This window comes from Lagopus muta, chromosome 1 (genome assembly GCF_023343835.1).
Source record: "Lagopus muta isolate bLagMut1 chromosome 1, bLagMut1 primary, whole genome shotgun sequence".
NCBI lineage: Eukaryota > Metazoa > Chordata > Aves > Galliformes > Phasianidae > Lagopus > Lagopus muta.
This window is the reverse complement of record NC_064433.1, coordinates 71,321,346-71,392,799: the sequence shown is the minus strand read 5'-3', so window position 1 is coordinate 71,392,799 and position 71,454 is coordinate 71,321,346. Positions and strand designations below refer to the sequence as shown.

At 45.0% G+C, this 71,454-nt stretch overlaps 2 protein-coding genes and 1 long non-coding RNA gene across 5 annotated transcripts; 1 reads left to right on the top strand and 2 right to left on the bottom strand.

The window, feature by feature from the left end:
* Positions 1 to 3,652: 3,652 nt before the first annotated feature.
* On the bottom strand, positions 3,653 to 6,860 carry CDKN1B (cyclin dependent kinase inhibitor 1B). The gene is made up of 3 exons (XM_048929937.1): positions 5,904 to 6,860; positions 5,371 to 5,501; positions 3,653 to 4,447 (listed from the first exon to the last, which is right to left on the bottom strand). Exons 1-2 carry the CDS (start codon positions 6,376 to 6,378, stop codon positions 5,380 to 5,382), a joined length of 597 nt encoding a protein of 198 aa, XP_048785894.1. The 5' UTR covers positions 6,379 to 6,860; the 3' UTR covers positions 3,653 to 4,447; positions 5,371 to 5,379.
* A 10,900-nt stretch (positions 6,861 to 17,760) lies between these two features.
* LOC125697115 (uncharacterized) lies at positions 17,761 to 60,946 on the bottom strand. 2 transcript variants are annotated; one of them, XR_007378686.1, is made up of 5 exons: positions 60,834 to 60,946; positions 60,024 to 60,091; positions 32,674 to 32,842; positions 18,516 to 18,641; positions 17,761 to 18,201 (listed from the first exon to the last, which is right to left on the bottom strand). It is a non-coding gene; the product is annotated as an uncharacterized LOC125697115 (long non-coding RNA). The 2 variants fall into 2 exon arrangements; XR_007378685.1 differs by lacking the exons at positions 17,761 to 18,201; positions 18,516 to 18,641; positions 32,674 to 32,842 and adding exons at positions 44,190 to 54,858; positions 58,280 to 58,405.
* On the top strand, positions 60,873 to 69,765 carry LOC125697108 (cyclin-dependent kinase inhibitor 1-like). Of its 2 annotated transcripts, none has more exons than XM_048953783.1 (3): positions 60,873 to 61,248; positions 64,671 to 65,113; positions 68,709 to 69,765. In XM_048953783.1, coding segments are annotated over exons 1-3 (513 nt in total). In that variant the 5' UTR covers positions 60,873 to 61,246; the 3' UTR covers positions 68,777 to 69,765. The 2 variants fall into 2 exon arrangements, with proteins under 2 accessions (XP_048809740.1, XP_048809749.1); XM_048953792.1 differs by having other exon boundaries at positions 64,668 to 65,113.
* Positions 69,766 to 71,454: the final 1,689 nt, after the last annotated feature.

Below are 71,454 nucleotides of genomic sequence, written 5' to 3'. Positions count from 1 at the left end.
AGAGGTCTCTCCTCCCCTGAGCCTCCCTTCGCAAATAATAACCTGCCCATAGAGGTGAGTTCACATGTGTCTTCCCTTCTGAATCCGATCTCCAAGCAGAATGACATTAATAAAGAGGGAAGCTGGTGGCTCAAATAGGAACTCAAGAGGAAAGAAAAGAAGAGGAAAAAAAAAATCATAAGAGAAAGATTGAAGTCTGCTGCATTGCAAAGCCTAAAGCATCAACTCCAGGCTTCCCATCTGGCAGGAAAAATGCACAGCACATTCAGCCCTGGAGCTCTGGCTTCTTTCCACATGGATAGCCTCCTACGGAGCTCTTCCACCCTGCCCCAGCAGCAAGGTGTAGGGACCCTGCTTGGCACATCAAGTCCCCACATTCAGTCTGTGTGGAGTCAGTCCCAACAGCAAGCCCTTTTCAATTTGTAGTTTTGGCCTCCACGTAAGGGCCTCTCTCACACTTACCTACTGTCTATACCACACAACCTTGGCCATAAGCCTTGGGACAGGCACCCATGCAGCAATGACATTGTAGGGCTGGAAGTTGACCCTCTAACAAGTGGCAAAGTTTCCTGTTTATCACAGCACCCTGTAACAAGAGAGCTGGGAAAGGGGCAGCTCCCAACTTTGTTTCCACCTCCTGCCAGTCAGCAGGATTTTTGCCTGCACTGCAAGGCACAGGCCTTTGCCTCTTGTTTTTGTTGCTCTGAGAGTCCAGGCAGGCACTCCGCCAAATCTGGGCTCTCCAACACATCTGGGACACCCGACAAAATCAGGGCACCAGACAAAAGCAGAGATCCTCACTGCATCTGGGCATCCTAACACATCTGAACTGCAGCTCCAGTGCCACCAGAGGATGACAGAGGAAGATGGGGGGGTAAAGCTCTGGGGCTCTTTCACTTTTCAGTGCTAATTTTGCATCATTGGTAACCTCCTTTAAGAGGATTTTTCTAACTGCTCCCTGTTGTATTTTGCTTCTTCAGGCAGTAGTAGAGGAAGAGTGGGTGGTCTGATGCTGATTGAGGCAGCTGTACTTTTTGTATTCAGCCAAAACAACATAGGAAAACATACATTTTCCCCACCTTTTAAGTAAACTAGACGTGAGTTTTTATTTTGAATTAAAAAAAAAAAAAAAAAGTACTTTTTCTTTTTTTTTTCTTTTTGAAGAAATGCACACTGGATGGAGGAGGAAGCCCAGCTGGATGACACCGAGAGTGCCGTGCAGATACAGACTGGCCAGTTTGAAAATACCTCTCTTCAGCTCAGTAAGCATACCAGATGTTGGTGGGGAAAAATAATCAATACTTAAAGAAATAGAATAAGGAAGAGAATGTTGTCAAGGATTTACCAGCAAAATCAAACCAGAAAACATCTCATCTCAAGACTGGGCAAAACACCTTACACAATATAATGGAATTACTGTATTGTAAATCTGACAAAGCATTTTGTTTTTGTCATTCTACTGTAAATATTTTCATTGGATGCATATTAAAAAAAAGATACAATCAAAAAAGTAACAAGAGAATAACAGATGACTTTTTAAATGCACAAAAAGAAGTATTTTAAAATGAAAAGATGAAAACATCAAAACAAAAAGATGCTGAAGGTAAATGCGTTGGTGTTTCTGAAGGGGGATGTTTTCTTTTGAAAACTACAAAGTTCTTTTTCTCCAGGTTTTGTCATCTGGAGCTTCTCAGAAGCACGGATAGAGACGGGCATCTGAAGACTTCGTGTTGCCCCACACCCGACACTCTGTTCCCGCCGCGGAGGCGCGCAGAGCGGACCGTCAGACGGGGGGGAGGGGAGGGGGTGGTTGCGCGCGCGTGCGTGCGCGCTCCCGCGGGGCAGCCCGGCAGCCGCGCCTATTGCATCAGTCGGGCCGGGCCGGGCCGGGCCCAGCACGCCGCGCCCCGTCCGCGCCCGCCTCCCCCTTGCCGTGCCGGGAGCGGCGCTGTTGGAGCGGAGCAGCGGGGCAAGGTTGCCTCCAGCCGCCCGAAGAGGAAAGGCTGCGACGGGGCAGAGGCGGGGAGGAATAAAATGATATTTTAAAATAAGAATTAAAAAAAAAAAAGAAAGTTGCTCCTCGGCCCGGCGCAGCCCTGCGTTACTCGCGCTACCTTAAATCCGCCCCCTCCCCCCCGCTCCGCCCGCTTCCTCCTGCGGAGGTTCCGCCGCCAAGCCCCTCCACAACAACAAGCCGGGCGGGGGGGAGAGGGGCTGTCCCCTCCCCCGGTCCCGCCAAACGGGAAGGGCGAGGGGACTGGCAGAGAGCGGGGCGGAAAGCCCCATCACCTATCAGAAAAAAAAAAAAAAAAAAACCTAAAAAAAAAGAAACTGAGGCGGCGGACTTGCTTGCAGCTCCCCCGAGCACTTTGTTCGTCTTGGGGGGGAAAAAAAACTCGTTAGTCCCCGGGAAGCTCCAGCTCTGTGCGCACTCCTCGGCCGGGGACAAAGCCGAGTGGCTGTCCCGTCCCTCCCCGCCTCAGCACAGCGTTTTCGGGAGGTTCCAACGCGAGGGCGAGCCCAAGCGCCACCGCGATCAACAGCCGGATCGAGTTGCAGAGCGGGGGGAACTCGGAGAAGACTCGCCCAGGGCTTCCCCCACCCCCCGCCCCTTTCCATCGCGCTGCGCTCGTTTTCGCACGATGAAAATCCTCTCCTTCGCTGTGTTCCAGGGGAGGGGGGGAGGGGGTGCACCCGCACCTTGCGACCGCAAATGCCGGGCTCGCCCCGATCTGTGGCAGCCGGGGGAGTCCACGGAGAGGGAGACGGGCTGGGCCGGGGGCTGCCCGCAGCGGTGCTCGGGCGGCGGGGCCGGACGCCATCTTGGTTAGCGCCGAGGCGGCGGGAGAGGGTGGGACGCGGCGCTTGCTCGGCGCCAGGCCGCGGGCAGGCAGGCCCCGGGCCCAGACCTCGGGTTTGGGCGCCTGGCGGCGCGGAAGCGGCCGTACTCTGGACTTCGGAGGGGGGGGGGGTAAGTTTTGGCTCTGGCCTTCCCGGAACGAGAGGATGATGGGGACCAAGAGCACGGTACCGGCCCACTGGGCTCGGGGTTGAGGTGTTTCCCTCGGGTCTACACCAAAACAACAGTGTCTCGAGCTGCTTCACCGTTACGTAAAATAGAAAAAAAATAAATGATCAATTGTGATGGGGGGACATTCCACAACTTAGAACTGAAGAGGACACGTTCATCCCAACTCTCATCGAGAACTAGCACAGCACCGAGGGCTGCATCCCTCCACCTGTGCCGGGCCGACACGCCAGGCAGCCCCCTGCGAGCTGCACACACACACTCAGGAAGGACATGGCTCTTACAGATGGCACTTCTCTTTATTGATTGCTCGCCGTGAAACAACATCGATCCGTATTTCTGCTTTTTTTTTTTTTTTTTTCCCCAAACATTACAAAAAATATGGAATTGGCTCAGTCTGCAATCCTTTAAGCACAGCCATATTATCAGGAAGGAAGGAAAAAAAAAAAAAAAGAAAAAAAAACCTCTAAGAAGTCTACCAAATAGAGCATTTACAAATGCACAAAAACACGCCGCTTTGGCTTTATGGGGAAAAATACTGTTTTCTAGATTAAAAAAAAAATCTTTTAAACATAAATAAGTTAGTATAATTTCTCAGTGTCTTTACAGAGTTATGTACACAGGTACACTTCAAACTTTCTTTTTTTATTTTTACATACAGGTACACAGGCAATGTAGAAATACTGTTTAAAGATGTAGTATCCCCTTCCCTCACGTAAGGACGAAAGGATGTGGGCCAGGTCAGAAAACAGCAACACTGGAGATACCCTTCCAAAAATAAAAAATAATAAATCCAGCGATGTAGCAAATGGGGTGAATTTGTGAGAGTGTAGAGGCATTCCAATTTCATACAGGGATTTGAGGTGGGGGATCACCCCGCCTCCCACCCCTTCAGCCCAGCACAGAGAGGAGGGCTCTGATGGCGGCCTGCAGGCATCTGCTGTGAGCAGCACTACCACCGTGGTGCGAGGAAAAAATAAAAACACAGGGGACCCACTTAAAGGGACAATACATCTTTAAGGAATAAAAAGCCTACACTGCTTCTCTTCATTTCTTTGCTTGCTAGATGGCGAAAGCAAGTTTCGATCGGTCACCTTCTTCCTCTCCCCCCCTTCCCAAAACGTTTATGTGCTACATAAGGTAAAAACTATATACACAGGTAGTACAATGAAGCAAATAAGGAAACACCTAATTGCACAATGCTACATCCGATGCTTTTAGAGGCAGGTCTTTTAAGAGTGTCTAAATTTTTAGTGTTATTGTCTGCTTTTTTTTTTTGTTTTGCTGTCGTTGTTTTTCAGTGCTTGCACAGGGTCCCCATCCCACGGAGACCGACGATATGTATTCATCTCTACTACAACTTTATATCTTCCTGGCTTCACCGCCCCCCGATGAGCAAGGAAACGCGAGTCCTCCGCCCTGCAACGGGAAGAAGACAGGGAGAAGACATTAGAGAAGCCGAAAGCGACGCACTCCCTTCCCCGGGCGCGACCGGTCCGAGCCGACGCCGCTCCCCGCGGCGGGCAGGCCCACCCCGGGCAGGGCCCTGCGGCGTCCCGGCCCCGCGGCGCTCTTAGCCCGGCCGCTCCCGTCGGGGCTGCGTCGCCCCAGGGCCGTCGGCCGCCTCCGCTCGGAGCTCGCGGGGCCGGGCAGCCGCCGAGCCGCGGAGCTGCCCCCGCCCCAAAGGAGCGGGCGGTGGTGCGGCATTTGCATAGAGGCGAGGGCTGACGCGCTCCGCCGCCGCTCCCCCCAGCAGGAGTAATTTGTTGCAACTTCTGCTTTACAGCTTAATCTCTTCGGCACAATCGCGAACCGCGTTTGCGAACCTCCCCGCTAACCTCGGCCCCGAAACCGCCGGCGCGATGTACCACCTCCCTCCGCCCCAGCCCTCGCGCTGAAACAAAACAACAACAAGAACACCACACACGGCTGCCATTAACCCGCTCCCTTCCCTGGAAACTCAGCCAGCGCCTAAAACTAAACCACAACAACCGGGGAGGGGGTGAGGGGGGGAGAAAAAATAAAAAAATAAAAGAACGGAGAACCACCTCGCCTTACTCAGACCGAAAGGCTCCCGAACAGCCCGGCTTTTACGACCCTAGAGCTCTGCTAGGCTGCAGCTCCCTGCCAAGGTGGGACAGTGGCAATAGCGCCGAGGTGGGGCAGCCCCCCCGGACCCCCGTCCCGCGTCGAGCCCCGTCCCTCGGCCGGCACGGCCCCAGGAGCTCGGGGAGAAGAGCGGGGCCACCCGGTCACTGCGGCCCCAGCAGCCGGCCCCCAGCAGGAGACCCTCGCGGCTTCCCCCACGGCATCCTAACGCCCAGAGCCCGAAGGGAACCTACTTAGGGAGTTTACGTTTGATGTCGTCTCGGGCTCGATTTCTTGGGTGTTTGCTCCACTGAACTGGCACTGGGGGAGTCTTCTGAAACCTCCTCTTCTGTTGTGTTGGCTCTTTTATTTTGAGGAGAGGAATCTAGGAGGGGAAAATTAAAAACAGGGGGGGAGGGGGGAGAACACTGGTTTAAAATATTGTCCCGCAAGGTGCTCGCTCGGCACCCGGGGGCGGGAGGAGCGACGGGGCCGGGGCTTATTCCCGCACATCCCCGCATCCCTACGTCAGCTACCGGGCTACGCGAAGGTGGGCACGGGCAGGCTTCTCTCTCGGCAAGAGATGCGCGTTTTAGTTTCGCCCCAAGTCCGGTGATGGAGCCTCCCCTCCTCTCCTCCGAGAGGGGTGCCGAGGGACGCGAGGCTCTCACCCCCGGCCCCCACCGACCGCGGAGCTCCCGGTGCTGCGGACGGCACCGGGACAGTTCCGACGGGAGGAGGCGGGTGCCGGGCCCGGCGCGCGGCGCTGCCCGCGGGGTTACGTTACCGTCGGCGGCGGGTCTTTTCCTCTGCCCGGCGCACTGCTCTGCAAAGTCCGTCTGACTGCCAGCAACATCAGTCTTTCGGCCTACACAGTGAGTGTCCTCTGAGATTCCCTGAGAAGCGGCGCAAATCGCGGTTTGGCAATTCCCGTTTACATCCAGGCTCTGACGGCCGACGGACCTGCAAACGGCTTTGGGTAGCCTCGGCGGTCTGAAGTAGAAATCGGGCGAGCTCCCCTTCTCCACGGCTTGCCACTCGTACCTGCCTTCCAGCGGCTTGTGGTTCTGGAAATCGAAATTCCACTTCCTCTGGCATGCCTCTTCCATTTCCTTGCGGTGCTTCTTCAAGTCCCTGTTTAACTCTTCGTGGTTTACCGGCCCGAAGAGGTTCCTGCAGGCCGACGGCTTCGGGTACTCCGACTGCCGCGCCTCCATGCGCTCCAGGGTAGGGCTCCCATTAGAAATGCGGACGTTTGACATCTCCCCCTCCCTTTCTGCCGTCACCGATGGCGGTGGGTTTTCTCGCGGCTCTCCCCGCTCTTCCTCTCCGCTTCTTACCCGCGGCCGCTCGCAGGTTCCCCTCCGCGGTCTCTCTCCGTACGGCCCCCTCTCTGCGGCCCCGCCTCGGCCCGCGGAGGAGAGGCGGCAGCGCGCAATTGCATAAGCGCCGGGCCGGCCGAACCCCGACAGCCGCCGCCGGGCAGCCCGGGCGGCTCCGGAGGGGAGCAGCCGAGCGGGGAGCGGCGCTGCCCTCCGCGGCCCCGGGGGCGCCCTCGCGCTGCTGTCCGCACGGCCCCACCGCTGCCCGCACGGCCCCGCCGCTCTCCCCACGGCCACGTCGTACGGGCGGAGAGGGAAAAAAAACAAGCCGAGACGAGCCCTTTTCTCAGTTCCCAATATGGCGATTGAAGGGAGGTTGACGAAGGAGAAAATGATTGACAGGACGAGTCTATTTAAACAGCGGAGCCGAGCCATTGGTTACGGCGGACGGCACCGCCCCGTCGGCACGGCCATACCTCGCAGCCGCCGCCGGCTCTAAAGGTGGCCCTGGCCGGCGGCCGCCCCTTGGCGGGCGGGGAGAGCGTGGGGGGCTCGGCACGGCGCTCTGCACTGCACCGCTCCGCGCACGTGAACCCGCCTCCCGCTGCGGAGTCAAGTATGGTGAAAGTCGTGCTAGTTGAGGGGGCTAGCTGGATTTTGACTCGTTATGGCCATCGCTCTGCTTTCACCGGGTCGGGAAGTCAGAGCGGGCCGGGAGCTGCAACCCAGCTGGGGCGGAGGAGTGGGTCGCTGCCCCGCAACCCCGTCGTGCGGCCCGCCGAGAGAAAAGGAGAGAGTGAGGAGAGGCTCCTGCTGCCCTGCCGGCAGGGAGGGCCCAGGTGTGGAAGTAGCTGTAAGAATTCTCAGCAGGGACTTGTGTTCTGAGTTAGCAGGGGAAAGAAAATAAAAGCCTTCAAGTTTGTGCAGTTTGTGTGCTTTGCAGATTAGTTGAGTCAGGAGTCATGGACAGGGTTTTCTGAGCCATTCCTCTGATTCCTACAGCAGGTCCGCTGGAGTTAAGAGCAGTCCAGTGTTCTCCTCCTGGCCCTCCTTGTTCCCACTCCTTTCTACAGCCAGCATCCCTTGCTCAGGACAGCCCCACAGGACATAAGGTCTGTTTTCAGATCCTGGAGGTCTGGGACTTCCCCAGGGCCCAGGTCACCTGGGGGCTACATACCAAAGTGGCTGGCCTGGCACCCTCTGCAAAGTGCAACTGTCCCAAATCTTGTGGCCTTGAAGATAGGGAGCTTTTGCCATGTCTGTACTCACACACGTTTTGCTTCAGGCCTTGCAGTTGTGACGGGCCACCAAAACCTACCCTGCAGTTGCTGTTTTGGACTGGGGCCTCACCTGTGCAGGCATTGGAAAGGGAACAGAATCAGCATGCAGTGCTTATCCCCAGGGCACAATTGTCTGTGGGCCTCCTTCCCTGAGGCAGCAGCCCCCCACCTTGCTCAGCCTGCTCTCCTGGGTCAGCCTGGTCTTGTCAGCCCTGAATTCAAAAAGTGATGTGTGCAGCCAAAGAGAAAAATAAAAATGTTTGAAAAACACAAGGTTGAAATAAAATGTTAGCCCTGTTATTTTTGCTTCACAGAACTTTTACCACAAGTTGTTTTCCAGCTCCTCTCAGCAACCACAAGATCTACCAATTCACAGAGAATTCAAGCTGACATCCCCATGTCTGCATCTTAGGTGTTTGTTGTTGGGTTTCTTTGTTTTGTTTTGTTTTTTGAAGTAGTAACTCTGTGGGGAAAAAAGGAAAAAAAACAAAACAAAACTGTGCGAGCTGGCAAAGTGGGACTTGTTCATCTGCTTCATTTGAGGACTTCGTTTTCTCTTCCCCAGGCTTTCCTGTCTTTAACTTAGCTATCATTAAGGTAGTGCCATTTCAGAATTCTCCACTTCTCATGTGAGGTGTGGGACACTTGGGTTGTTTTCTTAGCTGTGCACAAGTGGGTACATAGCAGGAAAGCAGTCTGTTGAGCAGCTCCCCCATAACCTGCTGAAACCATCTGAGATAGGGAATTCCTACTGCTCTGCCTTGCTGGGAACCACTACCTGATTCCTCTAACCAGAATCCTTGATGGCAGGATTATGACACAGTGCAAAACCATGCCAATAATAATAAATTATGATGATTGGTAATAATAGGAAGCAAACACTGGAAAATACAGCGTAGCCTGACGGATAAACACCCGCAGACATGATGGCAGCTGAAAAGAGCACTGATTTATCTCCCTGTAGCGCTTGGAAAAGAAAAAGAAGAAGAAAAAAAAAAAAAGAAAAAGAAAAAAAAGTTCCTCTCGGGCAAAAACCCTTCTGCTTTGGTCGCTTCGTGCTGCCCCCGGGATCAGCAGTTTCAGCGTGCCAACCCTCCCCAACCCCGCCCCCGTCATTGTCAAACCACCTTAAATCGCTGCGGCCGCGAAGGAGAAAGGCTGTGTCTGCAGCGACCTTGCCATGATCTAAAGTGTTTTGTTTACAGTCAGCTCTCCCCCTCCCCCCCCGCCCCGATGGCCATAGCAAATGGTGAGAGAGGCAGGCGCGCCTGCCCGTAGTAAGCAGCGAAGCGTGAAAAAAAAAAAAAAAAAATACTACTGGATCCTGGAGGAGAAATGTGGCAAGACCAGAGCGCCATCGCCTTGCAAAAAGCAGACACGGCAGCCGGGCGGGGAGAAGGGTTTGTGGGGAGCTCCTCCCCAGCGCTTAATACAGTTGGCATGTGGAGCGGCGAGACTGTCTGAGCCGTAAACACAGAGGGTGGGGGTTACCCAGGCTATTCAGCATACAGTTGGGAACAAGGTTTTCAGCGTTCCCTTATAAATCGAGAATAATACCTGGGCTGCTCAACGGCGTGCATCCTCCTGCGCTGAGGATGCAGAAGGCAGGGCCATGGCATAACCCATGGAAAGCCAGAAGCTCTCACCTCCCTCAGCTCTCCCTGCGCCGATGCTGTTTCCCTAACAACCCCCGTTTTTCCTAGCACACCCAAAAATTCTCGGGAGGTTTGGGGTTGGAGGCGCAGGCCCTAAGAACCGAGCCGGAGCCTTCGAGGCGGCTCCCCTCCTCCGCAGCGCCCCGAGAGGCCGTGGCCAAGCCGGGCCGAAGGCTTTGCGAGACCTGTGTCAACTCTAGAGGGAGCCTAAGGACAGGGATCGGCCCGGCGTGCCCGGCTCCCCGCCAGCCTGACGTACAGGGCGAGGGAACTGAGCTGCTCCCGAGGCAGGTGAGGCTGGCAGCGTCCTGAAGGCAGCAACGATGCTCCCCTCTTGGCAATGGGCTCTTCCACTTTCTGGGGGCAAGGAAGAGAACGTCCGCGTACACTCCTGTGTTTAGCTGTCCCAGCAAGCAATACTGTCGTGGAGAGGAAGTTTGAATCAATAGAACAGTTTCTTTCTGTACACTAGCCTAATTTCTCCAAACAAAACACACCATATAAACAAAATTTGCAAACTGGTGTAGCTCCATATATACGTCACCTATTGCTTATCACTTTGCTCAAACAGCAAATTGCTCACAGGAGAATCTTAACTGGAGGCTTCTCATGACAGCTGAAGAGTCTCCTAGCTTCAATTTCTTCTTTTGCCCTTCTTTTCCCCTCCCCTTTTCCCTTCCCTTCCCTTCTTTTCCTCCTCTGCTAGCCATGCCAATCATATGAAATACTCTGAGGTAATAATTGGGCAAAGCCCTCCAGACTCATGTTGAAACTAAAGAAATATTATTTCCACGGAAGCTGTACCTCAGGCTGGCCAACAGCAGCTCGTACTCTGGGGACCTCATCCTGGTGAGGGGCAGCACCTCTGCACCCATGCTACAGAGAGGCAGCAGCACTCTCAGAGGTGCTTGGAACATTACCTGCTTCATGTCTGTAAAGTGCTCTGAGGGTGGAAAGTGCTCCACAAGAGCTAAGTAGTAATAATAATGATGGACTATTATTTGTTACTATGAGGTCCAACAGTTTTCCAGCTACTTGCTCAGCAACCTATGCCTTTAAGAAAGTTTCTCAACAGATGAATTATATTCAGAGGAAATGAGTTGTTCTGTTTTTCTACAAAGCCTGAAGTGAACCTTTCTGGGAAGGGGATGATATTTTGTAGCAATGTTTTCTCAAGTACAATTCTTCAGGTTCCCAAGTGATGACACATTGTACAGCAACTCTCCTGGCACACCAAGTTCATCTATGAGAGGGGACACTGGCCCCATTTTTTAAAGCCATCCGTTAAATAAAAACACCCTATGTCATATGTTATGTTCCTCCAAAATGTTTAAAGTTTTTTGTGTATGAAATCATATGGTGCCGGGATTCTTTTTTTTTTTTTTTTCCAGAATACAGCACTAACCTCCAGCTCAGTTACTGAACATTGTTGGAAGAGCTTGCTATTTTTTCTTAGCGTGTGTTTTGTTTTCACTTGGTGTGATCCCAACTTTATGCAATAGGCTTTTTTAGAAATACAGAACTATGTAAATGTGATGCTTACAGCTGACCACAAAGAGGCCACTCACACACACACACACACACATACACACACAAAGTAACAATTTTTAGGCATTCTAGGTGTCACTTACATGAGATTCTAGCCCAACATCCCCCTCCTCCTCCCATGGACTATCGATTGCCCTATGATCAAGAGATCTACAAACATCTTCTTAATACAAACAGAGGAACTGGTCTGAGTACTTTCTAAATCCTCTAAGGGAGTTGACCCATCTCAAGTCACTGATCATAATCAGGACTTTGGATTTGTGTTCTGATTCTGACTCCCATGGGTCAGGTCCTCTCACATATATATTTCTCCTTTCCTGCTTTTTCTGTTGCTTAGAGTTTAAGCTGCTGGAAATGCTCTGTTCCTGGTACAGGAGGACTTCAATCTCAGTCAAGGTCTCTAGATGCTAAGGTAATTAGAAATATAAAAGTGCTGATTACATTTCAAGCTTATCACATATTGTTGGTGTTAGTAATCCCTAGCAAGTGAATTGTACAGCCCCAACATGGAAAAGCCATTAATGTATAACAGCACAATTTTATCACAGAGAAAGACAGTAAGTGGATCCTGCAAGACTGGCAACAAGAAAATTTGTGTAAGGCAGGTGGTAAGCACTTCAAGATAAAAGGAAAAGGACCTTGTCATACCAGATACCCCACACTGGAACCACAGTTTTGGGGAAAAAATCATTTCCTTTATGATGACTCTCTCATAAGCAACCCGCACAACAGATTCAAAAAAATTCCTTCTCTTCTCCCAGCCCTCTAGGAGTTAAGTATGTCTCATTGCAGAGGCCTAACCTGCTGTGGTTTTTGACTTGATAGCTGTCTTGTTACTTCCTTTGTTCTGATTGCCAGCAGCTAAACTGGGACTTCTGCTCAAAGACAAGTACCTAAAGGCACCATTATGAAAGGTTTGTCACCTTGTTATCTCTAATTTTCAGAGCAGCTTCTGCTCAGGACGAAGTCAGCATTGCCAATAATGTATTGCATGTAGTATATATATGTAATACCTTTACTGAATGTCAGAGATGAAGCATAGCTGTTACTGTGAGAGGCCAACCTGAAGAACGGTCCTTTCACTCTGGACATTGACAGTTCAGGTATCCAGACTGACCACCTGCTCTTTGTGTGGTGCTCTGAGAAGAGCAAGAAACTTGAACTGTTTCTCTTCAGTGTGGGGGATGATGCACAGGATCCATGTGCCAGTACTTCTCAAAAAGAGCAGCCTAGCTCAAATCATATCATGAGGCTTCCACTTACTTTCTGTGCTTGAACTTTGTAAAGAATCCCATATTCCATCTCTTTGCCACCGCTGCAAGAACTGCAAATAAACAGATTTTGTTTCATGTTCCTACTCACAAACACACCTTGCTTTAGAGGAGGTGACATTCACAGAGAATTTTTTCACCTTTTGTATGAAGCTTCACCTTTTAGTTGCCATGAAAACTATGTGTTTCCATGCCATGCTACAGCTCTTTAGAACTTATTTTCATCACACACGCACAGGATTTCCAAATCATATTGAAATAAATCGGAGCTGCACGTGTTTTCCATCAAATCAGGCCCTGAGCATATACACAACTGACATTCTCTTCCTAAAGGCTCTAATAAAGGAGAATAGAAAGGCATTATTCAATATATATATTTTTTTCTTTCGCTGTTGCCCCTCACCCTAAGTCTGCAACAGATAGGTGGGAAGTCACAGAAGCAGCAAAAGCCCTGGTTTCACTCAGTACCTGCTCCTCAGATCTCCATACTAAAGTCCTAAACAAAGTTATCCCCTTTGTGGTGGTCTCTAGTTCTTGAAAGCTATGCGTAACCTCGTATAATTTCTTTGCCCTTCTCACCCCCCTTGCCCCCCCCCAAAAAAATACATATATATATGTGTATATATATATATATATATACATATGTTATTTGTTTATTTACTAAGAGAGAGAGATTATCTCTGTCTTTCTCACATATATACACAAGCTCTCACATGTCTTTGTGGATGTTTGAACATATCTTTAAGCCGTGGGCACCCCAGTGTTTCAGAATAGCCATAAGAACCTGTAAGCCTCCAAAGCTCCTCAGGCTAGTAGGAGCCCTTTCAAGTTCCTTGCAAGTTCCTTGCAAGCCTCTTGCAAGTCTTTAGATCATTAGCGCTTGCTAGACCTTTCCATCAGGTCTCTTTATTTTCTGCTGTGGTTGACCTGCTCAGCCCAAGTTAGAAACAGAAAGTCCAACTCTTAACAATCAACAATTCGAAGAGGCTAGTCAGCCACCCACCAGGACAAATAAAGCACGCTGAGAACTCAGGGCCAACTTCTCCAAGGCACTCAGGTGTCTAAAACACCTTTGAAATGCCTAATGGTCCAGAAGATGATTGGCAGTAAGCCATCTTGGGGTGCCTAGTTGAGCCTAGTCTGTAATGACTACACAGTTCTGAGGTGCGTGGTTGCTTCGGGGTTTTAAAAGTGATGAGGTTTTCAAAACAGTTCTGTTTAATGTCTTCTCCCTTTTGAAACTTCCTCCTTACACACAGGTATCAAGAACTCATCTTTCTAGAAATGAAAGTCTCAATAGAAGACTTTACAAAGCCAATTAACAGCTGAAATCCTATTCTGAAGAGTGACTCAAGCACTAGGACATGTGAACTTCATAATCATGCAGAATTCCAAAGTCACATTCCCAATAACAATTTCAGCAAAACTGTGTAGCTACATCATTATTATTTTTTTTTCTGCATGTGAAAAAGGTTTTGATTTAATTGAGTTGATTTTAGGTTGTATTAGCTCCTCTGTGAGTACTCTTAATAACATTTTACAATATCCATTTATTTCTCCTTATTAATAGTTTCTTACTTGAAACGGTGATCTAGTAGAATCTTCCAATAGAACAATAATATCTGCTCCAGCTTTCTTGTCTCTCTACAAATTATCGGTAGAAAAAGTTGATAATTCTAACAAACTGTTACTCTTCTGTACATTCAAAATTGGACATCTGTAGCTTGAGTCTTGGAGACTGCTTGCTCCTGCACAGCTATGCAGTTTTTGTTTTTAATTAATAAGTAATTTAATTATTTCCCCTCTTTAGCCTTTAACAACTGATAACAGCATATACTTCAGAAAGTCAAGCATGGTCCTTTCTTTTCCACAGGAGGTACTTAGCTCCAGGCCTGGAAAAGGGCCAGAGCACACAGGGACACTGTTCCACAGTAACATTTTGTACCTTATTAAAACAAAACAAAAAAAAACACCAAACCCAACAACAGCCAACTCTCACATGAATAAAATGCTTTTCTTCTCCTCCCTCTCTTAATACACAAATATTCATTTATTCATTATACTTTCTGTATAAACGCTGGCACACATGCATATTCACACTGCCTTCTGCTGAAACTTTCTAGTGAACAAATGATGTGCTAAGATGTCTTGTATTATTTTTATGAGTTTAGTTTGGCTTACATCAGCTACCACCAAAGCTTCCTCATCTCCAGGGCTCTGGGGGCAAGGGCTTTCTGGGTGATCAATCAGTGGTTTGGATTACTTCAGTTTAGGGGTGCTTCGCTAAGAAAATCTGTGGAAATTCATCACTTTTAAGGTGTCTCATATCAGGCATCTTAGACCAAGAGGCTGCCAAGTCACTCTGGAAAATAGTGGCCTGGAACAATCTACGCAAATATACCACAATCCAATTAAACCAGCAGACTTCACAATTATTTGCAGACTTTCACAACCCATGGCAGCAAGCAGATACAGACCATATTGCACAAGAGTTGTCACAAGCAAGCATGTCCCACAGCCTGGCAGATATCTCCTGGGGCATGGTGCAGGCATGCTGGAGAGTGGGGAGGGGCACACTGCAAGCTGCTGGGCCTGCAGGCCACGAAGGCCCAGTTGCCTACCACTCCTTGCAACTTCATACACAACCCAACTTCACTACAGTGGCAGAACCACAGATGGGCAGAGAGACTGGCAGGAACCTCTGCATCCATCTAGTCCAAATCCTTGTCAAGCAGAGCCACCCAGGACACATCACAAGGCCAATTTAAGAGGCTGCCACCTTTTGTTATCTTGCACCGCTCACTCCCAATTCAGCCCAAAAAGATGCTTTTACAGCTGTGCTGCAAACACTTGCACTTTCACATCTGAGGAGGAGGAAAATAGATGGCAAAATGTGATCTTTTCTAAAGAAAGAATGGCCATTCTAAGCTCAAGCATAGTCCAAGGACTGTATCTCTGACCTGTCTCAGCATAGAGCTGCACTAATATTTGTGATACAGCAGTGGAGTACGTATTTGGAGAACAGTGAAGAGAACACGTCTGTGCAACCTCTGATCTGGGAGCCCAGCAGTTTTCACTAGCAAAGATGCCACTGCACTCTGCAATGTGGGCAGATGTGAGGAGATTCTCTGAAGCTTAGACTGAGCACAGATCCCACTAGGCAGTTTATAGGAAATACTGAGATGAAAAGCACTGGCCTGAGGTCTGTTGCCCTGAAGGCCTCTGGCAGCCATCAGCCATGGTGAGCATGAAGCTCCATGCAGGCCACAAAACCCACTGGACGAGACAAGGGAGGTGAAATTTCATCAACACGTTTGGGATACCCAGCTGAGCCATTCAGGCATCTGGCTCTAGGCTTCAAGGACATGCTTACTTCACAGAATCACAGAATTGTTGGAAGGGACCTCTAGAGATCATTGAGACCAGCCCCCCTGCCAAAGCAGGTTCCCTACACCAGGTTGCACAAGTAGCACCCAGGCGAGACTTGAATATCTCCAGAGAAGGAGATTCCACAACCCCCCTGGGCAGAATCACAGAATGATTGGGGATGGAAGTGACTCGTGTCCCTCTGGTCCAACTCCTGCTCAAGCCAGGCCACCTGAAGCATTTCTTCTCAAGACCCACCACTGTGAAAGTGCCCAATCTCTCCATTTTGAGAAAAGAGGAGGAATCAATCCTTTCAGATCGTGGCCATATCCTCTCCCATATCACAGAGCTCATACAGCACTCCCACTGTAGATCACATCTGCATCACACCCACCATGCTCTGCTGGGTCACATACAGTCAGTCTTTCTCATTGTCTTTGGGGTTGTTTCTTGTTCAGAGACTGAAATTTGGGTATTTTTTACACCAAAATAATCTCTGTTTCTTTATACCATGCAAAAAATGATTATTTTTTTTTTCACCAAAGAATTATGGAGATAAGGACAATGATGTTCAAGTAATGTACTGTAAGCATTTCCCTAGAAACAAGGGGAAAATGGGCATGAAAATTAATGAAAAAAAGAGAGAGGAATCAGAAAAGTTAAACAGAATTGTTCCTTCTCTATTTGGTTTACACAGTTAAAGCTGTGTTAAGTTCCTTTTAATCCAAGGAATTGGGTTTATCCCTTCTTGCTGATACACCCCTTTTTTATTATTTATTTATTTATTTATTTATTCCTTTGAAGTCTCATCTTGCCAGCTCCTTCATTATTTTCTGGGAATAAGCTGAACTTTTCTATTAAGTGAAAGATCCCAAACACTGCCAGTTAACAGCCCCTGGAAGTGCCATTAGTATTGGCTCATCACTTCTGCAGCAGTTTCTGGTGGTCTGTGAAAATGATAATGGTCACAAACCACCTAATTTTAGCTGCCTAATTTGGAATTGCTAGTGTCAGCCTCTAACCTTCACAAAACCGGAGCTCTGTCAGAGTGCAAGGCATCCCTCTTACCTCTGACACCAATTCGGGTGATGAATCATCCTCTGGACAGTCCTGTGTCTCCTCACAGTCTACTGAGAGCACCTATACACCTCGTTCTGGCTGGGTGCAAATTTCCAGTCCATCAAAGTTAAGAAAGATGAGTCCTACCCATAGTGCTGGCATCTCCCCATGGTTTCCATTTGCAGCAGTACTGTAACAGATGCTGAGAATACATTAAATGCTTTCCTAATGTCACATTCCCATGTCTGCAGTTATGGTAATTGCCTCAGCGAAGTTTTGCAATTGCAAACTAGCAGGAAGCCATCTGCAAAAGAATCTGTCTAATAAGATGTGGCCCTTACTCTGAAAGTGCTTGAAAAGCCCTAGTACATTTCTTGGGCTAAAGATATAAAAGAAAAATAAAGGTCAGACTCCTGCAGCAATATGGAAAGTGTCCAGAATGCACTCTAGTGATCCAAAGAATAGACTGACTTTTGCTTAAGGACTGGGCTAATTAAATATTGCTAACTACATCTGAATAGAATTAAGTCTAATTCAAGGCCCTTTCTAAGCTCCAGGCAATGTAAGCCTGTCCTAAAAAAAGAAATTACCAACTGCTGACAACAGGTGTCAGCAACAGAAGAGGCTGAATCAGTGCTGAATGTGAATTAACTACAAGTGTAGACAAGGACAACGTTCTGTACTACTTCCACTGCCCTGGCAAAGATCTCATTTGGAAATAGGGAGAAACACGAGGACCAGGACAGATATGAACCAAGGCAGTTCCGAGTACTGCTGTCCTTGACAGTGTTTGCAGATAACCAGCACAGCTCCAACATTTGTGGTGCAGATAAGGTTTGTTTCTGCACCACCCATGCCAAAAAGTACCGTAGGTTCCTGTATGAGTTCTGGGCGGTGGTCAAGGGGACTTTTCAAAGTGCATTTGTTTCCTTCCTCTTATTTCTTCTTCCAGCCCTGCAGTCATCAAACTGGATTGTTTACTTCTTTTTTTTTTCTTTTTTTTTTTTCTTATACAGTTTCACAGCCCAATTTCCACATACCTCTCCTTCCCCATGTTCTCAGGAGTGTACTGCATGCCACACTATGCATCCATGCCAAGTCCAGCAGGGTCTTTCAGCAGAAAAGCTACTTGGTGCTAAGTTATTTGGTAAGCAAGGCGAGCAGAAAGCAGAACAGAACCTTCTCCAGCAGCCTTTTCCCTGGCAGTCATGTTGCTATAATTTCCTTCTGGCTCCTACACCACTGTCTCTCTTGTCATGTTTCTTCAGTAACATCCCTTGTCTCTTCTTCCCCTTGCTCTTTTTACTTTAAAATATACATTCAAATATTTTGTTTCCATGCCCTTTCTCAGTAATTTATCCCATATGTGTACATGACTCTTCACATGAAATGCTTTTGCTCAAGTACTTCTTTGCAGACAGTTTTTTGTTTTGGTTTTATTTTTAATGTAGTTCTTTGCTGCCGTGATCCTTTGCTCCACTGCTTTCAAAAACATGCCTGTTTAACCCTTTTCTGACTCCATAATTGTCCACTGGATGCAGCCTCTCATCTGATGTTCCCTGTTCATATACTGTTTTTCTCCACCTACAGAAAGATCAAGAAAAACAGGTTTGCAGATGGTATTTATTAACAGAGCAAAAGCAGCAGGTTTAAATTCCTCTGGGCTTGTTTTTGTTTTGGTAAAGAGAAATGGTAAGGGCAGGTCTGATGGCTCAGGACACACAGCCAGGCTCACAGCCTGAGCTGAGCACAACACCTGTTTTTCTATGGGCTTGGGGAGAGAGAAGGGAGCAAATTCAGATGTAGTGAAAGTGAGGACAGTCTCACCCATTTCAAAAGAGTCTCATCCATTTACAACCACTCCAAATTAACATCTCTATTTTAATTCACCTCCGTACCTTCTATTAGAGTAATTTCACCTCTGAGTCCCATTATGAAATAAAATTTCTGCCAGAGGCTATGGACCAAGCTCACAGGATGTCTCCATTTATTAGTCTTCAGCAGTTTCACATAGGCTAGATTTCCTACAAGGAAAGGAAAGTAAATTTCTGCTCCCGATTTGTGACAAAGCTGGATTCCATTTTTGAGTCCAGAATAAAAGCCTTTAGATCTGTATCAAGAGAAACAATTGTGATCAACTTTCCACTAACAACACTAGGCTTAAATATTATGTCCCAATGATGAATATGCTTAACATTGAGTTTAGAAAGCTTGAAAGAATAAAAGAGAAATGATGTAATTGTCATAAACTGGCATAATTATTGGTATCACTGTGGAACAGATGCAGCCATCTTCTGGACATCCCAATCAAAAAGACTTAACTCACCTATTTGATGCATTAGATCCATTTTCCTCTTTTTTTTTTTCAGAGCTACGCATATCTAACTGAAGAGTGACCAGTAAGATTCACAGAAAGAACAAAGCTGTTGCCTCCTAATTGATATGCTTTGGAAAGGATGAGTCTGAACTTATTTAGGTCTGGTCTCATTCACTCTGACCAGAAGAGTTAACTGTGAGTCTAACAGCAGAAAACTTTTCTAAGTTTTATGCTATATTTTATTGTCTTTTTAGTTTGTTTGATTAGTTGGATATTTTTTGTCTGTTGGTTGGTTTTAATACAGTATCTCAGATAAATCAGTGTTTATCAACAGGAATTCTACTGAAGAGATGGAAATTTGTGTACTGAGATCATGCCTTCTTACATCTCCACCACTATTAGACAAAGACCTAAATGTACAGGGAAATAAATCCCTATTTGTTTCAAAATCCACTGCCAAGTCTGTAGTTCACCTTCTGTCATAAACCCCCTGAGGTTAAACACTTGCTTATGCTCTTTCCTCCTGATGTGGAGTGGTGAACATCACAGAGACCATTCACATCAATTGCTCAGGGCTCTCTGGTTTTGAAAGAATGGTGGAGTTTTCTACGATGAATGTTCCTGTTCCTAGCAAATGTTTATACATGCCATGCTAATGATGACTGTACTGAGCCTGAGAGTACCGGTCAGTCGAAAGGTCTATCTAGATGAATTTCCTGTCTCTGACACTGGATAAAAGCAAATGCCTAATGAAGAATGTAGCAACAGAGAAAGTATACTGTGCTATTTCCCAGAAGTATTCTCCCAAACTTTAATGGATTGAGACTCAGGAATTTGCTGGTGTTTTTGTGTGTAATAAAGCAGGATGGATTTCCCTTCTGCAAACTTGCTCAATCACCACTTGAGCCTATGTAAACTCTTAACACTCACAATATCTGTTGGTGTGGAGTCCCAGGGCTCCACTATCCCTGATAGGAAGAACTACTCACTCTTGGTTATTATGAGTTTCCTCCCTAAAAGTCTCCTTCTTCTGTACTGGAAGAGACAATGAAGAACTGCCCCCTCCAAGACATATATGAGCTTACAATTTGCTGCCATAAATGTCCTCACTCAGTCCTCTCCCAAGCTACAGAATTAGAGAAGCTTAAAAGGTCTGGCTTAATTAACATTTGCTCATAAGTAAACTGCTCCATGCCATGGATCACTTGTGTCATCCTTCTCTGAATGTCTTCCAGTTCTGCAAGTCTTTCTGAGTAGGAAGAGTAGAACTGCCTATGGATGTGGCCATGCCACAGATTGGTATGGGAGCAAAGTGAAGATTTCTGTTCATTTCTTAGTATAAGCAGGCCCAACCTGCACCCAGAGGTCGCAAAATGTGGCCCACTCCCCACCCCTCTCATTAAAGGTGGCAGATCTTCCCTGTGGAGCCAGAGTGGCCACAGGCTCACACCCATCAATCAACAACAGTCAAACTTTCAGAGTGCTATTAATGCTGTGTTGACTGAAAACAGGGTGCAGAAAGGGCAGTGCTGCCTCAAGTGATGGCAAATAACTGTATGCATTTTGAGACACTGCCTAAACACAGGGCTCTGAATAGCAGTATTTATGCAGCCACGCTTTCTGCTTTGGAAAAAAAAATTGTAAACACAATCATAGAATCACAGAATCTTTAGAGTTGGAAGGGACCTTTCAAGGTCATCTTAGTTCAACTCTCCTGCAATTAACAGGCACATCTACAGCTTGATCAGGTGCTCAGAGCCTGGTCCAGCCTGGCTGTGAATGTCTCCAGGGATGGGGCATCCACCACCTCTCGGGGCAATCAGTTCCAGTGCCTCACCATTCTCACTGTAAACAGACTTTCCTTATATCTCCCCTCTTTCAGTTTGAAATAATTTTCCCTTCTCCTATCACCACAGACCTGACTAAAGCATCTGTCACCTTCTTTCTTTTAGCCTTCCCTTTAGATATCGAAAGGCTGCTCTCAGGACTCTACAAAACTTTCTTTTTTCCAGGATGAACAGCCCCAGCTCCCTCAGCCTGTCTTCATAGGGAAGGTGTCCCACCTCTTGGATCGTTTTTGGGGCCCTTCTCTGGATGCGTCCCAACAGGTCCACATCTCTCCTGTACTGAGAACTCCACATCTGGATGTAGTACTCCAGGTGAGGTCTCACCAGTGCAGAGTAGAAGGGTAGGATCACATCCCTCGACCTGCTAACTGTACTTCTTTGGATGCACTCCAGGATACGTTTGCCTTTCTGGTCTCTGAGGGCACATTGCTGGCTCATGTCCAGCTTCCCATCCACCAGTGCTCTAAGTCTTTTTCAGCTTGGCCAAGCTCAATCCTTTCATCATTCCCCAGCTTGTACTGGTAGTGAGAGTTGCTGTGACCCAGGTGCAAGGCCTTGCACTTGGCTTTGTTGACCCTCATGAGATTCTCCTGGGCCCAGTGCTGAAGCCTATCTAGGTCTATCTGGATGATATCCTGTCCCTTGGGTGTGTTAACTGCACCCCACAGCTTGGGGTTTCAAGAACACCAAAAAAAAATTTTTTTAAATCATCAATTTACATTTACAAGGCCATTTTCAGTTGATATAAGTACACAACCTGCAAGTTTTCAAATGGAATATATAGAATTGCAATCAGATATTCAACACAATAATCTGATCATGTCTCTTTACTGGACTTTCATAATCCCTGTCTTAGCAGAGAAAAATATCCTCCACTTCATAATCACACCTTATTCATATTATTGCTTTTTGGCAGATCACACATTCTGAACAATTGTTGTTAGGGATGAAGTACACAAACAGTAAAATTTCATCAGAAATCTCTGATGAACACTTTGAGGCCACACTGAGAACTGCAACCAGTGCCACTGAATCAGACTCGTGTGTTGGTTTCACAAGGTCAAATATCACACTAGTTTTATGCTTTTTTTCCTCACTCCTTTTTTTAGTGCCTTATGAAAAAAAAAATCTAAAATTAGAATGTTTTGTTACTTATTTGTTAATGATATTGTATATTCTGTGAGGGCTGCTCCAAAAATAAAGCCTCCTATTTTATTATGATGGCCAGCAATGACAGAGGCAGATATTGGTGGTACAGCAGTCGAGGCTGAACCTTCCCACCAATATTATGTTACATTTTGTTGCCATGTGACAGACGGCAGCAGAGGGGCAATCAGACAAAATGGCATCTGACATGGAAGGAAGTTCATCTGAAGTAAATGTATGTCATTGAATTCCTCCATGTGGAAAGAAATTTTACCTACCAACATTCACCAATGCTTTCTTAATTGTCACTGAGATGAAACAGTGAATATGAACACAGAGAGGCGGTGGGCGGTGTGTTTCAGAAGCAGTGAGAGTGGGTCAGATCGTTATGAGCATGGCATGCAGGCTCTTGTTCATTACTGGTGAAAATGCATAGCTAATGGTGGTGACAATGTTGAAAAACGTGTTTTGTAGCTGAGAATTTGCTCTAACAAATAATGTTATTGTGCTCTTTGTATCTGTTGTCATTTCCATGGAAATATATTACTTTTGGAGTGACCTATGTATACATGGCCTACAACAATTTCTATTCACCAAATATGGCTCAGGCAAGCCATAAGGTTGGACACCCATGCCTTAGTAACTTGCTACAAAACCCTAAAATGAGATGAGCTTTGAGCTCTGTGCATCTCTGAGGTGGTTCACTGTTTTACAACCCATGACTGATTTCCTCTGCATAGTGGCAAGCCCACTGCTTCATGCATAAGGCAAGACTGCTTTTTCTTCTATATTTATCCACAGTTAAGCTAAAAATGTATCCATGCTGCACATTCAGACTGAGTAGAGGCCAGTGCTTTTGGCTAACAACCCCTTCTGACTTGTGGCTGTTGTTTTGACATCACTAGCAGTCATGCACAGAGTCTATGACAGGGTTGGCCTGGGTTCTTTCCACCTGATTTTGCCTCCTGCTCTGTTCCGACACAAAGCTGCACAACCCCAGTTTGTGCTTCTGCACAGGCTGAAGGGCCGCATTTCAACTAGGTATCAGGCCAGAGGCATGGAGGCAATATGCTCAGACCTGGGGCAACAGTGGAGATAAAGGCAAGTAGAGGCAGGACCTCATACTCAAACACCCACTTGCCTGACCCTTACACGTAGCCTTGTGCCTGCAGACAAGAAAAAACAATCACTGTAGGCTGTAAATTGTAACGGCAATTGAAGGTTCGTGGATTCTCCACTCCCCTCTGATGTGTTCTGTAAGAAACAAATGGCAGTGGCTGGAAATCTAACAACATTTAAACCTTTGTCCCATTACTTTGCCATTATGGTCACCTATTTACTTATTCTCATTAAACACTTAAAACTTTTATTGCCATTCAAAGTCCTTGTGTCCAGGGGTAAAATGCACAAAATGCAGGCTGACTGTACCAGAGACCACTCAGTTTCTAGGGGGCTCTATGACCCCCATTCAGCACCCCTTACCTATCTATTTAGACAGCAAGGCTTGCAGAGAGAAACCAGAAATATAAGCACATATATGGAAAATCTAGCATGTTTTTAAAAGCTTTCATACTTAGTCATACCAAAAAGAGACACCAAGATAGGATCCAAAGCATTTGGGATTTGTTTTTAATTTGTGTCATGGGCACACACTTTATTTATGTGCAGAGTGACTACTCAGTTAATTTTTCAGTGCACATAAACATGACCTACTTGGTATGAAATTCCTTTTTATGTGAATGTAAAACACAAGTAATGAAAGAAAACCCAGATATTGTAAGATATTTTGTCTGTACCATTTCATAGTGAATCTGATAAAAAACAAACAGAACACAAATCTGTATTAAATTAAAAGCATCTCCACCACACTCCTTCCACCCCAACTCACTAAGTCATTAAAGTGATTTGGTGGAATAAATGTAAGCTTGGAAAATCAGTTTATTGTTAAAACACAGGATTTTAAAAAATGCAATTGGCAAAGCATAAACCCTCACTGACCTCATCGGGACCAAATGTGACTCTCATTTCTTAAGCCTTGTAGGTCAGAGCTCAGGAACTCGGAACCAGAATGTAAATCACCTTATGCGTGCATGTCAGGAGCCTTGTCATCTAAAGCCCATTCCCTGCAAAACTATAATAAATGAAAAAAAAAAAAAAAAAAAAAAAAAAGGATGAAAATAACCTAATCCATTTTGTCTATCTATATTACTGGCATCTATGCTTTGCCATGCATTGTCAGTCTGAATTAGGGGGGATTAACAGTAGGATGATGATAAAATGTAGGTGTTTATAAAGATTCTTATACTGCCTTCATTGTACAAGTCCAGATGTGCTTTACTATGAATAACAGGATGAGAAAACAGTAAAACAAAATGTGGCAGAATGTGACTTGAAAAAATTTAGATTTGTCAAGCTTTGTGAAGAGCCAGAAGTTGAGAGTAGAGGTCTTGTGATTGATTGCTAGCTTGATGCTGGCAATGCCCCTTGAAGGACCTCATGTAACACAGTGCTAAATATTTTCTAATGACAGAAAACTAATGCAAGAAATCAAGAAACACTCTGTGGCCTAGAGACGTAATGTTGAAAATGACAAATAAGTCTACCATATTTAAAAGATCATGGCAGGTGAAGTTCCCACTGACTGGAAAAGGGGAAACATAATCCCACTTTCAAAAATGGAAAAAAAGAAGATCCAGGAACTACAAGCCAATCAGTGTCACCTCTGCACCTGGCAAGATCATGGAGTAGATCCTCCTGAAGGCTCTACTAAGGCGTGTGGAAAAGAAAGATGATGTGATTGGTGGTAACCAACATGGCTTCCCCGGGGGTAAGTCATGCCTGACAAACTCGGTGGCCTTCTATGATGGAGTTACAGTGTCAGTGGATAAAGGAAGAGCAACTGATGTCATCTACCTGGACTTGTGCAAAGCATTTGACACTGTCCTGCATGACTCCTGGTCACTATATTGGAGAAAAATGGATTTGATTGATGAACCACTCACTAGGTAAGGAATTGGCTGGATGGTTGCACTAAGATGGATCAATGGCTCAAAGACCATGTATGTGAGACAGGCGACAAGTGAGGTACCTCAGGGATTGGAGTTGGGACTGGTGCTATTTAACATCTCTGTAGGCAACTTGGACAGTGGAATCAAGTGCACCCTCAGCAAGTTTGCAGATGACCCCAAGCTGAGTGGTGCATCTGACGTGCTAGAGGGAAGGAATGCTATCCAGAGGGACCTGGACAGGCTTGAGAGGTGGGCCCATGCCAACTTCATGAAGTTCAGCAAGGCCAAGTGCAAGGTCCTGCACTTGGATCAGGGCAATCCCAAGCACAAATACAGGTTGGGCAGAGAATGTCTTGAAAGCAGTTCTGAGGAGAAGGATGTGGGGGGTGTTAGCTGATGAAAGACTCAACATGAGCAGGCAATGTGTGCTTGCAACCCAGAAGCCCAAGTGTATTCTGGGTTGCATCAAGAGAAGTATGACTAGCAGGTGGAGGCAGGTGACTCTGCCCCTCTACTCCACACTGGTGAGACCTCACCTGGAGCTCTGCTTCCAGTTCTGGGGCCTCCAACACAAGAAGGACACAAAAATGTTGCAGCAGATCCAGAGGAGGGTCATGAAATTGATCAGAGGGTTGGAGCACCTCTGCAGAAGGACAGACTGAGAGAGTTGGAGCTCTTCAGCCCAGAGAAGAGAAGGCTTGGGGGAACCTTATAGCAGCCTTCCAGTACCTGAAGGGGGCATACAGGAAATCTGGAAATTTTTATAAGGGCATGTGGCAACAGAATGAGAGGAAATGGTTTTAAACTGGAAGAGAGTAAATATTAGACTAAATATTAGGAAGAAATTATTTACTGGAGTGTGGTGAGACACTGGAACAGGTTGCCCAGAAACGTTGTGAATTCTCCCATCCTGGAGGTGTTCAAAGCCAGGCTAGATGGGATTTTGAGCAACCTGGTCTAAGGGGAGGTGTCCTTGCCTATAGAAAGGGGTTTGGAAGTAGATTATCTTAAAGCCCTTCCAACCGAAACCATTCTATAAAAAAGGATAAGAAATCTGGTTCTATTAAGTACTAGTTTGAGTTACGTTTAAAACCACTGAGAGCTTTGCATCAATTTCAGAAGGAGCTGGATCAGGCCTCTGAAGGAAGAATGCCCTCTCGACAAATTTCTGTAGCCTAAGGCCCTGTCCAAGTCTAAGACCCATTTCTGGGTCTAAACACAGCACATCTTAAAGTAAAGCACGTGCCTCTGACATTAGAGAGGAGAAAAGGAGAAAAGCCCCGCTGAGAGCTGTCTTAAGGAGCCTGTAACAGAGCTCTGCACATTGCCACAGAGGGAGACTATCTCAGCTGTCACCTCGGGTCCCACAGCAGCACAAATGAAGTTTCTCCCCATTGTTTCTTGGGGTCCCTGACACTAGGTGTCACTCTGAACTGGGGGAGCAAGGGGGAAAAATAACAGGAAAAATGAAGGCCAGGAAGGTGAAGTTTCCACCTCAAAGCTGGTGCAGAGATGAGCCCCTGCATTATAATGCTGTAGTGCTGCTTCTTTAGTCACCCTCTGCTGCAGAAATGCCAGGGCTGTGTGTACATGTATTATTACAGATTTGGAGAGGCTGTTTAAGTGGCAGTTCCAACTAAAATAAAGTGATTCGGGAAACAAGAGAAGAGACATGGACCGATACTGTCTATATTTCTGAAGTACCAGCAGGCTTTTCCCTTCCATGCAACAGAAGGGAGAACTCAGCTGAGATTTCTGAACACAGATGTCAGGAGAAATGCTCTTGAACATTGTCAGATAAAAGTCTACAGTTGTTTCCTCTTAAGCCACACCTAAGAATTGAATGAAAATACATTTTCCAATATATTTTCCACCTCTGTCCCCATTTCTCCCCATACAATTGCAGAAGGATCTGGCCATCCAGATTTGCAATGTGCTGAGGAAAGCATACGTCCATTTTTGAATAATTCTGAAACATTTTCCTTACTCTTCACTTTCTTTTTTTTTTTTTTTTTTTTTCCTGTATTCCCTTGTGAATGTCCTCATCATCCCTTGACAGCTATTGTGTATTGAGCCACTCATGACCCAACTGCAAGGCAATTCCTGGAAGTCCAGGAATCCTAACCTGGAGAAGCACTTAACACATGAGGGGAAAATCATTCCCTTGACCTAAGGAGCAATTGACTCTTTGGTCAGCCTTAGACCTGCAGTATTACAGTCAAACTACTCTGTCTAGAACCTCAAACGGGGGTTCTCAGAAAAGTATCAGAGAGTTTGATAATATCTATTGTATGCACAGGGAACAAGGACGACAATGAGGTGAAGGAGGAACAAGTTCACATGAGACTCTTGCTGTTTACTAAAAATACAGCCAACATGATGCTTCTGATATTTTTGTTTGCAGTTCTGAGCCAAATGGAGGAAGTGCAGATGGCTGAGAAGATATAAAAAAACTTCTGTCTTTTTCCTCCTTGTGACATATTGTGTAACTGCAGCCCTGGAGAGACCTGGTAGTGAGAAGTATCAGGTCAGGGCCTGCCTGCCTTCCCCTGGTGTTCACCAGGGTAAACATAATGCTGCTTCCCTCACCACCCCACTGCTTCCTCCCTGAGCGGCCATAGTTTAGGATGAAGATATAATCTTCATTAAGCCTTTTTTTTTTTTTTTTAACAGTACATTTTGTGAAGTAATATACCTGCTTTCCTGCACATGCAGCAGAAAATGGATGACAGTGCAAGAAAACAAGGATTTCAGTAATAAAGCCTTCATCCTCCATATAAGTAGGATATATGCAAGCAAAAGGAATGACTTGGTTTCTCTACACCAGCCAGGCAGGGATGAAGGTCTTCACACTTGGTGAGGGAGCTCATGTGTGAAAACCTTGGGGTCAATAACAATATCTAGATGTCAGGCAGAGAGAGCCCTGAAGTAAAGTCCTAAAGGTGAATAGTTCTGTCGTCCTTCACAAAATGCCTGAGCATGACCTTCCTATCCAGGTTGTTTCTTTGGGAAGTCACTTCCCTACCATTAACTTCACAATACAGTGGGACTAATAGCTAACTCCCAGAAATACTCAGGGATTTAATGCCAGCCATGTCATCTGAAATTCATACAAAAAATTAAGCACTGCAGGAACGCAAAATGCTGTGATGCACTTGAGGCTTGTGTGGCAACTAGATTTCAGGCCTTGCTGTTGGATGCTGTGCTGCTCACACTGACTTAGAAAAACTCACCATCCACTGTGAGGTGAGGCAGCTCTGTTTACCCACTAACGCACAGGGAACAGAAATTGGGATGTCTAAGTGACTTGTCCAAGGTCACCCAGTGACTCCTCAGCCCCAGTGCCCTAGTAACTAGGCCTTCCTGCTCTTGCCTACAAAGGCTTGACTCACTCCAGTCCACTGCGGCTGCATTGCACAAGGGCAAATTTCAAATACAGACAAGTGAGATCATTTCTACCAGTGGAATTCCCAGTGTAGATACTGACTCTTTATCTTGACCTGTTCATACAGGACTGGACTCTGGCTCTGTTACCTCCCTTCATGTGATTCAGGTTTTAGGCTTCTATTCTGCACCGGGTTGGTGGTAACAAGAGCAAAGTACAGTCCTGAGGTAGTCACCCATGTACAGCTAGTCATTCAAAGGCACAAAGGTCTGTTGTACATGTGCTTTACAAGGAGTCCTGCAATAAACAGGTCATATCACATCCTTTCCACAGTGGGCACAAGTGATTCATTGAGTCCCCTTTTCCACTGCTCCTCACACAGCACATGCTGCAAAATGCTGCCTTAAGCTGAGCGAACCACAAGTCACACATGGTTCATGACAGATGGCTGCTTATCTAAAAGAACTGGTCATCAGCTGATACTGAATTGCAACTATGTTTTAGTAAGCTCACTGAGTAAAGAGACTCTTCTTTGATTTCAAATCACCTGTAACTGCCTCAAATTTCCATTGTAAAGCCTTCCTGGCACACTATGCCATTATTCACATATGCATTGAATATTGAATGTGGCCAGGTGGGGCTTATACCATTACCTTTTGTGTTTGCTTGGATACTAAACGGAGTCATGCAATCTTTACATCCAATAGAGATACAAATGCAATTGAAGTATAAAACCCTATATGCTCCACGGAATCAGAATTCAGCTCCTACCTACTCTTTTTTCTGCCTGCAGGCACCTAGCATCCTCTTGTGCACAGTGTCATTGTTCTAGCATATGTCCTCTTGAAAATTCATGTTTCTCTGTACTGAGGGTAAGTTTGGGGTAAAAAGCTCTCCATTGCAGGTGCAGGAAATCGGGAAAGGAAGGTAAGAGACTAGCATGGCTGAATTGGGATCTGCTGCTCAAAGTGAAGAGCAAGAAGAAAATGCACAGACAATGGAAGCAGGGGCAGGTATAGGCATGCTGCTAGGTTGTGTGGGAATAGAGTCAGGAAGGCCAAGGCCCAGCTGGAACTAGGCTTGGAAAAGGGTGCAAAGAAGAACAAGAAAGGCTTCTACAGATTCTTCAGCCAGAAGAGGAAAATCAAAGAATTCCCCTAGTAAGCAATACAGGCAGGCTGGTAACGACAAGGAGAAGTGTGAGGTACTCAGCAAACCTTTTCCTCATTCTTCGCTGGCAAAAGCTCTTCACATACTCCTCCAGGGGTTCAGTCAGAAGATCTGTAAATGAAGATCAGGTTCACAACCATCTGAGGAACCTGAACATCCCTAAGTCTATGGTTCACAATGAGGTGCATCCCAGAGTCCTGAGGGAACTGGCTGATACAGTTACCACTGATGCTTGAAAAGTCATGCCAGTCAGGTGAAGTCCTTTGTGACTGGAAAAAAGACAATGTCACATCATTTTTATTAATAGAAAGGACAATTCAGGAATGTACCAATATATAGCCTCACCTTTGTGCCAACAAAGATCACAGAACAGATCATCTTGGAAGCTGTGCTAAGGCACATGGAATAGAAGGACATGATATGACACAACAAGCATGGCTTCATCAAGGGCAATCCCACCTGACCAACTTAGTTGCCTATGATAAGAGTAACTGCATCAGTGGACAAGGGAAGAGCCACTGATGTCATCTAGCTGGAATTCAGTAAGGCTTTTGACATGGTACCCCATAATATTGTTCTCTCCAAATCATAAAGATATGGATTTGATGGGTGGACAGTTTGGTGGAGACAAGGAACCGGTTGCAAGACCATACCCAAGGAGTGGTGGTCAATGGGTTAATGTCCAGATGGGGATCAGTGACAAATGTTGTCTCTCAGGTGTCAATACTGGGACCACTGCTCTTTGATATCTTCATCAATGACATCGATAGTGGGATCGAGTCTGTGGATGACACCAAGCTGTCTGTACAGCCAACATGCCCATGGGATGGAATGCCACCCAGACAGGCTCTTTCAGTGGGTCCAGAAGAACCTCATGAGAGACAACAAAGCCTAGTAAAAAGGTCCTGCACATGGGTTGCAGCAACCCCTGCTATCAATACAAGCTGAAAGACAAAAGGTTCAAAAACAGGACTTGGGGATATTGGTGGATGGCAAGCTGAATGTGAGCCAGCAGTGTGCCCTCAGAGACCAAACAGGCAAATGTATCCTGGGATGCATCAAAAGAAACAAGGTCAGCAGGTCTAGGGAGGTGACTCTGCCCTTCTACTCTGCACTGGTGAGACCTCACCTGGAGTACTGCATTCAGATGTGGAGTCCTCAGTACAGGAGAGACATGGAGCTGTTGGAGCGTGTCCAGAGGAGGGCCTCAAAAATGATCCAAGAGGTGGAATACCTTCCCTATGAAGACAGGCTGAGAGAGCTGGGGCTGTTCAGTCTGGAGAAGAAAAAGCTGTGTGGAGATGTAATAGCAGCCTTTCTAAAGGTGAGCTGTAAGAAAGAAGGAGACAGACTCTTTCACAGGGTCTGTTGTGAAAGAACAAGGGGAAATCTCTTCAAACTGAAAGAGAGCAGATTTAGACTAGATATAAGGAAGATGTTTTTAACAGTAAGGGTAGTGAAGCATTGAAACAGGTTGCCAAGAGTGGGTGGATGCCCCATCCCTAGTGGCATTCAACGTCAGGCTGGGTTAGCCTCTGAGCAGTCTTGTCTAACTGTAGATGTATATGACAATTCCAGTGTCATGGTATCAACAGAACAGGAGCAGTAACAGAAAGAAGAGTATTAACCTTTCAGACAAGATGAGCAAGAAAAGCTGAACAAGAGCACTGAATGGATTGCTGTATATATATATATGTATGGTGTGATGCCACAGGAAGCATTCTAGACTTCCAGCATGTCAACTGGGTGATCAAAATTATTGACATTTATGAGATCTTTTCTTTCCAAGACCACCAGTGTATACTCAGAGAAATGACTCACTTTAGTTTGAGGTGCAACGTCCGCTCTCAATGCAGGTTTTTCTCAGTATGAGACAGAAAAGGGATGGGTCAGCAAGGGAGGATTTTTTTTTAGCAACAGGGAAGTCTTAAGCTTGACAATCTTGTAGTAAACACAAATTAGCAAGGAAGTCACTGTTCAGACACTACAGCTTAGAGGCAGCAGATACTAAAGAGTAATTGTGGGGATTTCCCTTGTATCTTGTATACTGAACCGTAGCTATAATTAGATCATTCAGATATTATCTTCCTAACAGACAAAATTCCTCATCTCCGAAATGCCTGCTACAGCTGATCCTCGAAGTTCCCCTATATATTTACTTAAACAAAACCAAAGACTTGAACTGTGTTGCTTTTGCTGAGGCAAAACTTCTGGTTTCTTGGGAAGCCTAGTCCAGGTACATAGGTTGCTCTGAAAGTAATGTCTCCTATTTATTTCCATTGAAACTATAACAGATGCAAAGAGCATCATGACATTATACGATAGAGCAAATTCTCTGCTACAAAATGCTGGCTTTCAATATATTCATCACCATCAGCCAATTTGCACAGATGAGCTGATCAAGACGCTCTTCATTTCTGGTGTAACAGCTATGTGTGGCCATCCAGAATGTGCCTTGTCTTTCACTGTTGTCACTGCTGAAACATACCACCCACAATCTCACTGTGCTCACATCCATCTCCCAACATAATAAAATAGGAGGTATTACTTTTGGAGCAGACCTCATAAAATGTATATTATAGGTAGTGTATATAACTGACAAAACTTATGTTAATTTCCAATATTTTATATTAAAACATTTTTAAAAAAGGAGTAAATGCATAAAACTAGTGGGATATTTATCCTTGTTTTGGTGAAACTAATGCATCAGTCTGGTTTGATGGAAGTGGCTGCAATTCTTAGTGAGTACTCAAGGTCCCTTGTCAGAGATTTTTGATGAAATTTTACTCTTCCTGTGTATCACCCTTGAAAATAGTTTTTCACAAATGTGCATACAGCCAACAAGTGACGATATAAATAAGGCATGATTGTGAGGCAAGGGATATTTCTCTCTGGTGAGAGAAGTCTTATGAAAGTCTGGTAGTCTGATTATATTTTTGAGTTGCATATCTGATTGCAACTTGAGATTCCATTTGAAAATTTACAGATAATGTAATGTCTGAAAATGGAGTTACAAATATACCAAAAAATAGATGATTTTTTCAGCAAACTTGAAACCTATTCTCAGATTCCTTTATCAAAACAGAAAGCACAGATGCCTATTTTTTGCTGTTCACAAGACTGTGTTTAGCCAATGTATCAAAATGCATAAATGAATAAATGCAAATGCATAAAATCACTTACCATAATTTGAGTTAGCACTGCACTGTGCCCATGTCCTGGTTTCAGCCCAGGCAGTGCCAGTCACATACCGATGTTTGGATATTGCAGAATGGTAGGTGCATTCCAGAGGCTGGGCCAGGCCACTTGATGGTGAAGAGCTGCTGCCTTGATGGTGCGGGGCAGGAAGTAGCTGCAAGACACACTGGAACAGGTTGGACATGCCTATCCAAGTCTTTTATGAACTTCAGTGTAAGGTAATCATGTGCTTTTAATTAACTACAAATATACACAGGTGTTGGCAAGCTTGGAGCCAACTCATTTACCATAATTAATGAAATTGGTCAGAAGAATCATGGTCAAACCAGAACATACAACAATGAAGAAGTCTTTCACATTTGTTTCGTACAAAGGTAGAAAAGTCCTACAATGCAAAGCTGTGGAGAATCAAGTTGATTTGATTCTCCTGTATTTCTCTATGTCAGATTTTTCAGGTGTCTTCAAGAGCAAAGAGGAAGTACCATAAGATCATGTGGCAGGGAATATTTGATGCCTCCAGGTGTATGATACAGTGATTCAGGAGTGGGCAGACAGGAAGCTTGCCATCATCATCTCCGTGGGATAATGGTATGGAAAGTCCCTGTTGTGCCTGAATACACGAGGAATGTCCCTGGCTGTTAGGGACAGTGTGCCAATGTGTGAATGTCAGTGTCTGAAATACTACATGCTGAACCAACCTAACTGCTTATCTTTGCAGTATGCTAAATTCTGATTTATTCTACCATTAAAATGTGAAAAATCGGTTTGATCATCTAAAGGCTGAAAAATTTAAGAAAACAGAGTAATTGTGGCCAGCCTGAAAACATATTGGTACAAACTTTCATGTATCATTCCAGTGTTTATAATGCAGGTTTCCCGCTTACTGGTGCAAATAGCCCTAACCTCTCTGAGTCAAAAAACGGCATTTAGTAAGGTTTAGATTAGAGCTCTGATATTTTACACCGAGTACTGAGGTAAATGGAAAAGTGGTAACTTTTTCCCAAATGCCCAAGAAATTCAGATTTGATTGGAGTTCTGAGCAAAGCTCTGGGCTGATTTGACATAAACCAGGTTTGCTTAAATGGCCTAAGCAGCAAGTGCTCCAGCAACAGCCTGGAGTGCATTTGGAACTGCACATGCTGGCAGATCACCAGCAATGTGACAGCTGCTCTCACCGGTCCAAGGAAGGCCTAATAGAAAGACCAAGTCTCCTTTTTTTTGGTCTCTTGGTACAGAGGAAAATTCAAAATAAGACGTTTTCCTCAATGCAGCAGCACACAGCCTTCCTCTCTCACCAGCCAGGCAAACCCCTTTTCTTAAATGTCTGCTGAAACTGTCAGATAGACCTTAAATCTTACCTCTTTCCTAACTGATTAATGAAAAGAGTGAATGAGCTTGTCTGGAAGATAGCTACCCAGCTGCTGGCCATGGAGCAGGGCTACAAAGTAAGTGAAAATGACTTGAAGCAACCTCTGTGGATTCCATTCGCATTTCTGTTCCGGGGTAAAGTCTGTCTTCATGTTATTGTGATAAAATCAGTGGGTATACGAAGCATTTATTAGCAGTCACCTTAAACGATTTTGACATTTTTTCCTTTGTAAGGAAACGATATTGAAACCTCCATGATCTAGTATTTCTCAAGCATATGAAAATTAGCTAAAAATGTCCACCGGCAAATGGTTGAGAGTATAGGTAATAGAGTGATGCCTACATTCCCTGCAAACCAGATCTTCTGCGGAAATGAGCTCAGGCCATTATGGGTGAGATGAGTGAGATGACAGTGTGCTGTCCTCTGGGAAACAGGCTAACTCAATTTCAGACAGAATGAGACAGAATGACCCAGCAAAGGTTTCAGTGCCTGCGGAAACTGGGAGCAGGGTGGGGAACCTAGCTATGAAGGAGGTCTTTGAACAGGACCTCAGCTGTCCTCTGCCCACAGAAGATCTGGAGCTTTGGTATGTTGTGTAAATTTACAAATTGGCAGGTTGTTTTTTGATTACCATCCTATTTGCACTTATATGCAGCTCAATTTGTAATGTATGAGGCCTGCTCCAAAAGTAATGCCTCCTGTTTTATTATGTTGGCCAGTGACAGCAGAGGCAAATGTTCATGGTATGGCACTAGACGTTGAACCTTCACACCAATATTCCATTATATTTTGTTGCCATATGACGGCAGCAGAGGAGCAGTCTGACAAAACGGCATCTGACACGGAAGTGTGTCTGAAGCAAAGGTGTGTGACTGAATTCCTCCATGCAGAAAAAAATGGCATCCGTTGACATTCATTGATGCTTGCTGTATGTTTATGGAGACCAAATGATGGATGTGAGCACAATGAGGTGGTGGGTGTAATGTTTCAGCAGTGGCAACAGTGAAAGACAAACCACATTCCGGATGGCCACACATAGCTGTTACACCAGAAATGAAGAGCGTCTTGATCAGCTCATCTGTGCAAATTGGCTGATGGTGGTGACTATATTGAAAGCCAGCATTTTGTAGCAGAGAATTTGCTCTATCATATAATGTCATGGTGCTCTTCGCATCTGTTATAGTTTCAATGGAAATAAATAGGAGATATTATTTTCAGAGCAACTGATACATATCTCTGTCTCTTGTATTTTCACTTGTAAAAAAAAAAATCTTTCCATCCTTGCTCCAATTTCACAATTTACTGTATTTCTTTATCAGTGACATTCATTTTAAAAGATTTAGAAATTAAAGTCTGCACACAAAGCAGATTTTTTAAAATTCAAATAAATCACAGTATTAGAAAGTTCCTTAAAACTGAGTCTGAAAAAAGAAAGACTAGATTGATTCACAAACCAAGTAGGTGTAGATGACTTGCAGAGTGTGCATAGACATCTATTCATCTAGGAGTGTGATTTTTTGTATTAACAATGAGTTGAAGGATTTTTAAGTTACATGAGATATAAATGTACCCAAAAGCATATTTGGAGGTACCATTGTACACATTATCCACCTGCTTAAGAAAATGATTTCAAGTAGCAGAACAAGCTGGCTATGATCTCTCAGGTCTACAGTGTTTTACCAAGGACTAATCCCCATGTCTTCAGTTATGGCACCTGTTGTCAGAGCAATCTGACAAACCACACCCAGTCCACCTGATGCATTGCTGCTCAGCCCTTGACATGGCTTTGCAACTGGTTCTGCCCCAATGACAGCAGTGGCTCCCCACCCAGGTGGCTTCATTTGCAGAAAGCTGAGAGGGGATAGTGGAGATTTCCCCAGTCCTCTTGTGACACACATGCCACTCAAGCAAGGGATCCCATGCATGGGATGAAGAGCTAGCTGGAGCCCTGCTGGAGCTGGTGCCCAAGGAGAAGCCATTCTCTTTAGATGGTATGAGGGAGCCAACCCTAGGAAAGGGACTCTCAGCCCCCGTCATCCTTCTTCCTCTTTCAAAACTGGGTCAACTCTCAGGCCATAGGCCCCAACTCCCAACACTGCCACATTTGGTCACCATCAGACATACTCAGAATGGCATCACCATGACCTCCTGATGTTACTAATCACCTCACAGCCTTTTGTTCTGAGGCCTATAAATAGGGGGACACTGCATCCAGAACTACAGTCAGGGAACAAGAGCCACCAGCTGCAACTTTGAGCTTGATAGCCAAGTGCTTTTTTTTGCCAAGGAGGCAGGATGGTTTGCCCTTCTGCAAAGAAGAGGCAGCTAATGGGGGAGCTCCATATCTTCAAGCCCACCTGAGAGAGATAAGGAGCCCATGCAGGTGGACCCAGAGCCAGAGGAAGAGCTGCTGGAAGAGGATCCACTTCAGTCAGAACACAACCATCACCAGCCCATCGCTCTCAGGCAATGTAGGAGAAATTCCAGACTCAAACTCCACCCCTACCATTGCAGGGGCATGGCTGTCCTGTCCTCCCACAAATAGCTACCTTGACATCAGCAGTAAAACTCCTGTCCTGTTCCTGTAAGTTTACCATTAGCTGGAAGAGCCCAAACTTTTGCACCACCTCACAGGCTCACAAGGGACATTCATTTCCTGGGAATTCTTCTTTTGACAGCCAAGATTCCTATGAATCCATTCTTCCCATCCCCAACACCGTCTATCACCAAGATCTGTCATCTCTTCTTCATCAAGAGGAAGAAAGGAGGGCAGGGTCTGGCAGCCTCTGAACTGCAGTGCCAGCAGAGGGATTTCAGCTCCTGGGGCCATGAGGAGCTGTCAAAGATGTTACAGAGGTGGCAGTTCAGGACTTTTTTTCAAGATTGGACTATATATATATATATATTTTAAGGAATGGAGTGGAGTGGAGTGGAGTGGGATAGGATAGGATAGGATAGGATAGGATAGGATAGGATAGGATAGAATAGAATAGAATAGAATAGAATAGAATAGAATAGAATAGAATAGAATAGAATAGAATAGAATAGAATAGAAAAACCCAAACCCACTAAAATAATCAAAACAATAAATGTTCCTCTGTTGTTTTCGAACTTGAGAGTCTGCACTCTGTGTCTGAAATCTGTGATTTCAGTGTCTCCTCTTGGTCTCCCCAGTATGAGAAAGACATTGCCATGTGGGGTGATCACCCAGCCCAGGGCCATAGGTCTGGGGAGGAGCCAGGGCACCTGGCATCCCAGGGCAGGTTGAGGGAGCTGCCTTTGATCAGCATTAAGGAAAGATGTAAGAGGGGATTCTGAGTGTTACCAACAGCTGCTGGTAGGAGCACGGAAGAAAATGAGGCCTGGCTTTCCTCAAAGGTGGTGGGCTTGGTGGTGGGAGAATGAAAGGCATCCATCAGGCCCACACTCCCAGCTGGGCAAAAGGAAAAGACTGTCACTATGAGGATGCTCAGACATGGAACTGGTGCCCAGTCTTTCCAGGGTATTCAGTCTTGACTCATCTTGGCTGAACACAGCCTTTCCTGTGAAGAATGGCAGCAAGATATAGTATCATAGTATTACAGAATCATCAAGGTTGGAAAAGACCTCAAGATTATCCAGTCCAATCATTCACCTACCACCAATATTTCCCCACTAATCGATGTCCCTCAATACAACATCTAAATGATTCTTGAACACCTCCATGGTCAGTGACTCAACCACCTCCCTGGGCAACCCATTCCAGTGCCTGACCACTCTTTCAGAGAAGAAATTTATCCTAATATCCAACCTGAATCTCCCTGGTGCAAATTGAGGCCATTCTAGTCCTACTACTAGGTATGCAGAAGAGGCTGACCATCCACCTCGCCACAGCTTCCTTTCAGGTAGTTGTAGAGAGCAGTAAGGTCTCCCCTGAGCCTCCCCTTCTCCAAAATGAACAATCCAGTTCCCTCAGCCACTCTTTATAAGATTTGTGCTCCAGTTCCCTCACCAGCTTTGTTGCCCTCCTTTGGACGTGCTCCACAGCCTCAATGTATTTCTTGTAGGGAAGGGCCCAAACTGAAAACAGTACTTGATGTGCAGACTCACCAGAACTGAGTACAGAGGAATGATTACCTCCCTTCTCCTGCTGGCAACACTATTTCTGATACAAGCCAGGATGCCATTGGCCATCTTGGCCACCTGTGCACACTGCTGGCTCATGTTTAGCCGAGCATCGACCAACACCCCCAGGTTCATTTCTTCCACACAGCCTTCCATCCACTCTGCCCCAAGCCTGTCACGTTTCCTGGGGCTGTTGTGAAAAAAGTGCAGGACCCAATACTTGGTCTTGATGAACTTCTTTTCACTGGCCTCAGCCCAGTGATCTAGCCTGTCCAGATCCCTCTGCAGGGCCTTTCTACTCTCAGGCAGATCAACACTTCCTCCCAGCTTGATGGCATCTTCAGACTTACTGAGGGTACACTCAATGCCCTTATCCAGGTCACCAATAAAAGTATCAAATAGCACAGGTCCCAGTACCTACCAGTGGAGAACACCACCTGTGACTAGTCATCACCTGGATTTAACTCCATTTACCACCACTCTCTAAGCTTGGTCCTCCTGCCAGTTCCATACCCAGCAAAGAGTGTACTTGCTCAAGCCACGGGCTGCCAGCTTCTGCAGGACAATACTGTGGGAGACAGTGTCAAAAGCCTTGCTGAAGTCAAGTCTAGGTAGACCACATCAACAGCCTTTCCCTCATCCACCAGGTGGGTCACTTGATCACAGAAGATCAGGTTGGTATGCAGGACCTGCCTTTCATGAACCCATGCTGGCTGGACCTGATCCCCCAGTTGTCCTGCACATGCCATGTGATCTCACTCAAGACCATCTGCTCCAAAACCTTTTCTGGCACGGAGGTGAGGCTGGCAGGCCTGTAGCTCTTTAGATCCTCCCTATGATCCTTCTTGTATATGCGAGTCACATTGGCAAGCCTCCAATCCTTAGAGATCTCTCTGGTTGACCAGGAATACTGGCAGATGACAGACAGTAACTTGGTAATCACCTCTGCTAACTCCCACAGCACCTTTAGGTGGATTCCATCTGGCCCCATGGTCTTGTGACAGTCCAGGTGGAGTAGTAGGTCTCTGTTTCTCCCTGAATCATGGCGAGGTTGTGGGAATTGTTTATTGCAGCATTTTGATACATGAAAGAAGCTTATAAGAAAGATGGAGACTTTTTCTCAGGGCCGGTAGTGGAAGGGGGGACAATTTAAACTGAAAGAAGGTGAATTTAGATTATGTGTAAGGAAGAACTCCTTCACTATGGGAGTGGTGAAACAGTGGAACAGGCTGCCCTGAGAAGCTGTGGATGCCCCATCAGTGGAAGTGGTTGGGAGGGGCATTAAAGAAACCTCATCTAGTGAAAGGTGTCCCTGCTCATGGGAGAGGGGTATTAGAGCATAAATCATGCAACACAAATCATTCTGTATGCAGTGAATTTAACCCAAAGAACCAACAAGCAGTTCTCTAAAGATTTTATTTGCTCAGCGACCTTTCTAAAACCAGCAGGTCACAAAGAGAGAAAAGACACTATGAAGCAGCTGAGAGGAGACACGTGCCCCAGTTTGTCCAGTGAAAAATTTGTAGTTGGTATTACCTCGTCTCGCTCCAACTCACAGAAGGGAGAGGAGGTTCTTTGATATATGTATATCTGATGTGAGATTAAGAAACAACGGTTCAAATGTTGGTCTGACCAGTTTATTACAAATCTTAATCATCAGGGAGATGGGGAAGGGGAGGCCAGATACTATTACGAATTAGGGTGATGGGGAAGGGAAAGAGAGCAATAGAAAAGATAGGAAAGAAGCAAGAATTACATAAAGCAGGGATAGTCACCACCAAGATCCAGCAGCGTTCCGTTGCACGCCGTTCCAATGGTCCGAGGCAAAAGCACACGAGGAGAGAGCAGCAGAGTGGCCAGCCTTAGGCAGCAAGCAGGTACAGCGACAGAGCAAGTCCAGGAGGAAGGGGCAGGTCTCAGGTAGCAGGCCCAGGAGAGTCCATCAGCAGGCAGGCATCACTCTGTGAGGCATCTGATGTCAGACACCAATCCTCATGGTTGTTGGTCCCTTCTTTATCCTTCTTCTTCTGCCAACGTGGCACTCCTAGGCGCTTGGTAAGAGTCATGTGCAGTACCCCCTGAGATGGCCATCTTCCTTGAGATAAGCCCACACAAAAGATTCCTTCCCTAAGCTGTGGCTTATCTCTCTCTTGTTCTCCCTGGCCTGCAAATCTTCAGACAAAAGACTTTGCCAACTTACCAGGACTTGCCTGTACTTGTCCATCTGTGTCCCTCAGACACAGGATTTCTCAACCTTTGCCTAGGACTTGTCCATCAGTGTTCCTCAGCAAGTTTGAGACAATGGTGCAAAAAATAATCTCTTACACTCCTGCATCTGTACAAGGCACAAAAGCAAAACACTGGAAGCATCCAGGAAAACGGGGTGCATTGCAACCCTCTGACGCCATGGTAGCACAGGCACAGTAATCCACCAAGAGATACACCAACACAATTTCCTTAGTTCTACAAGAGTCTGTACAATTTCTTGGCACACTGTTTGCAATTTAGTCACTGCACAGGAAACAGAAAGTGTTTGACACTATTTCCCACAGCCTTCTCTAGCAGACACTGACTGCTCACAGCCTGGACAGGTGTACAGTTTACTGGGCAAAGAACTGGCTGGGTGGCCAGGCTGAAAGTGTCACAGTAAATGGAGTTCAATCCAATTGGTGGCTGGTCACCTCTGGCTCTCCCCAGGACCGAGTACTGGGACCATCTTTGTTTAACAGTGAATGACTGAGTGCATCCTCAGTAAGTTTGCAGGAACCACCATGTTGGGCAGGATTGCTGATCTAACTGAGGACAGAAAGGCTCTGGAGAAGGGTATGGATAGGCTACATCAGTGGGCTGCATCTAATCACAACAATACGATTAAACTGAACCCATTAACATTCATCAACACTTGCTGAATGTACTTATGGAGACAGTGGTTGTGAGCACAGTGAGGTGGTAGGTGGTGCAGCTTAGCAGTAGTGATAGTGGTATGAAAGACAAACTACATTCCAGATGACCACACAGATTTTCACAAGCAGAGCATACAGGCGCTTGTTTGTTGCTGGTGAAAACACATAGCTAATGGTGGTGACTGCTGAAAAACAGTGTTCTGTAGCTGAGAACGTTGTGTTATTGTGCTCTTTGTATTAATAGTAGTTTCCATGGAAATAAACAGGAGGCATTACTTTCAGAGCGACATTTAAGAGGAGAAAAGTCTTAGGACAGATTCATTTAGTCACAGACCCCTAGTGAGTACCACCAGTAAACAATCTCTCAGTGCTTTAGGTGGCTGTGTCATACTTTCAGAAGTGATTTAGGTCCACATTTTGAAGGGATTTAGTTATGTAAGGACACAACTAACAGTAAGATGTCTGCTTGAACTCTTGAGACTAGATATCTGGGACATCTAGTCAAAAGACATCCATCAATAAGCTCCACATCCACGCAACCGAAAGGCTGCTGGTTCAGGATCCTTAGAGAGTTACAACTGAATGTTTTGAAAACTCTAAGACCAGTATGCTATTTATGCTATTTTATCCTTGGCACTGGAAGCTACAAGTCAACCAAAGAGTGGGAAAGACCAGGTAGCAACTCCAGTTGCTCTAAAGTGCACTTTCCAGTATCAACCCTTGTGTGATTCTGTGCCTCTTTGCTTCTGTGACATGCATCAATTTGTGTGCAGGGCCCAGAACAGGGATGGCTGGTGAAAAGAGTATGACAAAGAAAGAAAAGCCTGTAAAGCTCAGGAGACTGGTATCAAGAAGGCTACAGGGCAGAGCTGGGAGCGTTACAGAGAAAATTCAGCAACAAGTATTAAGACATGAATGGAAAGGAAGATCTAGAGTAAGAACAGCTGCAGAGCTGAAAGGCAGGACTGAAGGCTCCCTTGCATCTCAGGTACCCATCTGTAGCAAGAAGGATTGATAGGTATTCCCAGGATCTGCCTTCAGTTGAAAAAGGCTGTGGCCTGGGACATACTTTGTTTAACCACCTACAATGGCATAGACAATTAAATCCCCTCCTCCATATGAGTTCAATTTTCTTCAAATGGTAGAAAATAACAAAGAAAATGCCCAGAGTTTCAGCTAATGCCTTCCTGTTTCTGTCTAAAGTGTATTCCTTTATTCAGGTGACAGTAGAACAAACATGAGCAGGGAAGACAAGAGCCGTACCTACGAGGGGCACATTTTCTGTAAGCAATGCTTACCAAACAAAGATCTCTACAAAGGTCTGTGCCTGTGTCTAACTGTCATTTTTCAGCTGTGTGATATATCCAACATTAGACCCCTTAAGTAATGGAGTAGAAAGAAAACAGCTGCACACATCAGTTTACAATGAGATTGAGGAGAAACATGTTCTGATTAACACCCCAGGAGATGTTCCTCCCACCCATACAGTGCCAGAGCTAGCAAGACTTAAATTTGCCAATGTCATCAGAGTATACAGGAAGAAAATTCTCTAACTCCAATGAGGCATTAGAAGCTTTTGCCTTTCACCCACCCTGGAAAAACGATAGCAGAAAATAAAACTCCAGACTGTTGGACAGAAAGAGCAGGTAGAAGAATGTAACACGACATGGGCACCTCTTGCCCTTCATCAGCATGTGCTATGAAAAATACTAGTAAATTTCTGACAGATATAAAATCCCAGCTGGAACTGGGAAAGAGCATTCTGTTTTACATCAAGAAGCCTTAATGTTCCACTGCCTAAGAGAAGCCCAGCCCATACTGCTAGGGAATGAGCTGACACTGAGCTAGAGCACAAGCATCCATCCAGCTCCTCCCTCCTCCTGCTCAGATATCAGACTTGGCAGCACCAGGGACATGGCTTGGGTCAAGCTTCAGCACAGACCCTCTCCCTGTAACACTACAATAGGTTTAGAGAAGAAGGGAGAAGCTCATCTGTCTCTGTGGCTGGCAAGTTCTCCATCAAATCTCTTTCTTCACTGCACCTTCTATAAAGACTTTATTTTTTATTATTGTAATACGAGAAAAGTAAAGTCAAAAATAAAAAAGTCCCTCTTATTTCCCTAAATTTCCAAATAAAGCAAAAGACAGGCAAAAATACAAGCTGGGAAACCAAACTTCCCTCTGGCTAAGCATAATATCAATTCACCAGGTACACTTCCCCTGCACACACACAACTTTATTTATAAAAACCCCGTGCTTGAGTTGCTCCCAAGAGCAGAAGCAGAAATGGTGACATAAGGACGAGAACTGTGTTCCCCTTTCTAATATTTTTGGTGTGTTCCTCCCATTCTTTTTCCCTTTCCTTCAAAGAAAAAAACTGTTTTGTTGTTGAAAACCAGTGGCACCACCACTCCCCTCCCAGCTCTCACACTTGGCTGTGCCTGCAGAGCCACTGCTATCAATCCTTTCTCTCCAGCTGCAGTCCTTGTGACTCAGATTCTCCAGAAAACCCTTGGCTCAGCATCAGAAGAAGGAGGGATTAAAACCCATGAAAAATGAGCTCGTACCAGCCCTTTTTATAAGTCTCTAATGAAGGGTCGTACGAGCTGGTCAGATCTCCTGCATTCCCTTCCCCCTTCCCGTTCTCTGATCCTCCTGTTATTCTTGGCTACAAGATCCTGGGCAGTTGGATCCGGAGAGGATATCCCATTCAAAAGCCCAATTCCCAGTGTGGCCTTTTCCTGCTGTAAGCAGTTGTAAAATTTATTTTCTTTCTATTTTTTTTTCTGGGTACAGAGTGCCTGACCTACATATTCTAGCATGGTGTGACTTAAGCTCTATCACTGACCTACATTTTCAAATTGAAAAATAAAAAGTTAGGGATGGGAGGCCAGCAGATGCAAAGCAGAAACCCCACCCTGCAGAGAGAGCAAGAGAGATCTTCAAGCACTTGCCCAAAAGTAAGGCCAATGCAGCTTCTTTTTATTCCAGCCTCCAGCCTCCAGCCTCCAGCCTCCAGCCTCCAGCCTCCAGCCTCCAGCCTCCAGCCTCCAGCCTCCAGCCTCCAGCCTCCAGCCCCCTTCCCCCCTACCTCCACCCCCAGCTCCACACCCACCTCCCATCGCCTGGCTTTTTCCTTTCACCCCAGCTGTTTTTACTCAGGAATGAAAACAAAAGACAGATCTGCTAACTCAATTTCAGATTGGGAGGGATTTTAAACAAGTCAGTAGGGTTGCTCTAGGCTACCCCCCTTTATCTTTAGCTCTCCTATAAGGGGTGGCTCAGATCTCCTCAAAGGGATTGGGTCTCTTGCCATCCCTAGAGTTTCCAGGATCTGGAATCCCCAAAGATCATCACTGCCTGTGGGCATTGGCAACCATCCCTCCTTGCTAGGGGACTCACAGGTTCTTCATCCCTGTTTTTCTCCCCATTTACCAAACTGTAACTAAGTTGAATTCTTTTTGGTACCATACACAAAACTCAGCATTTCCCCTGTTGTTGCAGCAGCTGTTCTCAAACCATCCTCTTCTGTGCCCTCATGTAGAGCATGATGATCTGGTGCCAACTCATTGCTTTCCTCCAGCATCACTAACGACTGCTGAATTAGGTCCCTTTTCTGCTGATCTGAAGAGGACACAACCCACTATGGCTTTGCCCACGGGATCCCTTTTGACTGCTGCATCAATTTTAATCTTTCTGTTTCTCCCTCCAAAATTCACATGCAGCAGAGCTTAAAAGACAAACTCAGCCTAATAAAAAATAGGGTTCAGATAGAAAAAAAAAATCTTTAAATGATAAGCTTAGGTCAGGCCTTAACACAGAAATGTTTACTAGGCATTTTGGAACAACATGATACACTGAATGAGTCCTATTTTCACGAAGACACAAGCTTGGCTGTTCTAGTTTCCAAAAATCAAGAACGAAAACATCCTCTGTATCACACTCTTTTTCCAGAGCATGAGGAAATCCTGCCATATAACATTAAAGTTTCTGCAGAGTTAAAGCTATCCTATATGTTTTAATACAAAGGATGGAATCATAGCCTGGCAGACGGTGATGCCAAAAACCCCATCAACTTCCGTCAGGTCAAAAATGCCTTCAGTAACCCCAGAGCTATATTTGGAGTGCAATCTCCATGGCTGATAAGCTTGTGAATAACAAACCTTCCAGGCAGCCGTTACCCCTATGAGGGTGTGCAGTTGGATGTATATGCATACAATTGCTGTCCCACTGCTGGAATTTTCAGCAGCAACCAGAGCTCAGCTACAGTTGATCTAGTTCAAGTCTCAGAGAACAGTCCCTGGATTTCAGTGGAAAAGGGTGCTGCCAATATTCTTTTTTTTTTTTTAAATATCTCCATAGCAATATAATATTACATTCATGTCTAATGTGTCTCTAGTGGACAATATTAGGTTATCTTTGCTGATATATTAAATTACTTTCCATTGCTATTACTATCCTTTTTGCTTGCCATGACAGTGTTTATTCCACAGAATTCAAACGTTACAGCTTCACTACATAATACATGAAATATTTAAAGCCTACAAAGCCAGAGAGCTGAGAGCATAAATCCTGCTGAATGACAGCTGGATGCCTAATTCTCAGACATCTCTTTGGCAACCACAGTTGCAATACCAACCTTAGGCAATAGGATCGCATTCTAGGCCACCTTCCTCAACTGGTTGCTAACAGTAATACAAGTAATAGTTGAATATCTGCTAAAATATTCCAATGGATTGTTATTATTAATTCTCTGCTAGTGAACTGAGATGGAGAGAAGGTCAGCAGATGTAAAGGTGTGCAACCCAATGGGCTTTCATGTGGGAAAGATGACTTCTTGCTGAACAGCTGACCCTTGGTTCTGCAACTTGTTTCCCTTTTTCTTTGAAGCAATTTCCTAGCAGCTATGTGCTACGGTAGTACAGAGCAGCACCACTTAATATGATAATTCCAGGCTAAATAAGGCTGTTAATAAAAAGCTGGCTTTCTTGTCAGACTTAGAAATTGTCTTCCTTCTTTCCCCAATTATGCTGCATAAACAATTTATTACTTAGTCATGTAAAGGGTTTAGCTTATTCAAATTCTTCTTGGCCGTTTTAACAACTAGTGCTGCTCAGGGCCAGAGCCAGATCACTGAGGGACTTGCCATTGCCCCATAGACCCTGGCCACGATTTCCTATCACAGTGCTCTGGCTACAGTGAAAGCCTATGGATTTCAATGGAGTGGAATGGGTCTGATCGAAGTCCCTCTAGTGAACCCTACAGCAGGAAAGCAGGGGAAATTCCACAGGAAAAAGAGCCCCAGCCCATCAGAGCACTAACCTCCCTCAAACCTTCCTGGCTGTAGTAAAAGTCAACACCATTCAACACCCCACAAGATAAAGCTCACTCTTTGGGCCTCAAAGCCCAAAGTCTGCCTGTATTTAAACATGCCACATTCTCCCTGCAGTCAGGTGGACTACCTACCCACGTATTTCAGTGGCACAAATGCAGGAATGCCTCTCCAGACTGGGTTCTCATTAGATCTGACAGGGGGGTGAGATAGACAAGGACCCTGGGCTGAAAATACCACGTCCAGCGCACAGCAAGTGTTCTTCCTAAGGGGCCCACCTCAGCAAAACCAGTAGGTCCACAAAGCTCAAAACAAACCACAGCTGATAAGCAGTTACCTCAAGAAAGGAGTTCTGCAGCAAGAACACTGTGTCACAGGGTTGGCTGGTTTGGCCTTCTCAACAGGTAATGAAGGAGAAAGAAATTAGAGCTGTGACTCCCATTCACAGTCTGTCCTTATGTTACAACAACCTGACAGGTCTTCTGCTAAGACACAGCCATCTGCCATTCACTTTCTGCAACTATATAAACCTGCACACTATTGCAAGTGTTTAATGGGGAATTTCCTGGTGAGTACTTTGTGATGCCATGGCTTATCAGAGTGAGGAGGGAAGTACTGTTGGATTTCTTTCCCCCCTTTCCCCCACCACATGAGTTTTAAGAGAGCACACTGTTTTAAGAGACAGTTGGCACTCCTGTACTTCAGACACAGTCCTCACTAATCATCTGGGCAACGAGAGTGGAAGACGGGGCTGAACACAGCCAACATGGTGCAATGGGAGGCTGAACAACACTTACCTCCATGGTGGGGCCATCACCTGAGCACGTATCACCCAAGGGAGAGCATAAAGTGCTCTGAGCCACTGTATAAAACCATTCGGTCCCATCCTGTGACTGATGGGAGGACCATGAGGACAGGAGAAAATGAGGGAGGATGCAGGGAGAGAATAGCATCAGCACGGGGTGGGGGGAAGCCTGGAAATCTGTGGCAGTGTTAACCAGTGGTGTGGATAACCTGTTCCAAGATAACCAAAAAACAATGGTAAATTTCACCACATAGAAATGAATTTCCTTTTTCTGCTATTTATTTTGAAACCTCAGTAGCTTCGAATAGGGTATTTGTGAAGCCAGTACCAAGTCAGGGGAGATTCCAGGCAGTCGGAGGTTAAAACCCCATTTATAGCATAGGGCTTGAAAAGTAGTGTCTAAGTACTGAGGGAAACAGAGACTCAGGATACCTACAGAAAAATACAGGACAACAACAAGTAGAAGAGCCAACCCACATAGTTATGACAGAGGTGAACCTATGCATTGTAACATCCGTATGAAAATTAACAAAGGAAGAAAGATGCTATGAATGTGCCTTCTTTGCTTGATCCCAGATTGAAGCCCACAAACCATGGTGTTGTTTTCCCAGCACCTCTTTAGAAGTGCCTGTTGGGAAAGCAAGTCACCTCTGAGAGCCAAGCCAGCCATCTGCTAGGACTCAGACATGAGCCGATCACCTTGTGGGACAGTCACAGCACTAATAATAGCAACAACTAGAACAGACTAACACCACTGCAAGTGATGCCTAATACACAGTACCTTATAGGGGCAAGAAGTTCCAGTTGCTTTGAGATCCATGACTGGGACTACCAAAACAAGCCTGAGTCAGACACCACTATACAACTGAGCCAGGGACTATCAGGGCTCTGATTCATGCAGCCCAACCTCCCCTTACACACTGTGAATAACATGTCTAGTGAACATCCACCTATAAAAGCCTAGAATCAGCACAGAGGGAAGGTGAATAAGGATCTGGGCAGAGTTTAGAACCAGTGCTAGGGCTGGGTGTCTGCATCTCTGCTTCTCTAGCAAAATGATCATTGAAGGCTTGGGAGAAAAACAGGAAACAGAGAAGCGCTTTGACTAACAAGAAGTTTAATTCTAACACATGTTCTCCAGCTAAAAACGCCATGTCAATGGTGTTGAAATAGCATCAGGGGACCATGTAAGTACATGCAAAATAGCATGAAGATTAATCTTCCACATGTTCATGCAAAAGGCCAGTCAAAGATCACAAGAGTGATAATAAGGGTTCAGTTTAGACACTCTGGATTTTCCAAATAACTTTAAGGGGACCCCCAGGTTTTTTAACCTATTTTTAAGATTTTATTATAAATAATAGGGACTGCTTGGTGTCAGAAGCTCCACGTAAGAAACAAAGAGAGATTTTTTAAACTTAGAATGATAGAAAGCAGTAATCTAAATCTGTTTCTTGACCCCCTAGAAGTAAGTGACCCAAATTTCCAGAAATGCAGGGCTCACACTGCAGAGCCAAAGCTGAATGCTACACAGTCTGCCAGGAAATGAAGTGAGCCACAAGCCTGGAAGCCTAAATGACCTGGTTTTTTGTTTTTGTTTTTTTTTTTGCAAATAATGATTTCCTGATCTGGCTGTTGACAACTGCAAAAATTTAAGCACAGATCCAAAGCCTGTATCTAAAAAAATCCAGTCAGGAAAATTCACCATGGGAATATGAATACAGAGTTTGGGTACTTTTTTTCTCCCTTAGATGACTAATGAAAAGCTTTCAGGACATGGAGGGAAAGAACTGAGAAAACAGCTCTGACATGTGATGGAGCAGTCACATTGCACAAAACTGATGATGCACAGCAGTAACCCACAATCCTCATTTATAGGGTGGGAGTGAGAAGGTGGCAAATGAGCCAATGTTTTGATGCTGTAAAGGCTCTAATGGAGCAACAGTCATTAGGCTCCAGGAAGGTCAGTAAGCTCAAGCCTGGGCTCAGCACAGCACCAAGTGGGTGAGATCTCTTGCCTGCAGGAGTTTGAAGCACAACACATTTAAGATCCCTAAGATAAGCAAATCTGACTTTGCCTTCTTATGGATGAAAAGAAGCCTCCGGCATTAGAGGCAGAACTGATTTAAAAAGTGTAGTTTCTTCTTCTACTTTTTCCCCCATCCCATAATCTCCATTTGGGGAGCCACATATAAATGTTCGGTATTTTGGAACACTGTAAAAATGCATACAGATTACCAAAAAACTGAACTAGTGAAAAACAAGAGAAAAGCTTGTTTCAAATCAATTAAGGGGGAAATCACAATATAATTCCTGAGAGGATCAAATAAACATTTATGTCATGCTTTTGATAATGAAAAATATGTAAGAAACCATTTCAGAATCCTCTGTAAGCCACTGAAACTGACTGTCTGGTTTGTTTGATTAACATTTTTCCAGATACACTGCTTAGCAGGACTGGATCCTGTCTAATCAGTCAGCACAGATATATAACACGTCTGTCCAGAACCACTGCTGACCACACCAAGAAACGACTGAAAACATTCACTTGCATTTGCTGGTGCTCAGTTATTTGCACACTCAAGAGTTCTCCTCAGAGGCTCTCAGGTACTTCAGTCTACCATGTCGAACTATGGGAAAAAAGGGAGGAGAGGACCAACTGGTAAAACATGCTATGGAGCAAGACCATGAAAATTAAGAGTATACGAGCAGCATGTAAAGGGAGGAAACCCCAGAAACAACATAATCACAACATGGTTGAGGTTGGCAGGCCCTCTAAGTCCATCTGCTTTGATCTCTGCTCAAGCAAGGACACCCTGAGCAGGGACACCTAGGGCAGGGACACCCAGACCCAAGTTCAGTCAGCTTCTGAAAATCTCCAGGGAAGGGACTCCACAACCTGTGCCAATGCTCTGTCATCTGCATAGCAAAAAAGTGCTTCCTAGTGTTCAGAGTGAACATCCTGCGCTCCAGTTTGTTCCCATCATCTCTTGTCCTGGCAATGAGTACCACTGAAAAGAGCTTGGCTCTGTTCTCTGTGCATCCTCCCTTCAGGTTTTTGTACGCATTGACAAAATTCCTCCTGAGCCTTTTCTTCTCCAGGCTGAATAGTCCATCTTTCTAAATGGCTCCTCAAAGGAGTGGTTTAGAAACAACTGGGGGTTCTCCAGTTACTTCATCAGCTTATTGGTCCTCCACTGGACTCTATCCGTGTTTCTCTTGTACAGAGGAGCCCAGAACTGGACAAAGCATCCCAGCTGTGGTCTCACCAGTGCTGAGCAGAAGGGAAAGATTACCGCTATTGACTTGCTGGCAGCACTTTGCCTGACACAGCCCCGAATGCCATTGGCCCTCCTAGAAACAAGAGCTCACTGCTAGCTCATGTTCCACTTGTTTTCATTCAGGGCCCCCAGGTCCTTCTCTGAGAAGCTGTTTTCCAGCTGAGTGCCCCCAGCATGTCTTGGTGCTTCTTCCCAGAAGTTGCTCCTTCCCAGCTTTGCATTTCTCCTTGTTGAATTACATGAGGTTCCTGCTAGGCCATTTCTCCAGACTGCTAAGATCTCTCTGGAAGGCAGCATGACCCACTGCTGTACACATCACTCCTCACAGTTTTGCATCATCTGTAAAGTTGTTGAGAATGCACTGTGCCCATCATCTTGATCATTAATGAAGATGTTGAATGGTCTTGGACCCGGAATTGACTAAATCCAACTTAACAGAACTGTTGAAAGCAACATAAAACTCTATCTATGTAAATGTCACAAATGGTAGAGTTAAGAGGTAAGTGACAGTCTAAGACAGCAGGGTTTGGCAAAACCAGGTCATACAGGCTCATCAGAAACACTGATGCACAGGATACTTCTCACCTGAGCTAACATCAGATAACTGAAAAAGATATGTCTGTTCTACAACCATACAGGACACACTGCTCTCAAGTTCCAGGGACTTCTTGACAGCAGAGGAGAATAAGTTCCTTTCAAGATATAAGGAGCTGTGCTCCTTGGACAGATATGTCTTTCCAAATCATTACAGATGATTCCCTTCCTGCACTGTCTTGTTTTTTCCCTTCCTTATTTTGAGTTCTTTGATCTAGGCCCTTTCTTTCCAGCTAGCTAATATTCTCCCCTCATCTCCCAGTTTCTATACAAGACAACCAGCTTTCCTATCTCTACTCCCACTTTCCATCTGTGATCTTTCTTTCACTGCTCCTCTTCCAGCCTGCCATTGTCCCCAACCTAATCACCAAACAGCCTTCCACTCCACACACCAGCTTAACTTCATTGACAACAACTTGCTCATATTCACCACTGTGGCTCCTTTATGCCAAACAAGAAGCTATGGGTGTCCCCTTACCTGTCCCTTAGCTTCCCGAGTCCTTTCATTTTCAGTAGGGATTCCCACTACAGACCAAGAAAGAAACCCTAGAGTGCAGCAATGCAGCAGCAGTCATTGGATGAATAAGGAGAACTTCCAGCCCATGTGTGTGCTGCCCTGATCTGGATGGTCAGTACTGAAGCAGTTTGATGGTGATGCACGGCAGCATAGACATGCTGTTCACACTTCAGTGCAGCATGCAACACTACAAATATCAAACCCATGACAGTGTTGAATTCAGACATTCCCCCACAAACTCCTCAAGTGCATCAGGAGAGAATAGCTGTCCAAAACTGCACCTCTTTTCTAGCCTTCTGTCTATCTAGAACAACAAGAGTCTCACTTCCCTTACTCTGCATGACAAACAGTGCATTATTCATCCAGCCAAGGATGAATTAAAGCCATCACAGAAATATTTTGCCTGCCTGCTAGAGCTAAGCTTACTGCAAGCCCTCTGTGCTACTGGCAAAGAATGACAGCATCCCGATAGAGATAACAATTAATTAAGAATCTTTCACACTCTGAACCTTTGGATTTGCACAACTTTCTAATGCCAGAAAGCCAGGATTGTAGCAATGTCTGCACCATCTGTCTCTTGTCTGCTGAGGAATTTATCCTTGTTTTCAGACACCAACAGGGAAACCGGGTCTGTTTAGCATTCTCACCTAGTTACAGTCAGAACGCTTTGTGCTGCTACTGGAAATGAATGTGTGTGTCTTGCCTAGGCTTAAGAGAAGATGCTATGTGCCAATTTTTTTTTTTTTTTTATTCCATTGAAAAACATGATTACTTCAAATCTGGGGAATGTTTTATAGAGACTTCCTTACTTGGTATAAATTGCAATGTATGCCTTGCTTATTTGTTGAAAGAAACAGCAACAACAGTTTAAATGTTTAACCCATGGGAAGTTTCCAGCATCACACCTAAGTCCTGAGCCCAGCTTGGCCCTGCATTACCTTTTTCCCACTGTACTGCCTGACATGCTGGGAGTGCTCTCACATTGCCAACTGTGCTCCACCTGCCCTTCCTGAACAGATACATCAGACAGCACCCACAGGACTGTGGGAATTGCCAGCCAGGGGAAAGGATTTGAGATGAGATACCAGAGGACTGAGTCAACCTATTCCTGACCCTGACTTGCCACTTCAAGTAAACCTTTTCTATTGGCTACCTCTCAACTACCATGTAAAAGCAAAATGGAGACAACAGTTTTCCCCACCGTTTATAAGGTCCATAGGGCTGAATGGATGAAAATCTGTGTCTTCTTGCTAGTAAGCTGCTAGCATCAGATCACAGCACACCACAGCCTTCCACAGCAATTAACTCTCCAAGACCATGAACCATGAACAAGAAGAGATCCAGCCTGGCTTCTGTGGGCAGGTAGTAGGGTGTGAGAGGATGAGAGGAAGCAAGCATAGGAAGGAGAAGGGAGGAAAAGTATCCAGGAGAAAAGTGGGACAAGTGGGAAAGAACACACCATGTAAACAAACATCTCATACATTGTGGCAATTCATATAATTAAGGATTAATGGAGAGGAATTAACTTGGGAGCAAGAACCACAGAGGGCAGAAAAGGAGGGAAGGGTGCTTGTTTTTCACACTGGGCCAGTTCGGGACAGGTTTTGTTTGTAAATTTTCTCATTCTTTGCTCCATTTCGTTTTAAAGATCTTGTCCTCATTATTTCCCATGGGAAACAAATCAATCAGTGTAACAGCTTACAGAACATCTTTTCTGAAATTGAGACTAAACATTCCTTTAACATATCTATACCCCAGTTTTTGACTCCTCATTACTCATAACATACCATATGAAACACTCCCCCTTTGTCCCAGCCTTAACACAACTGAAATGCTAGCAGGCTCTTCTAAGCTTCTTACTCTTTCCAACTCATTGTCTCTTAATCGGATTATGCTGATATCAATTTATCTGCAGCTTTCCTCATCGTTCAGAAAGGAAGCTAAGTGACAGCACAGCAAGAACCATCTGCATGTCATTTCCAACCCATATATGTGCTAAAACAATCCTAGAACGGCTTAGGTTGGAAGGAACTTCAAAGACCATCTAGTTTCAACAGCTGTGCCGTGGACAGGGTTACTACCCACTAAATTAGGCTGCCCAGGGCCCCATCCAACCTGAACACCTACAAGGATGGGGCATCCACAGCTTCTCTGGGCAACCTATTCCAGCGTCTCACCATCCTCTGAGTGAAGAACCTCCTCCCAGTACCTAACCTAAATCTCCCTTCTTTTAGTTTGAAACCATTTCCCCTTGTCCTACCACTTTCAGACCATGTAAAATGTCAGTCCCACTCCACTTTATAAGCTCCCTTCAAATACTGGAAGGTCTCAATGAGGTCTTCCTGGAGCTTTCCCCTCTTCAAGTTAAACAAGCCCAGCTCCCTCAACTTTTCTCCTTCACAAGAGAGGTGCTTCAGCCCTCTGACCGCCTTCGAGGCTCTCCTTGAAGGCTCACCTGTTCCAAAAGCTCCACATCTTGTGCTGGGGGCCACAGACCTGGATGCAGTGCTCCAAATGGGACCTTACAAGGGAAGAGACCAAGAGAATAATCATATCCCTTGGTCTGCTGGCCACCCCCATTTTGATTCAGCCCAGGATACAGTTGACCTTCTGTGCTGCAAACACACACTGCTTGTCTATTTCATTAATTAAAATGCTGAAGAGCACTAGTCCCAAGATGGTTCCTGAGGGGCACAACTCATGACCGGCCTCTATCTACTCAAAGAGCCGTTGACCACAATCCTCTGGCTGTGACCATCCAATCACCTCTTTATTCACCAACTAGTCCAGCCTTCATCTCTCTGCAATTTAGAAACAAGGATATGGTGTGGGATCATGTCAAAAGCCTTGCACAAGTCCAAGCAGAAGACATCTGTTGCCCTCTCTTTGTCTACCAAGGCCATCATTCTATCATAGGCCACCAGATCAGTCAGGAATGATCTGCCCTCGGTTGGACTGGCTGTCTAGGATCACCTCCTCCTCTTGAATGTGCATTTACATCTCTTCCAGGATGATCTGCTCCATCATCTTTCCAGTCAGAGAAGAGATCCTGGGTCTCCCTTTCTCCCTTTTTCAAATATGATGGAGAGCACCTTGGCAACCACATCAGCCAGTTCCTTCAGGACCCTGGGATGGATGTCATCTGGCCCCATAGACTTGTATCCTTCTGTCTCATGAGGTGGTGTATGTCTTGCTCTGTTCTTACAGTGGGAGAGATTCCATTCTCCAATCCCAGCCTAGAGGTGATGGGACATGGGAGGCCTGACTGTCAGTAAAGAGAAGACAAAGAACATATTGAGTACATCCACCTTCTCCATGTCTGTTGAAGCCACTTGTCTCTTCTCATTTACCATTCTCCTTTAATTATCTCACACGTCCAATGTGTCTAAAGAAATCTTTATTGTTATTTTTCACATCCCATGCCAAGTTCAGCTCCATATAAAACTACCTTGGTTTTCCTGATCCCATTTCTGCATGTCAGGGTAACATCCTTATATAACAGAACTGCCAACTCTGTCCCGTTCGTTTGTCCCCAAGGACAGTTTCCCAGGGAATCTCATTCATAATTCCTTAAACAGCCAACAGCTCCTGAAGTTCAGGGTCCTGATTCTGCTCTTCGCCAGGCCCATGTTCCTTGATATCATGAACTTAATGTGGGTATGGTCACTAAAGCCCAGGCTGCCTCCAATATAAGCCTCTTTAATGATCTTCTCAATAGACTGGAGCCACTACTACTGCTGTGAACCCTCTTCACTTGAAAAGTTAGTTGAATTATTTTTTATAATGGGAGAAAATATGCTCATGACTATCTCTTTTACTACAAAGCACATAAACCCGAACTGCAACCTCCATATAGGCTGTCGAAATGAAAAAACACCCAACAGTGTCCTCATGGATGGTTTCTAACTTCCTTCTACCTAGCACTGAGAAAAAAGCTTCCCTTCTAGCATTTTCTTGGGGTTAGTCTAGCCTTCAAACTTCTGTGCCTGTTTTTAATCTTCCTTGACACTTCTGTGGCAACGTATATGCCCTCAAGACTTAACTTGTCCCAGTTGAGCTGTTTCAGAGCACATAAATGTGAAAAAAGGATAAAATATCTGCCGTCTCCCTTGACAGCATGGGTTCACTTTAAACCCTGATGAAAGCACAAGGGAAGTTCAGCCAAGTGGCTAACTGCTTCGGCTGCAGACTAACCAGAACTAAACATCTGTGCTGGAGACAAGAATATCTGCCCTATGAGTGATGTTGCAGGCCATTGCCTGGGCTATCATTCCTGGTGTTTGGGAGAAATGAAGTAAGTAACTGAAACATGGAAACTGAAGGAAAAATGAGAGTCCCAAGAAAGGTTCAATTCTGATTAATATTGTGTTTGGCTCTCGACTCTCTCCTTCTCTTTCAACGTGTCAGGTGATGGGTTAAGGTATGAGGACAGCTGCGTTTATACCAAGTGAAACTGATCCTTAGAGCTCATTTGCAGTTGAAACTATCGTGTTTTGTGGCAAACATCTCCTGTGTGATATAAATGTTCATTCCTGTATCCCCAGCAAGGAGAAGGGAGAAGGGGAAGCACTAGTGCCCTGGTCAGGCTTCACCAAGGTCCTCTCCTTCTTCCCCACTTCATGCTTCCCTTTCTCCTGCACACTCTGCCATCCCCAGAGAGATAGCAAAAGGACGAGGGAAGACAGCTCATTTCCATACACTTGTTTCATTCAAACAGGTTTATTTTCAATAATTGAGGCTGTAAGCATTTCAAGTGGCAGATGGTGCTAAAATTCTGTCCTGGGCATATTACCAGCTGGAAGGATATCACAGGACTTCAGCCCACAAGGGAGATAGGAGCATAGGCACTGCAATACTGGGGCAGATAGATGCTATATCTAGCCCAGCATCTATCTCAGACAGTGACTAGAGCCAGATGCTCCAGAGGAAGGCATAAAACACCATGCACTGAATTACACAAGAAAATACTAGCTTTTTCACCTGCTGATGATCAGGCACTGCTCTGAAGCACACAGCCGTCAAGGATGTTGAAGTTTTATTCCAGCCAATCATAACTGCAGATGCAGCTGGGTGAATGAAAGCAGACCCCCTGGCCCGGTTCATGAGCAAAACAGCTGGAAAGGGATCAAAATTGAAGGAGGGATTTTTCAAAACTGAGCAGGGCTAGCCCAAACCCTCTGCCGCTGACATCACTGCCGGCCTCAAAAGGAGGCCTAAGGCCAAGATTCTGACACAGCTCCAACTTTCTTCAAAGCCTTGACAGATATGGGGCAGCTTTGATGGCAGGAAGGTTACAAAAGCACTTGCTCTTCTGACTAACCAAAAGCAAGTGCTTCCACTAGGAAAAAATAACAAAAAAACAGAAACCAAAATGAAGCTCAGTGCTGTGACCTCCCTCCTTCACCATCACGACTGACTCCAGGTGACCACATACACTGGCCACCATAGCCCCCTCCTAATAATGCCAGTCAGACCATTTCATTAGAAAGGTTGGTCCCAAGTGTCGGATCTCTTCTGTCCCTCACAGTCCCTAGCTGAATAAAACAGCAGGTCACCTGCTTCCAAGTACTTCTCCCCCTACAACACCTTTCGCACTGGCCCATTCCATTCTTTGGGAATTCATTTTTATTCTCAGACACTCAAAAGGCATAATCCAACTCACAGTGACATACAGAGTGCAGTACAGTCTCTGAACTAGTTTGAACCACAGTGTTCCTTAGGTTCAGTCTCCCATGTTGATACTGCATATTTCATAAAATCACAAAATGGCCAGGGTTGGAGGGAACCTTAAGGATCACACATCTCCAACCCCCCTGCCACATGCAGGGCCACCAACCTCTACATTCAATACCAGACCAGGCTGCCCAGGGCCCCATTCAACCTGGTCTTGAACACATCCAGGGATGGGGCATCCACAACCTCTCAGGGCAGCCTGTTCCAGCACCTCACCACTCTCTCTGTAAAGAACTTCCCCCTGACATCCAACATACATCTTCCCTCCCTCAACTTAAAACTATTTCCCCTAGTCCTGCCATTATCTACCCTTGTAAAAAGTCAACTCCCCTCCTGTCTGTAGGCTCCCTTTAGGCACTGAAAGGCTACAATGAGGTCACCCCGCAGCCTTCTTTTCTCCAGGCTGAACAAGCCCAGCTCCCTCAGCCTCTCTTCATAGGGGAGGTGTTCCAGCCCCTTGATCATCTTCATGGCCCTCCTCTGGAAGCTCTGTTTACAAAACTAACTTATTTAAATTCATTTCTTCTATACATGCTAGAGTCTGCAACACTCTCCAGAACACACTGGAAACATCATATAGTAGCTTTCACCCTAAACAAACGGTTGAATTCTGAATATACAGTTAAAAATAAGAACCTCTTAAGAAAGACTGTATTGGAGTGAATGAAGGGGGATGAAATTACAAAACGTAGCTGAAGAGCTTCTCTTCACATGCACAGTACCAATTTACATAGCTTTGTTTTGCAGTCTTGCTGCTTGTCACATAAGAAAAACTTGACCAAAAGCAAAGGATGATTGAATCTGACTGCCTAAAGACTGAGGACCAAAAATTTGATTCAGGTAATAACACAGAGCAGCTCCAAACATCCCTCTCACATACAGTGATGAGGAAGACTTGTGGCCAGAGCCCAGAAGTAAACAGCAAATTCTCTGGCACCCTTATCTTTATTTACCTGATTGTCAGCTGTCCTGATACAAAGAGCACATCCTGCCTGGCTGGAGAGAACAAGGCAGGACTGTGATGGACTCTCTGCCTTTGCTGCTGGTGCATGAACTCTTTCCTCCTTAGCGCTGCCAATCTGCAAGATCAGACAGAGCTGACAGAACCAGAAGATAGGTGATACCATACTTCTCTTTAGGAAATACATCCTTTTTCTACTTTTCTTGCCCTCCCAGCCCTCCTCATTCCCCATATTGCCATACTGAATCCAGTCAGAGCACAGGGTTATCCCATCAAAGCAGCTCTGGACATAAAGAACTGCAATTTGGCGGGTTCAGACCTACTCGTGAGCAGTCATTACATTGCACACTGAAGACATCTAAACCATCACTTCTTTTCAAAAACAGGTTTTTTCTCCCTATAGAGAGGGTTCTCCCTACCTTTCTCTCAAAACTGAGCCTTCAAGCTATGCTTTTTCGTAAGAAGGTTATACTGTTTGAGTTACTGCATATATGAAAACTAATGGAAAACCTGCTTTAGGAAGCAAAGGAGGGGAGAAAAAATCTGGAGTTTTCCTATGTCCTTAAAATCATACAGGGTCAAGTTTCTGTGATGATATTTTAAATGCATAAGAGGATAAATGGAGTGTGGATGATTGTCTGGTCCTTAATTTTTCCAGTGTTTATGTCTGGGTTTTATGATACAGACAATATTCCTAAGCCTATTTGAAAATTAATCTCTAGTGAACAGGTGAACAGATACTGCAGCATTGACTCTTCTGTCTCCATTTATCTTTCCACTTTAGAAGTTAACTGAAAATAGGAACTTACTCAATAGCATTTTTCAAGGCACACATTATTAGAGCATTCTGACCTATAGCAGCAATTTGCCTTTTTGCTCACTCAGAGAGGCAATAAGTTAGAGAGAACACACATCCCTGGCATTGCAGAGACCAAAGCTGACATAATAGTAACAATGATGTCACTCTTCATATCTACTATATCTGCCTTAGTTTAACAATTCTTTCTCACCAAAACCACCAATATCCTTCATTTTTTTTCCTCAGTTTTCTAGATGTCACATGGAGGATGTGACAAGTGCAAGACAGAAAGACGGGCAACATACATATGGTCTTCTTTTTACAACAGGCACATTCATCATCCACTGTATTTTCCCCCACCTCATAAACTGTAAGACATTTGTGCATGGGAATCAAGAGGAGAGTGTGAGACATCAAAAGATGAGTGATCTCAGAAAGTCAGAATGAATGGCAAATCCAACTTGGAAAATAATCCTTTGGAGCACAACCCCTGCAGCAAGAAGAACACTACAAACCAAAAGCAAAATCAAAACACTGGGGGGGGAGGCTGGGAAATAAGGTGGTGGGAAGGCTGATGAGAGCTGTGGAATGCTCTGATGGGAACAGCTCAAAGTCATTCTCACATCTGCCCCTGACACTCCCTAGCTTAGTCTGTCTGATCATCATTAATGCTATTCCTTCTGGTTTGTAAACGAATTGAAGAAAATCATAGCTTTTGTGATTTGTAAATGAATTGAAGTAAAGCATAACTTTTCTCCAGTTTCTATCTCTCTTCCAACTCATGAATAACAGTACAGAAACCCAGAGCAATACAAACAAGCAGACCTTTCAAACGCAGAAATGGAAATACCAAAGTGCTCTAGTGCTAACAAAATGCCACCCCACTTCTCACCTATGTTTTCTAACCTGAAAAATGCAGAAAACAATACAAGCCTACCTTGCTACAGAGGGTTTGTTCAGCCTTCTTCACACATTTTTGGGGAGCAACTGGAAAACACTTTCCTTCTGTGAAAAGCAACATACTGTTAAAACTGCTCAGGAAAATACATCATCTATCACAATTATATATAAACACGTGCTGCAGACTGATCTATCTCAGGGTCCTTCTGTTTAGACAGCTGAGTTTAGACAGCCATCTCACAAATAGGGCCACCTTGGAGAGAAGGACAGCAGATTCACAGGTTGGCACAAGCCTCCTGACCTTGGCTATTGTCCACACCCAAGAAAAAGGGTCACAGAAGGTGATTGAGGTCTGGGAGTACGTCTTCTGTGAGAAGAGGCTGAAAGGGCTGGGCCTGTTTAGGCTGGAGAAGGCTCAGGGGTATCTGAACAAAACCCACAAACAGGTGAAGGTGCACCTGGGATCAAGCCAGGCTCTTTTCAGAGGACCAGTGCCAGGACAAGACGCAATGGGCACAAACTGACATGCATGAGATTCCCTCTGACCATGAGGAAGCACTTTTGCGCTATGCAGATGAGAGAGCACAGGCACACGTTGCCCAGAGAGGCTGTGGAGTCTTCTCCACAAGGATCTTCAAAAGCTACCTGGGCACAGGACTAGGCACCCTGCCCCGGGCAGCCCTGCTCAAACAGGGGTTGGGACAGATAGGCCCAGAGATCCCGCCAACCTCAGCCATACTGTGATTCTGTGCAAGCACGACCTGCATCCCCATCCTCACAGCCCAGCCTCTCTGTCTTCAGCCACCTCATTCTTGGGGGGCCAAAAATTCCCATTTTGCCCATTCACCTGAGAGGTTCCGACAGTAGAAACACCCACTTTCCACATGACCTTTTCCTCAGTCTCGCAGCCGCCCCGCGCTCCTCCCCACACGAGACACGCAGCCCCACCAGCCCGAGGCCGATCGGCTCCCCACGGCCTCGCCGTGCTGGACGGAGCCGCCTGGGGCCCTCACGTTGCGGAGCCACGTGCAGCGCCGTCTGGCGAGGCGCCCGGCCCGGCTCAGCTCAGCCCTTCCCGGCGGCACGTGAGGCGGGGCAGGGCGGGAGCCGGGCTGAGGCGCGCCGCTCCGCGCCGCTTTACGAGCCCGGCGGCAGCCTGAGACCCGGGCTGCTTTCCTCGTCGTCCGCCGCTGCCGGGGACACCCCTTCCCTGGGCCGCGCGAAGGAGAACGCAGGGGGCGGCACTCGGCGTGTCCCCGCATGTAAGTGAGCTCCGCCCATGAGCGGCGGTGGGACGGGAGGGAGCGGGTGGGGGCTGCGGTGGCGGAGAGGGGCTGTCCGTGGCCGTGCGTGGCGGGGTCGGGGCTGCCGGTGCACCCTGACGGGAGGTGTGCCCTTCTACAGGAGGGTTTGTATAGAGATGTGCGAGCAGCTGCCGCAGGCAAGCGAGGTGCTGGAAGGCAAACGTTCATAACTGGCAACGCTCGTTCGGGGTCAACATTAGGACAGAAACAGACCTGCATCGGAAGAACGAAAAAAAAAAAAAATCCACAGCATCCATTCCCAAATTATCATCTTTTAGTTGGCTTATATATTTTTAAATTGTGTGTACGTGGGAAGTCTGGAAATGCCACCTACTGCTTCTCTGATACTCTGAAAGCATGACCCAAGAAGCAAGCACCTGAGGAAGTTTGTGTTTCTTTCTGCCGGAGCTAGCCCGTAACACAGCTCATCCACCTCTAGCTCCCTATAGCTTTCTTTCCCGCATCCTGCCTGTAGGAGCAACACTTATACGGGTAGGTCTAATGCTGGCAGCATGGGGCTTGCAACTTATTGGGTGTCACAATAAATGTGGATCAAGAAAGGAGACCCTACCGATGTTTCTGTGTTTCTGAAGGGTTTCAGTTAGGTTCTGCAGGTGTTTAATTCAGCCTTGCAGCTCAGACCAGCATGTGGGAATAGTGATAGTGCAGCCCTAGAGTGAGACCTGGAAAGAGCCCTGCAAAAAGCATCTGAGCTCTGCAGCAGTAAGCTTGCACCAACTGCAGCTGGGCCAGGATTTAACTCTGGATGTGACTGTGAGTAATGGAAACAGCAACGGTCCACATATACACATGATGTAAGTTTAGAATAGTTATAAGCATGTGTGATTCATTACATAATTAAGAGCATTAGGAGGAAACTTTCTGTAGGGAAAGGTTATTCTATAATTATCCTCTCTGCAGGCTTTTTATCTTCTTTTGAAACACCTGGAATTAAACAGCCCTAAAGACAAGACACATGGTTCATAGTCTGCCCTGGAGCAGCTCTTCCCGTGTTCTTGTAATCATGAACAGAGTAAGACAGATTATCTCCTTGTTCATTCATATGTGCTGTTAAAATAAATTAAAAAAAAAATAATGGAGGCCGCAAATGTCTGATGAACACCTTCTTTCTTCCTGGCCCTGATTGGCTCTTTCCAAAAGGCCAATTTGTAATGCAATTCCTAGTGCACGTTTCCTTCAAAGCACTGGCTGTGCCTTCCTGAGACTGATGGATTGCGTTTCAATGAGCTTAGTTTAGGTTGCTGGGTTCTTGGCACCAGATGAAAAAGCAGCACAGCAGCAGTGTGATTGTTGTTAGCTGTGGTGACAGCCAGCACCAATGAGCATCCCCATGGCTGAGGTCAAGTTTGCACACAAGTTGGATAAAAGTTTATGTTAAGTTTTGGGATTCTAGATGCCTCCTCAAGGATTATTCTTGTTGGCGTGCTCTCTGATGCTTCTTGAGAAAGTACTTTCCCAAAGACTTTGCTGCGACCGCATAGGAGCATCTACTGGGGTTATAGTCATGTGGCATGATGCAGTAGCACTGATAGGGGCCAGCTGGAGCCAGGGAGACACCATAATTGCATGAAACTCCACTGCTTTCTGTCCTAACACTCACATGTGCCTGTCTCTACCTTTGGGAGCCATCAGCCTTCAGAGCACCACACATATTTGGAAATAAATACACGCACCAGAAGGGCAACCTACACCTGGAAGTCCAATATCAGTTTCCAATGACTGTGGGCCATGCATCCATGGTCCACTATTTCAGAGCCACTAGGGGCAAGGAATAAGGTTCACAAATGGATGCAAGAGCCCATCTGCCTCACTGGAGCTCTGCTACTCTGCATTATCACCTGCAAAACTGATGCTCAGCTTCCACCTGAAATGAGGTAACTGCATCCCCTCGCTGCCTGAGCTTTTTGCTGCAACTGGTGTGCAAAACAATCTCTATGCCAACAGCAACCTCTGGCTGACAAGTTCTTGATACTATAGCCGCAAAGTGACAGTTAGGCACTAGGGCATGAGTGCAAAGGGGTGCTTGGAGTTTGCTTAGATTAGATGCAGACCTGCAGAAATAATAGGGAAGGGTGGTTACAGAAATAGCATCTGGGTTTGTGTCTACTGTGGCAGAAGCACCCTTTGGGATGCTGGAGACCAAGCTCCAGCATGTACATGTGGCTCTGCAAAAGCTATGCTGCTGCATTTTTAACTGTCTGCGTGGTCTGCAGATAGTTGGTAAACTCTCTTAGCTCAATCTCTAAATTCTTCATACCCTTCAGAATTCAGTAGTGCTACAGATCCAAACCATGGCTGTTTGCTAATTTTTCTCTAAAGTTTCTTCTTAGCCTGTCCTCTGCAGTGCATCTGCAGCTTTGGAGAAGGGACTGAGTTTTGGGATGCAGGGAGAGAAACAATTGAATGATACTGAAGATCTATTTTCAAGCTGTTTCAGAAGTTGAGGACTTGAGCAGAAATTAGTAGGTGAACATACTTGGTAAATATATGTACCAGCCCTTGTTGGTCTGTGAAATTTGCAAAATGCCTGATTTATTTCCTCATCATTGCCATGTCTCCACCTTACCTGCCAGGGGAAAATGCAAACCTTTCTTGCCCACATGCTGGCCTGCCCAGTGCTTGAATGGGATTTGCTGATGCCAGAAATGAGATCCTGTTGCCTGGGACTGGGACATTTCTCAAGCACTTGCTTCAGGACATAGGAATAAAAGTATCAGGCAACAGCCAAGTGATATCTCTGGTCATCTTTGTCCTCTAACTGGCCAATGCTGTAAAATAAATGGTTAGAGTAGTTGGGATGGTAATACTACCTCCACTGTAAAACTAAACTAGTTTGTATATTTTCTTGTTTGCCACCTCCATTATTTGTTCTAGAAGTCCTCTTTTTCAGTACATTTCCTTTGTTTAAAAAGATGTTCTTGGCAGTTTTCTCAACTCCCACCTCTATGCGCTCTCTTTTGCCACTGTTCATACTACAGCAGCTCCTAGGAGTCTGAGTCCTACAAACAAGACTGCTCACTGTTAGGCAGTGTAAACAAAGCACAACAAAGGAAAATAACAGTCACTGCCCCGAGGAGTGTTCTCCACTTCCTTGTACAGCTCTGTCCCCATACAGCAAACCTCTGCTTGGTATACACTGGAATATGGATGCACATAAGAGGTGAAGGCATTTCAGCTTTACCTGTTCCCTGTCAAAGCTGCTGCCACAGACAAATCCTATAGAATTCAATGGGGATTTTTGCTCTGGTCTAGATACTGGGATAAATTTCATCCAAAATAAGCCAGGAGTCTCCACTGCAGAATCAAAGGGATTTGGGTTTACTGCCACACGCAGATAATGGTCTTTCTGTCCTCAGCAGGGAATCGCTCCTGGGTGCGCTCGCCAGAGAGCAGCACCAGGGAGAAAAGATGGAGTGGCAGCTGGGGAGGATAGTGCACAGCCAGCGGAATCTCTTTGGCCCAGTAGACCATGAGCAGCTGCACTGGGACTTCCAGCACATGCTGTGCAGCAATATCGAAGGGGCCAAGCAGAAGTGGAACTTCGATTTCCTACAGGATTTGCCAATGGAGGGATTCCTGCAGTGGGAAGAGCTGGGGGGCCATGAGGTGCCAACCTTCTATCACAGCTGTGTGGTGAGAGAGAGCCGGAGGCCACTGCGGCACCTGAATCGGCCCCTGTGTAGGGAGGAAAAGGCTCACCGGTTGACCCTGATGGCACTGGCAGAGAAACCAAAGGCTTCCAAGCAAACAGGAGCTGGGAAGGTCCCAGAAGGAAAGAAAAGAAGACAGATGTCTTTAACAGGTATGAGAGGCCTTGGTATTACTCTGATGACCAAACCTGGTTCCAAACAAGAAATTCTGTGGCAGGAACATGCACTGGCATTACTTTAAAAAAAATGCAGCCTTTTTTGGAGCATCTGAAAGAAAATAAAATATAAATAAATGGGCGTGTGATGTGTTTCTCAGAGGTACTGGGCCACAACCATCTCCTGGCCCTCAGGGTTCCCTTTAGGACCTACCAGAGTCAGAGCGGTAAGATAGTGACCACTTGATTAGGATGGTTAGGAGGGTTAGACAGGCAGTGTGAGAAAAGCAGTGGAGTTATTTCTCAAGCAGGAATCAGTTCACCTTCTGACTTCAGCTTGGATATTATTCTCAGCAAAGGCATCTGAGAAATGTAAGGGCAGATCGTTGTTAAACTTGGCCAGGTGGCAGAAGAGGCTAGGTTTTCAAATGCCACTGAGCAGAACTTACTGCCAGATGTAAAAACAAAGGAGTTTCAGCATCCATAAAAGAGCTTTCGGTTCTTGAAAGTCTTTAGCATCTGCATACCAAGATCTTTTGGAAATTCCCCCCTGCACCCCCACCCTTTACTGTTCTCAACAGGAATTTGAGCTTATTTGAAAAATCATGTCCTTTTGAGGATTTTGTTAATCCAAATCTGAAGTTTTCAAGACCTAGACCAAAGATTTCCTTTTTGGAATTTGATGTAAGACACCAGCTTGAAATAGCCTTGGAGATAATTGAAGCTAAGGTTCAGGAAACACTTTCTGAACAGCAATGTTGATCACAGTAAGTCAGGGAATAGAATAATTTGCTATTTGAGGGTATGGAACTTAATTGGTAGAGAGAGGTTGGGGGTGAGATTGGAGATTAATGAAGAGTGAACACTGTACACTAGTGTACAGAGCAGTGATATTTAATGAGTGCTCTTTTCTTCTCCAAACCACTTTACAGCCATTAACTAATTAACAGTATAATTTACAGGTAGGAGTACAGAAGAGTAATTCAGAGTACAATGCTGTGATGGTTTGAGGGAACTGCTGCTCAATTGTAAATCTTTTCGCTGGGTGTGTGGGAGTAAATTATGAAGATATTTCCAGAGGATATTTTTCTTCTGGTTTTTTTTTTTTTTTTTCCCCGGGCAAGAAACATTTCAACAGGGGATATGGAAACCAGAATACCACACTACACAGTTTAACACTTTCCCACATATATTTTCATAAGAGAAAACACTTTAGTCCGATATCACAATATCAGTACCCTTCTCCCCAAGGAATCTGGGTCTATGAAATGGGCCAAGAAAATAGTTTGCAGTTGTCTTTTTTTGATGAAAGTTGGAGATCAGTCTCTCTCTCATTCCTGCACACAGAGTGACAGACAGACAGATAGACACAAAAGCTTACAGCCTTCGTATTGCCAGTTGAACTATGCGTTAGAAGTTTCCCTCTAGCATCAGAAAACTTTTGGGTACAACTGAAGAAATTCAGGCAAAACTCAGACAATTTTATGGGAAAGTAATATCTACTGATACACTCTGACCCATTGCTTCTGCCCATTCACTCAGCTTCTACCATCCTCTGATGAAGTTTGTTTAGCACTGAGATCTGAGGTTGGATCTGAGCACAGTTATCGGCATAGCTGCATTCTCCTTCAGTCAACAAAAACACTGCAGTGCTTTACATTAAGGTCCAACAATGTGTGTTTAATTTAGACTTTAAAAGACAGCTGTGGGCCATTAAATAAATATCAGCATATTAAAAATCAGCTGTGGGGTTTTGTGGATGTTGGTGCCTGCAGAGTGGAAGGAGCAGAGGTTTTCCTGCTGTTTGACTCCTTAAACATGCAGAAAGCTAACCAACACAAAAGGTAGGTTTTTCCTTCTATCTCCCACCCCTTTTATGTACACCGCTCCATCCTCATTCCTTTTTGACTGTGGTCCCAGTGTGGTTCTACTGTTTTCTGGTTCAAAAACCAGATCAGCTATAGGCTATAAGTCTTTTTCATATTTTCCCTTTCTTTTTATTTTTTTCTTCAATAGCAAAGGTTGGTGAACCGCACCACCTCTACACTTCTTAACTTGTTGGTTTGTGTCAGTCTGGTTCAAACCTAGGCTGCTCTTGGAGAGGTTTTAAGTCTCCTTTGCTTAAAGGTTGAGAAAATTCCTAACAATCTAGCATTTTCACTAGCTGGTATTGCTTCAGAAACAGTTATAAAGCCCCATTTTCTGCAAGGCGGATGGGACAAAATGGGGATGAAAGGAAATCCGGTATTTAGGAAAGTACGTTTAAACAGAAATTATTCCCCCCTAGGTCCCTGCACTCAGGTTTTCCTACTGATGGTCTGCAGGCAAGATATTCCTACTCAGTGTGTTGCTTATGCCAGTGGAACTGCTCTTCAGAGGCCCTCAGTGAAAGTAGTCATCTTCCATGGACTCTGTTTAGTGTCTTAGAGAAAGGCTAGAACTGTTCAATATGGCTCTGGGGAGTCTGTATCCCTCTATTACATGCTTCCATCAGTTCTGAAACAGGTCTCAGCTATGAGGCATGCGAGCACACAGCAGCTGGCCTCTAGCAGAATTCTTCATAGGCAGAAATGGGAATAATGATTGTCTCTTTTCTGACTTCCACCTGCTAAGCATGTCCATCATGCATTTATTTTCCCCAAATGAAATAAAAGATAGCTATGTAGAAGTCTTATAAATGGGTGTAATAAGGATTACATTACTTTCTGCTATTCTTTTTCTCTTGTGAGAGAGTGCAGTGGACTATTGCTCTTCGTGTTCATGTTGCCAATTTGACTCTACACAAAGCTCAGGTTTAAATACTGTGAAGCCCATATCCTCAGTTAGTTTAAATAGTATTTTTGTTATTGGGTACAAATAAATGACACCAGGTAAGCCCATCAATTCTAAACATAAATAAGCATCTATCTTCTATTTCAGCTAATTTAGCCCTATCTACCTGAAAAGAGTATTTTTTCAGTGTGAGGGTGGGAGGCAGGGGGTTAAATCTTATATAAACCCTTTGTTGTATTTGTAGTTCTGTAGTTAATACTGACATATTTGCCACTGAAAACAGAAACTCAACCACATGACTGTATGAAAAAGGAGTTCTCTCTCCTTGAGTTATAGTACTTACTACCTGAGTGAAGAATGAGTTATAATTCAGTAGTAGTGCAAGGTTTTATGCAGCCCTGCCTGAGTCCACATTTGATCTAATAAGCAGAAATAAAGTAGTCCATAAAGATGTTTCTTCTTGGTGATTTTTTTTTTTTTTTTTTTTTTTTTTTAATGTTTAAGGAGGAAAAAATATCTATTTCTGACTGGAAAGCACTGCAGCAGTAGATCTAAAAACTGGAGTTAAATGTCACATTGCTCATCTTGTGTAATAGGAGCTGAGAGCCTTTTGATCAAAACTGGATAAAAGCCAGCATATTTCCTTTGTTTTGCTTGGTATTACACAGTTTTATATGGAACATACTAAAAGTATTAGTTTTATCCATTCACTCGCCTTAGAGGAGTCCAAATGACAAAAACAAGATTCAAGAGATTTCTTTGAAGCAGCCCTTATTAGCATCACAGTTGTAATTTTGTCTGTTTGCATGTTATTCTCTAGATTACTACTCAGGAAAGAAGCGAATCAGGACGAATACACAAGCTGCTGCAAAGAAGCCAACTGCCTGAAAGCAAGCACTGAACTGTCCTGTACCAGAGAGGCTACAAGCATCTGCTGGGTTTCCTTAGCATTGAAAAACTTCATGTGCAGGGTTGGACCCTTAAGGACATGACACTAAGATGTATACTGATGACAGTGATCTCACAAGTACAAAAACCTTTGGTTGGAATGAGTTCAGGCCAAATCAACTGGAAACACTTCAGTGAGAAATTACTAGCCTTAAAAGACACTAGTTAGCACATGTGGACTCTACAGGATTCAGTGAAGGCTAGCAGTTTAATGTGCACTAAAAATCACTGGACATGAGAAAATGATGAACACTTAAAAAAAAAACAAAACCAGCACATATGTGTGTAATGTGGTTCTTGGACATGTCAGGGTACAGTTGGGATTTTTTATATTGTTGTGTCTTTGCATATGCTTTTTTTTTTTCCTTAAAGCAGGGTGTCTTATTAAATATCACCATCTCATTTTTACAGGTCTGACAACTAAGAATAATTCCCAGGCACATCTGTGGTTTTTATCAGGTACAAAATTTTGTGCTTACAGCTATCCAGAGCATAAGTAACAGCACTTGAGTGCCAAGTATTGCTGGATTGTAAATGGAGAAAGCTGAAATTATTTGGGAAAGCTTCCATTTATATCAGCAGCCATGTTAACTCTGTATGTCTGCCCACTGTGGAAGAATTGGATAGTTCAGCTTGTTATGAGTACATGTTTCCAGATATACTCTTGCATCTTTTAAGTCATTCCTGTTATCAGCTGTGTAAAAATTCACCTGTTACTTTCAGCTGTACTATTCCATCTAGGACTTTGGATTTGCAGTGTAAATTAGGATAAAATTTGCTGTGCATTCATCCACAGTTTTTAAAAATGCCTGCTGTTTGTAAGAACGTGCTACAAAAGAGGTAAACTATTTAGTTGCTTTTAGTGCTTTTTTCATACTAATATTGTTTTTGTAAGAAGAAAAAGGGCATTAATAACACAATGATCTTGACATTGTGTGGACTGCTTTTTCTGTGGCATTTATTAACAGACTTTTCCATCACCTACTTTTTATTTCCCTTTTTCATTCCCCTGACTGGTTTGGATAACTGAGGTTTTACAGCACATAATAATCAGTGGGTAAAACAGAAAAAGAAACCTATAAAATATACACTCTGAATTATACTGCTGCATATGGCCATAAGATGCACGTGATGTTTAATGAACACATTTGGTAAGAGCTTTGTAAATGTCAGCTTTTTTAGGACATTGTGCAGTGGTGGAATACTACTTTTCATCTTGAATCTAAACAAGCCAAGGTTTATCTTGGGCAGAAAGAACCAACATGCGCATGCATGTGCACGTCAGTTGTGCACACAGGAATTGAAGTAAGGAAGTAATACATCCTGCACTGCATGCAATGTCAGGATGGTTTAGAGCATTTATTTTTTTCCCATTAAGAGCTGCAGTGATCAGATGTAAATAATGTTTGCCCCCAATTGGTAAAAAACAGCGATGATTTGTTTCTGTATGCTGAGACAAATATGCTCAGCAAATTGCTCTTGGAACCTGTTTCCAGTTGCATGCAAGAGAGTCACAAGAAGAGATTTTCTCTCCTGGTTTTGTGATGTAATGAGGAACAAAACTTGCTCCAGCTGATGTCAAAGGCATTTTTATGCAACTGAAGCCAGATAAGGGTCAACCTTGGCAAATGCTGCTAGTCATGCATTCGGTGTGTTTATGACTGGACCATTCTGTAACAAGCTTCTCACCACATTGAGATATAGGTGAGCAGTTGGACAATTTGTGAGATTATTTTTAAACTTGACTTGTGATTAGAACAGGCTAATCTACATTTTTTAAGTGTAGTGTTTTTCCTTAATCAGAAAAATTGCACAACAGTTTCTCCATGTGTTTGTGATTTTTAAATCAGACCAATGACACTGAGCTACAGCTTTTTGTTTTGTAGCAAGGTTACTTGCAGAATTGCTTTCTGATCAGGATGACATGAGTTGTGCATAAAAGGCTGTAAGTTTGTCATGGACGTGTGAAGTAGTGTGGGGTCTTTTTCTTTCAAGAGGAGAAGGGGTGCTTCTCTTTATTAGGGGTGATGATGACTGCTGATGCGTTGCTGTCCCAGAGAAACAAGGAAAGATCTTTGCATTTTCACATCAGTTCTGTAATATCCCACTACTTAAATGGACATTTAAAGTTAAATACCTGCTTCAAATGCTTTGTCATCAGGACCCATAATGTCCTATGAATTTTGTTGAAGGGTTATTTAAATTATCAGCAACAGGTTTTTTTGGATAATAGGGCAGATACTGGTCTTAGAGTTGAATGTCAGTATATTCAGACAGAAAGGTAAAGGCCCTGGCTGAAAATGCAGCTTGTGTTTACTGCATCTTAGTTAGCTGTGACTGTGAATTTAGTATTAGGATAGAAAAGAGATTTCTGACAATGAGACAAGGTAATATTCTTCTGCTTGCTGACTGTGCTTACTAATGTTCTTTGAAATGACATAATATTGGAAATAAGCATACAGAACAGATAGGGCAAAGGAAAAGTTTTCATGCCGGTGTTTTCAATTGGAAATTCTCATACATGCACCACAGGGCCTAATCCCCCTGCTTATTATATCTGCACTAACTTGCAGTGGAAGTGCTTTGGTTTACAGCAGAAGAGAATGAGGTTGAGTAGT

Bases quoted from the DNA above. Each gene is read 5' to 3' on its own strand.
- CDKN1B (XM_048929937.1), bottom strand. From the start codon at position 6,378: ATGTCAAACGTCCGCATTTCTAATGGGAGCCCTACCCTGGAGCGCATG. The intron at 5,502-5,903 runs GTAACGTAACCC...TTCCCCTCCTAG, and splicing joins GAAAAGACCCGCCGCCGACG to ATTCCTCTCCTCAAAATAAA.
- LOC125697108 (XM_048953783.1), top strand. The intron at 65,114-68,708 runs GTATGAGAGGCC...GTTATTCTCTAG, and splicing joins AAGACAGATGTCTTTAACAG to ATTACTACTCAGGAAAGAAG.